Genomic DNA, 72,089 nt, shown 5'->3' with positions numbered 1-72,089 from the left:
ACAAATTAATCTTAAAGAATGCATGTGATCTCTTGCCAAACTCTTGAAATAATAGCTTAGTTGAAATTTTAAGCATCATTTTGAGAATGTTTCTATTGATTAAAAATATCTGCAGTTTCTCTTTTTTCTTTCATTTTGAATGCAAACTCTATTCTAAGGTCTTTCATCAACTGTGTTATCTTTTGAAAAACTTCTTTATTTTTTTCTTCCAGTTTTATTGAGATATAATTGACATAGAGCACTGTATAAGCTTAAGGTGTAGAGTATAATGATTTGACTTACATAGATCATGAAATGATTATCACAAAAAGTTTAGTAAATATCCATCATCTCATATAGATACAAAATTAAAGCAAGAGAAAAAATTTCCTTGATTTGAAAATACTTAGGATTTGCTTGTTTAAAAACTTTCATGTATAACATAAAGCAGTATTAATTATATTTATCATGTTGTGCATTACATCGCTAGTACTTATTTATCCTATAACTGGAAGTTTGTAAATTTTGACTACCTTCTTCTAATTCCCGCCCCCCGACCCCACCCTTGTCTCTGGTACTAACAATCTGATCTATTCTTCTATGAGTTGGATTGTTTTTGAAGTATAATTGACCTACAACTATGTTAGTTCTTCATAACATAGCATAGTGAGTTGCTATTTCCATACATTTGAAAATGGTAATCATAATACATCTAGTTACTATCTGTTACCAAAAAAAGATATTACATAATTATTGAGTATATTTCCCACACTGTAACTTTCATACTTGTGACTCATTTATTTTGTAATTGAAAGTTTTGCCTCTTATTCTCCTTCACCTACTTACCTCCTTCCTCCAAATCCCTCCCCTTTGGCAACTATCTGTTTAGTCTCTGTAGCAATGACTCTGCTTATTTTTAGTTATATACGTTCATTAGTTCTGTTTTTTAGATTCCATGTGTGAGTGAAATCATACAGTATGTGTCTTTCTCTGTCTGACTTATGTCAGCTATCATAATACTGGTCCATCCAGTATTGTGTCAGCTAGCATAATACTGGTCCATCCAGTTCTAGGTCCATCCATGTTGCCACAAATGGCAAGATAACATATTTTATGGCTGAGAAATATTTAATTATATATATATATATATATATATATATATATATATATGTGCATATATATACCAAATCTTCATTATCTATTTATCTATCCATAGACACTTAGGTTGCTTCCACATCTTGACTATTGTAAAACAAAAAATGCTGCAGTGAACATAGGAGCGCATATATCTTTTGTTTTGTTTTGTTTTTTGTTTTTCGCGTATATCTTTTTGAACTAGTGTTTTCACTTTCTTCAGATAAATACCCAGGAGTGGAATTGCCAGATCCTATGGTAGTTCTATTTTTAATTTTTTTGAGGAATCTCCATAATGTTTTCCATAGTGGCTGCACCAATTTACATTCCCACCAACAGGGCACAAGTGTTCCCTTTTCTCCATATCCTCGCCAGCACTTGTTATTAGTTGTTGTTTTAATAATAGACATTCTTACAGGTGTAAGGTGATATCTCACTATGGTTTTGATTTGCATTTCCCTAATGATTAGTGATTTTGAGTATTTTTCCATGTGTCTGATGGCCGTTTGTATGTCTTCTTAAGAAAAAAGTCTCTTGAGGTCTTCTGCCCATTTAGTAATCAGGTTATTTGTTTATTTGATGTTGAGTTGTATGAGCTCTTTTTTTTTGGATATTAATCCCTTCTCTGATACATCATTTGTAAATATATTCTCCCATTAAGTAAGTGGCCTTTTCATTTTGTTGATAGTTTCTTCTGCTGTGCAAAAGCTTTTTAGTTTGATGCAGTCCTATTTGTTTATTTTTGCTTTTGTTTCCTTTGCCTGAGGAGACATACCCAAAAAAATATTGCTAAGACCACTGTCAAAGAGCCCACTACCTAAGTTTTCTTCTAGCAGTTTTATAATTTTAGGTCTTATAAGTCTTCAATCAATTAAAGACCTAATTAAAAAATTAAGTCTTTAATCAATTTGGACTTTATTTTTGTATATGGTGTGGGCAATACTCCAGTCTGATTCTTTTGCATGTAGCTGTCCACTTTTCCCAACATCATTTATTGCAGAGGCTGTTTGTTCTCCATTTTATATCCTTTCCTCCACTGTAGATTAACTGCCCATATGAGTGTGGGTTCATTTCTGTAGATTGCAAAAGTTGTATTCTGCAACTTTACCAAATTCATTGATGAGTTCTAGTAGTTTTTGGTGGCATATTTATGATTTGTATGTACAGTGTCATGTCATCTGTAAATGGTGACAATTTTACTTCTTTCTTTCTAATTTGGATTCTTTTTCTTTCTTTTTTTGTCCAACTGCTGTGGTTAACACTTCCAATACTATGTTGAATAAAAGTGATAAAAGTAGGCACCCTTATTCCTGTTCTTAGAGGAAATGATTTCAGCTATTTATCATTGAGTAAGACATTAGCTGTGGGCTTGTCATATATTGTCTTTATTATGTAGAGGTAAATTTTCTCTACACCCACTTTGTGGAGAGTTTTTATCATACATGGATATTAAATTTTATCAAAAGCTTTTGTGCATCTATTGAGATGATCATATGATTTTTATTCTTCAATTTGTTCATGTAGTGTATCACACTGATTTGTGGATAATGAACCATTCTTGCACCCTGTCATAAATCCCTCTTAATCATGGTGTATAATCTTCCTAAAGTATTGTTGAATTCAGCTTGCTAAGATTTCATTGAGGATTTTAGCATCTATTTTTATTAGAGATATTGGCCGGTACATTTTTTTGTTTGTTTGTTTGTTTGTTTTGTTTTGTTTTGTTTTGTTTTGCGATATGCGGGCCTCTCACTGTTGTGGCCTCTCCTGTTGTGGAGCACAGGCTCCGGACACGCAGGCTCCAGATGCGCAGGCTCCGTGGCCATACCTCATGGGCCCAGCCACTCCACGGCATGTGGGATCTTCCCGGACCGGGGCACGAACCCGTGTCCCCTCAATGGCAGGCAGACTCTCAACCACTGCACCACCAGGGAAGCCCTTGGTCGGTACTTTTAATTTTTGGTGGTATCTTTGTCTTGTCTTGGTATCAGGGTGACATTGTCCTTGTAAAATGAGTTTGGAAGTATTCCTTTCTCTTCAACTTTTTGGAATAGTTTGAGAAGACTAGGTGTTAACTTCTCAAATGTTTTGTAGAATTCAACTGTGAAGTTATCTGGGTGGACTTTTGTTAGTTGGAGCTTTTTTTATTACTGTTTCTATTTCATTACTGGTAATTGGTCTGTTCATAGTGTTTATTTCTTCCTGATTCAGTCTTGGGAGATTGAACATTTCTAGGAATTTGTCCATATCTTCTATGTTGTCCATTTTATTGGAGTATAGTTGTTTGTAGTAAACTCATGATCCTTTGTACTTCTGTGGTATTGGTTTTAAATTCTCCTTTTTCATTTCTGATGTTATTGATGTGGACACTTTTCTTCTTGTTTGAAAGTTAAAGTTTTATGAACTTTGTCTATCTTTTCAAAGAATCAGCTCTTAATTTCGTTGATTTGTTTCTATTTTTTTTAGTGTCTATCTCATTTATTTCTGCTCTGATTTTTATGATTTCTTTCCTTCTACTAACTTTGGGTTTTGCTTGTTCTTCTTTCTCTAGTTGCTTTATGTGTAAGGTTAGGTTGTTTATTGAAATTTTCCTTGTTTCCTGAGGTAGGCTTGTATTGGTTAAACTTCCCTTTGATAATAACTTTTTCCATGTCCTATAGATTTTAGATTGTTGTATTTTCATTTTTATTTATCTCCAGATATTATTGGATTTCCTCTTTGATTTCTTCAGTACCCATTTGTGTTAGTAGCATATTTTTTAGCCTAATGTGTTTGTGCTTTTTCCCAGTTTTTTTCTTGTAGTTGATTTCTAGTCTCATAGTGTTGTAGTTGGAAAAGATGCTTGACATAATCTATACTAGTAAATTTATTGAGACTTGTTTTGTGGCCTAGCATGTGATGTATTCTGGAGACTATTCCATGAGCACTTTAGAAGAATGTGTATTCTGCCGCTTTGGTATGGAATGTTCTATATATACATATTAAGTCCATCTGTTCTAACATGTCTTTTAAGTCCAGTGTTTCCTTACTGATTTTCTGTCTGGATGATCTGTTCATTAATGTAAATGGGGTGTTAAATTTCCCACTATTATTGTGTCATTGTCAATTTCTCCCTTTATGTCTGTTAATATTTGCTCTATGCATTTAGTTGTTCCTTTACTGGGTATGTATATATTTACAATTGTTATATCTATTTCTTGGGTTGATCCCTTTATCATTATGTAAAATCCTTCTTTGTTTCTTGTTACATCTTTGTTTTAATGTCTATTTTTTTCTAAGTATTGCTACCTTGGCTTTCTTTCCATTTGCACTGAATACCTTTTTCCTTCTCCTCATATTCAGTCAGTATTTGTCTTTAGATCTGAAGTGAGTTTATTTTAGGCTATATATATATATATATATATATATATATATATATACACACACACACACACACACACATATATATATATATATATATGACATTATTTTGTAAATATTCAGCCACTCTATGTCTTTTGTTTGGAGCATTTAATCCACTCACATTTAAGTAATTATTGACAGGTAGGTACTTATTGCCACTTTGTTAATTGTCTTTGGGTTCTTTTTGTAATTCTTTTTGTTCTTTTCTTCTACTTTTGCTCTCTTCCCTTGTGATTTGATGACTATCTTTAGTTATGTTTAGTTATGTTTGAATTTCTTTCTCTTTTGTGTGTGTATTTATTATAGATTTTTGGTTTGTAGTTACCGTGAGGTTTATATGTAGCAATATAAATTTTATATATAATATAATTATTTAAAGTTGATGATCTCTTATGTTAGAAAACATTTTAACATACTGAATTTTTACTCCACGCCTCTTTATGTTTACTGTATTTAACATCATATTTTACATTTTTTTGTTTTGTATATCCTTTAACTGCTTATTTTGGATATAGTTGATTTTACATCTTTAACCTTTCTACTAGCATTATAAGTGGTTTATCCACTACATTTACTATATATTTATCTTTACCAATGAGATTTTTCCTTTCATAATTTTCATATTTCTAGTTGTTGCCTTTATTTATCTGCTTAAAGAAGTTCCTTTAGCATTTGTTGTAAAGCTTGTTTAATGGTGCTGAACTCTTTAGTTTTTGCTGGTCTGTAAAACTTTTGATCTCTCTTTCAAGTTTGAATGGTAGCCTTGCCAGGTAGAGTATTCTTGGTTATAAGTTTTAACTTTTATCACTTAAAATATATTGTGCCACTCCTCTGTCCTACAGAGGTTCTACTGAAAACTTAGATGATAGCTTTATACAGTTCCCTTATACATAACTTATTGCTTTATCATTGCTACTTTTAATATTCCCTCTTTGTCTTTAATTTTTACCATCTTAATTACAATGTGTCTTGGTGTGGTCCTCTTTGGGTTGATCCTTTTTGGGACTCTCTGTGATTCCTGGACCTGGATGTCTATTTTCTTTTCAACATTAGAAAAGTTTTCAGCTATATGTCTTCAAATCTGTTCTCTGCCCCTTCTCCTCCTCTCCTCCTCTGGGACCCTAATAATGCAAATGTTAGTATGCTTGATTTTGTCCCAGAGTTCTCTTAATCTGTCCTCATTTCTTTTATTCCTTTTTCTATTCTACTTCAGAAATTTCACTACTCTGTCTTCCTGCTCACTGATCTATTCCCTTGTACCATCTAATCTACTGTTGATTCCTTCTAGTGTATTTTTAATTTCATCTATTGTATTCTTCAGCTTTGTTGGTTCTTTACATTTTCTAATTATTTGTTAAGAACTACTAACTTCTTACTCTGTTTGTCTTTTCTTCTCCTGAGCTCTTTGTGCATCTTTATGATTATTACTTTAAAATCTTTATCATGTAGCTTGCTTATATCCACTTCACTTAGTTCTTCTGGTGTTTTATTTTGCTCCTTCACTCTGTCACCTCATTTTGCCTAATTTGCTATTTCTATATATTTGGTAGGTTGGTTACATTTCCCGATCTTAGAGAAGTGGCCTTTTGTGGGAGAAGTCCTATGCATCCCAACATCGCACTCTCCTTTGGTCACTAGAGCTATATGTTTTAGAGTTTCCCTCTATGTAGGCTGTGTTGGTCAATCTGTTGTGACATGCTGACTATGGTGGTCACCTTGGTAGGCATGCTGACCCCCAGTCCAGATGGTTGACAGGCTCACCTTGTGCTGAAGCTGCTGGCCCATTGGTGGGTGGAGCCAGATGATAAGGCTGCTGACTATAGATTCCCAGGGGATCCTGGATCTAATGCTGTTCCTCTGCTTGGCAGAGTGGGTCTTAGGGTAGCTGGCTGTAGTTCCAAGAGTCCCAGAGCTTTTGTCAGCCACCTGGTGGACGAGGCTGTGGCCCAAGTGGGGTCCTGGGGTTGATGTTAGCCTGCTGGTGCATGGGGCCAGCTTTTGACATGGCTGGCTGAGGGGCCGAAGACATCCCAGGTCTGGTGTTGGCCTGCTGGTGGGCTGGGCAAGGCCTTGGGGGATGTGGAGTTGATGTCAGCATGCTGGTGGATGTGGCTGGGTCTCAGAATATCCTAGGGCTTGTGCCCACCCACTAGAGGATGGACTGGGTCCTGGGGTTAGTACCAGCGCACTAGTGGATGGATCCATGTTCCAGAGTCTCTGACTGCAGGGCCCTGGGGGTTCCAGAGCTGGTGTTGGCTTGTAGGTGCACTGGGCCAGAGCTCAGGTGGTCCTAGGGCTGGTGCACACCTGCTGGATGTAGCTGTTTCCAGGTCTAGTGCCAGCTCACTGGTGGGTGAAGCCAGGTCCTCGGGGGTCTATGGTTATACATATCAGGGGTCCTGCACCTGGTGTTGGCCCACTGGTGGGCTGGGCTGGATACTAAGCCCTTTGGTGGGCTTAGAGTGCAGGGTGGTTTGGGGTTCATGGGTACCTAGGGTAGCTGGTTTCTTGTGGGCTGGGTCCTGGCCCAGCCAGTCACTTGGCCTGTGGCATACCAGGACTGGTGCTTTCAGGATGGTAGGTGAACTCAGGTCCAGGTGCTAATAAGCTAGAAGGAGGATTCTAAAATGGTGCTTGCCAGCACCATTATCCTCACAATAGACCATTCTCCCCAAAATCGCTGCCAACAATGTCTACGTTCCCAGAGTGAGTTCTGGTTGCTTTCTGCCTCTCCAGGAGACTCTCTTACCCAGGCCGTTTTCAGATTACTATTTCTGCTCTCAGTCTCAGAATGTGTGAGATTGTGTGTGTACCCTTAAAGAGTAGTCTCTATTTCCCACAGCCCTCTGACTCTCTCCCAAATAAGCCCCACTGGTTTTCAAAGTCAAACATTCTGGAGGTTCATCTGGTGCAGGAGCCCTGGACTGGGGAACCTGATGTAGGGCTCACACCCCTTCTTTTTGAGGGGACCTCTGCATTTGTAATTATCCTCCCATTTGAGTGTCACCTATGCAGGGGTATAGTGCTTGACTATTCCAGGGTATCAAGATAAAGTATTATATTATAATTTTTCCTGCATAAGCTATTATAGTTTTGAAATTTAAATTATCCCCTGTGTAATGCTGTCTCTCAAATTTTAAGACCTGACCTTCCTACAATCTCAAGGTCTCCATCTGCATTTGGAACACTATATCACTAAATATTTCCACTTGGTTTTCTACCTCCTCTTCAAAGCAAAAATGCTAACTAAAAATGTAATAGTAATCTCTACAGAGGACAGAGAGCCCTGGAGCAAGATTTGGAAATGGGAAGTAGATGTTTTCCTGGGGTTCCTTTCCTAATTTACATTCTCAGGAGATGTTTTACAGAGACTGCTGGAAAAATTGGCACTGCATGGTACCCTGAGCTTGATCCATATCTGAAACTTGGTCCTACTTTCATAGTGAGATTAGAAGTCACAAAGCAAGCAAGCAAGCAACCAAACAACAATAACAACAAAAACTTTAGAGGAGATCAAGATGGCAGAGTACGAGAATGCTGAGCTTACCTCCACACAGGAACACAGCAAAAATACATCTATATGTGGAATAATTCTCACAGAAATCAAACTGGAGACTGGCAAAAAGATTCTTCCACAACCAAGGCTGTAAAGAAGACCACACAGATCTGAGCAGAAAGGAAGGAGAAGTGATCAGGTTGGGACCCATGGCCCAGGGAGAGGACATGGAAGAGGAGGTGGATATCATGGGCTCAGAGTATCTCCCTGGGGAGTGAGGGGTTCTAGCCACATACTGGGCACGCAGCCTCAGGGTCTGACACTGGGAAGATGAGTTCCCTTATCTGGTATAAAATCTGATGGAACTTACAGGAGGGCTGTAAGAAACTGAGACTCGCCTTCTGAAGAAAATGCGCACACACTTGCTTACTATAAGAAAGAGTCAAAGGAAGCAGGTTGAAACTTTGACTCTGGTTGGTTTCCCACAACCACCCCAGCATGCACCCCAGTCCATGGCAAATGCCTGCTCTGGTTCCTCTAGCTTCAGGCACTAGGGTAAAGGCTGCCATTTACAAGAAGAGTATGCACTTTGAGAGGAAGGAGCCAGCATGGACCTGGCACTACTTCTGTAGGATGAGGACAGCCATTGCCAGTACTTGTGGAGGTGGCAGATTGGGAGCTGCTGGAGCTCTGACTGTCATGCTAAGAACATCCCAAGAGGTGCCTCAGCTTGTGCTGAGCACCCGCTCTATCCACTCTAGCTCCAGCACAGCTCACCAATAAGGTTAATGCTGCCATTGCCAAGGAGAGTGCACACTTGAAGGGGACAGAGCCAGGTCAGACCTGTCATTGCATCTAAATATGGCAAAGGCCACATTGCTGGCACTCATGGAGGTGGTGGATCAGGAGCTGTCTGGAGCTCTAAATTGCATGCTGGGACTGTCCCACTGCATGTTCCAGCCAACACTTGCTCCAGCCCTGCTTCCCTCTGGGGCAAAGGTGCCATTGCCAGGAGTGGGAGAGAGTTACTTAGAGGGGAAAAAAACTAGCTCAGACCCAAATCTCAGGTCTTCTGCTCCAGCACCATGGGACTTAATCCTACTACTGAGAAGGTGATGATAGCCACTGAGCATAGGAGAAGTTCCAGCTCACACCTGACTCTGGATCTAAATCCCCATCTCCAGCTCTACTTCACACCAAGGTGATAGCTTCCAGCACACCTTAGTGGAACACATGGCCCATGCTCATTTCAAATCTAGCTCCCCTACAAAAGCCACTGGGCACAAGCATACTGCATAGGAACACTCCCACACAAGGACACTCTTCAAGACCAGGATAGGTAGCTGTTTCACCTAATTTTATAGAGACAGAGAAAGTTAAGCAAGATGAGAAGGCAGAGGGATTTGTTTCAAATGAAGAACAAGGAAAAAACAGCTAATGAAATAGAGATAAATAATTTATCAGATACAGAGTTCAAAGCATTAGTAATAAAAATGCTAATTGAACTTGGGAAAAGAATAGATGCACACAGTGAGATTTTAACAATGAACTAGAAAATACTTTTTTTAAAAAAAGTCAGAGCAGAAGACTACAATAACTGAAATTAAAAATACACTAGAAGGAATTAACAGCTGATTAGTCAATGTAGAAGAATTCATATGTGATCTGGAAGATAGAATAATGGAAATCACCCAATCAGAACAGCAAAAAGAAAAACAAATTTTAAAAATGAAGACATTTAAACCTGCTGTATAAAAAATAAAATTCAAAAAAAAAAATGAAGACATTTAAGGGACCTCTGGGACAACATTTAGCATATTAATATTCACATTATAGGGGATCTCAGAAGGAGAAGAGAGTGAAGGAAAAAGGTTGAAATGTATTTGATGAAATTATGGATGAAAATTTCCTATACCTGAAAAAGAAAACAGATACCCATGTACAGGAAACACAGAGAGTTACAAACAAGATGAACACAGACTCACATCAAAATATATAATTAAAATGACAAAATTTGAAGAAAAAGAGATAAATCTAAAGGCAGCAAGAGAAAAACAAAGAGTCACATACAAGGGAACCCCCAAAAGGCTATCAGCTGATTTTTCAGGAGAAATTTTGCCTACCAGAAGGGAATAACATGATATATTTAAAGTCCTCAAAGGGAAAAACCTAAAACCTAGGATCCTTTACCCAGAAAGGTTATCATTAGAACTGAAAGAGAGATAAAGAACTTCTCAGATAAGCAAAAACTAAAATGGTCCATCAATACTAAATCAACCCTAAGGGTCTTTTCTAGGTGGAAAAAAAAATGGCTACAACAAGAATTAAAAAATTTTAGGGAAAGACAAATCTCACTAGTAAAAGCAAATACATAGTAAAAGCCATGGATCAAACACTTAAATAAGCAAGTATGAATATTAAGAGACAAAAAATTGTAAAAGCAACTATAACTACAATAAACATTTAAGGGATGAACATGAAGATGCAAAATATAACATCAAAAACACAAAACATGCGGGAGGGGAGTAAAACATGTAGGTCTTTTAGAATGTGTTTGAACTTAAATGACTATCAGTTTTAAAGAAGTAGATATAATTATAGGTCAATGTATTTGAAACCCATGGTAACCACAAATCAAAAACTTTGAGAGAAATACTAGAGAGAAATAAAAATATACACTAGAGAGAAATAAAAATATAAGCATACCAGTAAAGAAAATCATCTAACCACAAAGGAAGAAATGAAAAGAAGAACAGAACAGAGAACTACAAAAACAACAAGAAAACAAGTAACAAAAGGGCAATAAATCATACTTATCAATACTTACTTTAAATGACAATGGACTAAATGTTCTAATTAAAAGACATAGGTGGTTGATTAGAACAAAAAACAAGACCCATCTACATGCTGCTTACAAGAGAATCACTTCAGAGTTAAAGACACACACAGACTGAAAGCAAGGGGGGTGAAAAAAGATGTTTTATGCAAATGTAAATGACAAAAAAGTTGGGGTAGCAATACTCATATCAGATAAAGCAGATTTTGAAACAAACTGTATAAAAAAAGACAAAGAAGGGCATTATATAATGATAAAGGGATCAATAAAAAAATATATGTTAGGAATCATATATGCATCTAATATAGGAGCACCTAAATATATAAACAAATATTAACAGACATAAAGGGAGAAATTAATGATAATACAATAATAGTAGGGAACTTTAACATCCCATTATATCATTTTATCATTGGACAGATCATCCAGACAGAAAATCAGTAAAGAAACAGTGGCACAGTGGCCTTAAATGACATATTAGACCACTTGGACTTAACAAGTATCCATAGGACATTCCATCCAAAAGCAGCAGAAAAAAAATTCTCAACAAGTACACATGAAACATTCCCCAGGATAGATCACATGGTAGGCCACAAAAAAAGTCTCAACAAAATTGAGTATAGAAATTATATCATGCGTTTTTTTTTTTTTTTTTTTTTTTTTTTTTTTCTGAGCACAAGGGTATAAAACTAGAAATCAATTACAGGAAGAAAAACAGGAAAAACATGAACAAACAAGTGGAGAATAAACAACATGCTACTAAAAAACACAATGGATCAATGAAGAAATGAAAGAGGAAATCAGAAAATACCTTGAAACAAATGAAAATAAAAACACAACTTTCTAAAATCAAAAGGAGGTCTAGGAGGGAAGTTCATAGTGATACAGACCTACCTCAAGAAACAAGAAAAATCTCAAACTAGAACTAGAAAAGGAGAACAAGCAAAGCCCAAAATCAGCAGTAGGAAGGAAATAATAAAGATCAGAGAGGAAATAAATAAAATAGAGACCAAAAAGCAATAGAAAAGATCACTGAAACCAAGAGCTGTTTTTTTAAAGATAAATAAAATTGATAAACCTTTAGCCAGAATCATTAAGAAAAAAAGAGAGAGGACACAGAAAAACAGAATAAAAAATGAAAAAGGAGAAATAACAACTGATATTTCAGAGATACAAAGTAATCATAAGAGAATACTATGAACAGTTATATGCCAACATATTGAACAACATAGAAGAAATGGATAAATTTTTAGAAACATGTAATCATAAAGACTGAATCAGGAAGAAATAGATAATCTGAACAGACTGATCACTGGTAGTGAAATTGAATTAGTAATCAAAAAATTAGCAGCAAACAGAAGTCCAGGAATGGAGAGCTTCACAGGGAAATGCTACAAATAAATAAAGAGTTAATACCTATCCTCCTCAAATTATCCAAAAAATTGAGGAGAGGGGAAAAATTTCATTCTATGAGGCCACTGTTAACCTGATTCTTAAACTAAAGACACTACAAAAAAATTGTAGACCAATATCTCTGATGAATATAGATGTAAAAATCCTCAACAAAATTTTAGCAAACTGAATTCAAGAATATATGAAAAGGATCATACACCATGATCAAGTGAGATTTATTCTAGGGATGTGAGTGATTCAATACCCACAAATCAATCAATGTGATACATCACATTAACAAAAGGAATGGGAATATCATATGATCATCTGAATAGGTGCAGAAAAAGCATTTAAAAAATTTAATATTCATTTATGATAAAAACTCTCACCAAAGTTGGTATGGAGGGAACATATCTCAACAGAATAAAGGACACTTATGGATAATCTATAGGTAACATTATACTGAATGGTGAAAATCTGAAAGCTTGTCTTCTAAAATCAGGAACAAGACAAAGACACTCACTCTTGCCACTTCTCTTTAACGTGGTATTGGAGGTCTTAGACACAAAAATCAGAAAAGATATAGAAATAAAAGTCATCAAAATTGGCAGGGAAGAGGTAAAACTGTTTTTATATTGCAGATGACATGATACTCTACATAGCAAACCCTAAATTCGCCACTGAAAAACTATTAGAACTATTAGATTCCTTGCTGAATAAATCAATTCAGCAAGGAATCTGTTATGTTTCTATACACTAACAGTGAAATATCAGAATGAGAAAGTTTAAAAAAATCCTGTTCAAAATTGCATCAAAATAAATAAAACGCCTAGGAATAAACTCAGTCAAAGAGGTGAAACCTATACTCTGAAAACTATAATACATTGATGAAGGAAATTGAAGATGATACACAGAAATGGAAAGATATACCATGAGTTATATCTTGGGTTGGAAGAATTAATATTGTTAAAATGTTCACATTACCAAAGCAATATACAGATTTAATATTATCCCTAACAAAATATCATTACATTTTTTACAGAACTAGAACAAATAATCCTAAAATTTATATGGAACCACAAAAGACCCCAAATAGCCAAAGCAATCTTGAGAAAAAAAAAAAAAGCTGGCAATATCATACTCCCTAATTTCAGACTATACAACAGTGGTACAGTAATCAAAACAGCATGATACTGACATGAAAACAGATACATAGATCAATGGAAGAGTCTAGAGAGCCTATAAATAAACCCATGGACTTATGGTCAATTAATTTACAACAAAGGAGGTAAGAATATACAATGGGAAACATAATGTCTCTTCAATAAGAAGTAATGGGAAAACTGGACAGATACACATAAAAGAATGAAATTAGATGAGTTTTTCCACACCATACACAAAAATAAACTAAAAAGGGATTTAAGATCTAATTTTAAGACTGGAAACCATAAAATTCCTGGAGGAAAACATAGGCAGAACACTTGTTGACATAAATTGTAACTATTTTTTGGATCTGCCTCCTAAAACAAAGGAAACAAACACAAAAATGAACAAATAGGATCTAATTAAACTTAAAAGTTTTTGCACAGTAGAGGAAACCATCAATGAAACCAAACCTAGAGGAAACCATCAATGAAACAAAACTTATGGAGTGGGAGAAAATATTTGCAAATGATATGACTGACAAGGGTTTATATCCAAAATATATAAAGAGCTCATACAACTCAATACCAAAAAAGCAAGCAACCAAATCTAAACATGGGCAGAAGACCTGAATAGACATTTTTTAAAGAGGTCATACATATGGCTAACAGGCACACAAAGAATGCTCGTCATCATTAATTATTAGAGAAATGCAAATCAAAACAATGAGTTATCACCTCACATCTGTCATAATGACTATCATCAAAAAGTCTAAAATAGGAGATGTTGGTGAGGATGTGGAAAAAAGGGAACCCTAAAACACTGTTAGTGGGAATGTAAATTGGTACAGCTGCTGTGGAAAACAGTATGGAGGTTCCTTAAAAAATGAAAAACAGAACTAAAGTATGATGCAGCAACTCCACTCCTGGGTATATATCTGAGAAAAGTGAAAAGACTAATTCAAAAGATACATGCAACCCAATGTTCATAGTAGTGCTATATACAATAGCTAATATATGGAAGCAACCCAAGTGCTCATCAAGAAATGAATGTGTATATATATATATATATATATATATATATATATATATATACACTACCAAGCGTAAAGTGGATAGCTAGTGGGAAGCAGCCACGTAGCACAGGGAGATCAGCAAGGTGGTTTGTGACCGCCTAGAGGGGTGCGATAGGGAGGGTGGGAGGGAGGGAGACACAGGAGGGAAGAGATATGGGAACATGTGTATATGTATAACTGATTCACTTTGTTAAAAAGCAGAAACTAACACACCATTGTTAAGCAATTATACTCCAATAAAGATGTTAAATAAAAGTAATGAATGCATAAAGATGCTATAGTGTGTGTATATATATATATATATATATATATATATATATATATATATATATACACACACACACACACACACAATGGAATATTACTTAGCCATAAAATGGATGAAAATTTGCCTTTTGCAACAGTATGGATGGACCTGGAGTGTATTACGCATAGTGACATGTCTGACAGAGGAAAACAAACATATTGTGTACCACTTATATGTGGAATATTAAAAATAAAACAAAAAAATGAATGAATATAACAAAATAGAAACAGACTCACTTATATGGAGAACAAACTAGTGGTTACCAGTATGGAAAGGAAAAGGAGGAGGGGCAAGATAAGGATAGGGGTTTAAGAGGTACAAACTACTATGTATAAGATAAATAAGCTACAGGATACATTGTACAGCAGAGAGAATATAGCCAATATTTTATAATAACTTTAAATGGAGTATAATCTATAAAATATTTGAATCACTCTTTTCTATACCTGAAACTAATATAATAATATATATATATACTATTCTTCAATTTAAAAAAATATAGAAAACTGCCTTTCAAATATGCTTATGAAGAATATTTTTATAACTGAAGACTTGGCTCACCCATGGAGACGATTAACTTTTTGTTCTTACAAAGTTATCTGAATGGTCTAATTAGTTATGAAAATATAAAGCAGAGACTTGTGGATCCATGAAACTAGCTACTTTCTATGAAAATGTAAAAGTTTGGAGAAAGTTATATGCAAGTAGGACACTCACAGCAACATAAAAAGGAAAACAAATGAATTGATAATTAATTAGTGTGACTGAGCAAACTAATGCATGCATAGGAATAATTCCATGACAGCATTGAAAATAATGACCTACAGAAGCAAGAAGGACTACAATCCTGCAGCCTGTGGAACAAAAACTACATTCACAGGAAGACAGACGAGATGAAAAGGCAGAGGCCTATGTACCAGATGAAGGAACAGATAAAACCCTAAAAAAACAACTAAATGAAATGGAGATAGGCAACCTTCCAGAAAAAGAATTCAGAATAATTATAGTGAAAATGATCCAGGACCTCGGAAAAAGAATGGAGGCAAAGATCGAGAAGATGTAAGAAATGTTTAACAAAGATCTAGAAGAATTAAAGAACAAACAAACAGAGATGAACAACACAATAACTGAAAGGAAAAATACACTAGAAGGAATCAATAGCAGAATAACTGAGGCAGAAGAACAGATAAGTGACCTGGAAGAGAGAATGGTGGAATTCACTTCTGGGGAACAGAATAAAGAAAGAAAAGAAATGAAGACAGCCTAAGAGACTTCTGGGACAACATTAAACACAACAACAATCACATTATAGTGGTCGAAGAAGGAGAAGAGAGAGAGAGAAAGGACCTGAGAAAATATTTGAAGAGATTATAGTCAAAAACTTCCCTAACATGGGAAAGAAAATAGCACCCAAATCCAGGTAGCGCAGAGGGTCCCATACAGGACAAACCCAAGGAGAAACACGCCAAGACAGATGGTAATCAAATTGGCAAAAGTTAAAGCAAAGAAAAATTATTGAAAGAAGCAAGGGAAAAATGACAAGTAACATACAAGGGAACTCCCATAAAGTTAACAGCTGATTTCTCAGCAGAAACTCTACAAGCCAGAAGGGAGTGACATGAAACACTTAAAGTGATGAAAAGGAAGAACCTACAACCAACATTACTCTACCCGGCAAGGATCTCATTCAGATTCAATGGAGAAATCAAAAGCTTTACAGACAAGCAAAAGCTAAGAGAATTCAGCACCACCAAACCAGCTCTACAACAAATGCTAAAGGAACTTCTCTAAGTGGGAAACACAAGTGAAGAAAAGGACCTACAAAAAAAAAAAAAAAAAACCAAAACAATTAAGAAAATGGTAATAGGAACAAACATATCGATAATTACCTTAAACGTGAATGGATTAAATGTTCCAACCAAAGACACAGGCTTGCTGAATGGATACAAAAACAAGACCCATATATATGCTGTCTACAACAGACCCACTTCAGACCTAGGGACACATACAGACTAAAAATGAGGGGAGGGGAAAAAATATTCCATGCAAATGGAAATCAAAAGAAACCTGGAGTAGCAATTCTCATATCAGATAAAGTAGACTTTAAAATAAAGAATGTTACAAGAGACAAGGAAGGACACTACATAATGATCAAGGAATCAATCCAAGAAGATATAACAATTATAAACATATATGCACCGAACATAGGAGCACCTCAATACATAAGACAACTGCTAACAGCTATAAAAGTGGAAATCGACAGTAATACAGTAATAGTGGGGGACATTAACACCTCACTTACACCAATGGACAAATCATCCAAACAGAAAATTAATAAGGAAACACAAGCTTTAAATGACACAATATACCAGATAGACTTAATTGATATTTATAGGACATTCCATCCCAAAACAGCTGAATACACTTTCTTCTCACATGCACATGGAACATTCTCCAGGATTCATCACATCTTGGGTCACAAATCAAGCCTCAGTAAAATTAAGAAAATTGAAATCATATCAAGCATCTTTTCTGACCACAACACTATGAGAATAGAAATTAATTACAGGGAAAAGAAAACGTAAAAAGCACAAACACATGGAGACTAAACAATACGTTACTAAGTAACCAAGGGATCACTGAAGAAATCAAAGAGGAAATAAAAAAATACCTAAAGACAAATGACAATGACAACACGGTGATCCAAAACCTATGGGGCACAGCAAAAGCAGTTGTAAGAGGTAAGTTTATAGCTATACGAGCCTACCTCAACAAAGAAGAAAAATCTCAAATAAACAATCTAACGTTACACCTAAAGGAACTAGAGAAAGAAAAACAAACAAAATCCAAAGTTAGCATAAGGAAAGAAATCATAAAGATCAGAGCAGAAATAAATAAAATAGAAACAAAAAAAAATAATAGCAAAGATCAATAAAACTAAAAGCTGTTTTTTTGAGAAGATAAACAAAATTGATAAACCATTAGCCAAACTCATCAAGAAAAAGAGGAAAAAGACTCAATTCAATAAAATTAGACATGAAAAAGAGGAAATCATAAATGACACTGCAGAAACTCAGAGGATTAAAAGAGATTACTACAAACAGCTATATGCCAATAAAATGGACAACCTGGAAGAAATAGACAAATTCTTACACAGGTATAACCTTCCAAGACTGAACCAGGAAGAAATAGAAATTATGAACAGACCAATCACAAGTAATGAAATTGAAACTGTGATTAAAAATCTTCCAACAAACAAAAGTCCAGGACCAGATGGCATCACAGGTGAATTCTATCAAACATTTAGAGAAGGGCTAACACCATCCTTCTCAAACTCTTCCAAAAAAACTTCAGGGGAAGGAAAACTCCCACACTCATTCCATGAGGCCACCATCACCCTGATACAAAAACCAGACAAAGATACTACAAAAAAAGAAAATTACAGACAAATATCACTGATAAATATAGATGCAAACATCCTCAACAAAATACTAGCAAACAGAATACAACATATTAAAAGGATAATACACCATGATCAAATGAGCTTTATCCCAGGTATGCAAGGATTCTTCAATATACACAAATCAATCAATGTGATACACCATATTAACAAATTGAGGAAGAAAAACCATATGATCACCTCAATAGATCCAGAAAAACTTTTGACAAAATTCAACACGTATTTATGATAAAAACTCTCCAGAAAGTGGGCATACAGGAAACCTACCTCAACATAATAAGGGCCATATATGACAAACCCACAGCAAACATCATTCTCAGTGGTGAAAAACTGAATGCATTTCCTCTAGGATCAGGAAAAAGACAAGGATGTCCATTCTCACCACTATTATTCAACATGATTTTGGAAGTCCTAGCCACTGCTGTGGCTAGAAAAAGATAAGAAAAAGAAATAAAAGGAATACAAATTGGAAAAGAAGAAGTAAAATTGTAACTGTTTGTAGATGACATGATCACATACATACAGAATCCTAAAGATGCCACCAGAAAACTACTAGAGCTAATCAAAGAATTTGATAAAGTTGCAGGATACAAAATTAATGGATACAAATCTCTCTCTTGCATTGCTTTAAACTAATGATGAAAAATCTGAAAGAGAAATTAAGGAAACACTCTCATTTACCATTGCAAAAAAAGAATAAATTACCTAGGGGTAAACCTACCTAGGGAGACAAAAGACCTGTATGCAGAAAATGATAAACCAATGATGAACGAAATTAAAGATGATACCAACAGATGGAGAGATATACCATGTTCTTAGACTGGAAGAATCAATCTTGTGAAAATGACTATACTACGCAAAGCAATCTACAGATTCAATGAAATCCCTACCAAACTAACAATGGCATTTTTTATAGAACTAGAACAAAAAATCTTAAAATTTGTATGGATACACAAAAGACCCCGAATAGCCAAAGTAGACTTTTTTTTTCCTGGTGATGCGTTATTTTGGTTTTATTTTTTTAACATCTTTATTGGAGTATAATTGCTTTACAATGGTGTGTTAGTTTCTGCTTTATAACAAAGTGAATCAGTTATACATATACATATGTCCCCATATCTCTTCCCTCTCGCATCTCCCTTCCTCCCCCCCTCCCTATCCCACCCCTCTAGGTGGTCACAAAGCACCGAGCTGATCTCCCTCTGCTATTTGGCTGTTTCCCACTAGCTATCTATTTTACGTTTGGTAGTGTATATATGTCCATGCCACTCTCTCACTTTGTCCCAGCTTACTCTTCCCCCTCACCGTATCCTCAAGTCCATCTTTAGGAGGTCTGTGTCTTTGTTCCCATCTTGCCCCTAGGTTCTTCATGATCATTTTATTTATTTTAGATTCCATGTATATGTGTTAGCAGATGGTATTTGTTTCCTCTTTCTGACTTACTTCACTCTGTATGACAGACTCTAGGTCTATCCACCTCACTACAAATAACTCAATTTCCTTTCTTTTTATGGTCGAGTAATATTCCATTGTATATATGTGCCACATATTCTTTATCCATTCATCTGTTGATGGACACTTAGGTTTCTTCCATATCCTGGCTACTGTAAATAGAGGTGCAAGGAACATTTTGGTACATAACTTTTTTTGAATTATGGTTTTCTCAGGGTATATGTCCAGTAGTGGGATTGCTGGGTCATATGATAGTTCTATTTTTAGTTTTTTAAGGAACTTCTATACTGCTCTCCATAGTGGCTGTATCAATTTACATTCCCACCAACAGTGCAAGAGGGTTCCCTTTTCTCCACACCCTCTCCAGCAATTATTGTTTGTAGATTTTTTGATGTTGGCCATTCTGACCGGTGTGAGATGATATCTCATTGTAGTTCTGATTTTCATTTCTCCAATTATTAATGATGTTGAACATTCTTTCATTTGTTTGTTGGCAATCTGTATATCTTCTTTGGAGAAATGTCTATTTAGGTCTTCTGCCCATTTTTGGATTGGGTTTGATTTTTTGATATTGAGCCGCATGAGCTGCTTGTAAATTTTGGAGATTAATCCTTTGTCAGTTGCTTCATTTGCAAATATTTTCTCCCATTCTCAGGGTTGTCTTTTCATCTTGTTTATGGTTTCCTTGGCTGTGTAAAAGCTTTTAAGTTCTATTAGGTCCAATTTTTTTATTTTTTGTTTTTATTTCCGTTTCTCTAGGAGGCGGGTCAAAAAGGATCTTGCTGTGATTTATGCCATAGAGTGTTCTGTCTATGTTTTCCTCTAAGAGTTTGATAGTGTCTGGCCTTACATTTTGGTCTTTAATCCATTTCGAGTTTATTTTTCTGTATGGTGTTAGGAAGTGTTCTAATTTCATTTTTTTACATGTAGCTGTCCAATTTTCCCAGCAACAATTATTGAAGAGGCTGTCTTTTCTCCACTGTACATTCTTGCTTCCTTTATCAAAGATTAGGTGACCATATGTGCTTTGGTTTATCTCTGGGCTTTCTATCCTGTTCGACTGATCTCTATTTCTGTTTTTGTGCCGCTACCATACCGTCTTTACTAATGTCATTTTGTACTATACTCTGAAGTCAGGGAGACTGATTCCTCCAGCTCTGTTTTTCTTTCTCAAGATTGCTTTGGCTGTTTGGGGTCTCTTGTGTTTCCATACAAATTGTGAAATTTTTTGTTCTAATTCTGTGAAAAATGCCAGTGGTAGTTTGATAGGGATTGCATTGAATCTGTAGATTGCTTTGGGTAGTAGAGTCATTTTCACAATGTTGATTCTTCCAATCCAAGAACATGGTATATCTCTCCATCTATTTGTATCATCTTTAATTTCTTTCATCAGTGTCTTATAATTTTCTGCATACAGGTCTTTTGTCTCCTTAGGTAGGTTCATTCCTAGCTATTTTATTCTTTTTGTTGCAATGGTAAATGGGAGTGTTTTCTTAATTTCACTTTCAGATTTTTCCTCATTAGTGTATAGGAATGCAAGAGATTTCTGTGCATTAATTTTGTATCCTGCTACTTTACCAAATTCATTGATTAGCTCTAGTAGTTTTCTGGTAGCATCTTTAGGATTCTCTCTGTGTAGTATCATGTCATCTCCAAACAGTGACAGCTTTATTAATGCTTTTCCTGTTTGGATTTCTCTTATTTCTTTTTCTTCTCTGATTGCTGTGGCTAAAACTTCCAAAACAATGTTGAATAATAGTTGTGACAGTGGGCAACCTTGTCTTGTTCCTGATCTTAGTGGAAAGGGTTTCAGTTTTTCACCATTGAGGACGATGTTGGCCCTGGGCTTGTCGTATATGGCCTTTATTATTTTGAGGAAAGTTCATTCTATGCCTACTTTCTGGAGGGTTTTTATCATAAATGGATGTTGAATTTTGTTGAAAGCTTTCTCTGCATCTATTGAGATGATCATATGGTTTTTCTCCTTCAGTTTTTTAATATGGTGTATCACATTGATTGATTTGTGTATATTGAAGAATCCTTGCATTCCTGGGATAAATTCCACTTGATCATGGTGTATGATCCTTTTAATGTGCTGTTGGATTCTGTTTGCTAGTATTTTGTTGAGGTTTTTTGCATCTATGTTCATCAGTGATACTGGCCTGCAGTTTTCTTTCTTTGTGACATCCTTGCCTGGTTTTGGTATCAGGGTGATGGTGGCCCCGTAGAATGAGTTTGGGAGTGTTCCTCCCTCTGCTATATTTTGGAAGAGTTTGAGAAGGACAGATGTTAGCTCTTCTCTAATTGTTTGATAGAATACACCTGTGAAGCCATCTGGTCCTGGGCTTTTGTTTGCTGGAAGATTTTTAATCACTTTCAATTTCAGTGCTTGTGATTGGTCTATTCATATTTTCTACTTCTTTGTGGTTCTGTCTCAGAAGGTTGTGCATTTCTAAGAATTTGTCCATTTCTTCCAGGTTGTCCATTTTATTGACATATATATCCTTGTAGTAATCTCTCATGATTCTTTGTATTTCTGCAGTGTCCGTTGTTACTCCTCCTTTTTGATTTCTAATTCTATTGATTTGAGTCTTCTCCCTTTTTTTCTTGATGAGTCTGGCTAATGGTTTATCAATTTTGTTTATCTTCTCAAAGAATGAGCTTTTAGTTTTATTGATCTTTGCTATCATTTCCTTAATTTCTTTTTCATTTATTTCTGATCTGATCTTTATGATTTCTTTCCTTCTGATAACTTTGGGGATTTTTGTTCTTCTTTCTCTAATTCCTTTAGGTGTAAGATTAAGTTGTTTATTTGAAATGTTTCTTGTTTCTTAAGGGAGGATTGTATTGCTATAAACTTCCTTCTTAGAACTGCTTTCGGTGCATCCCATAGGTTTTGGGTCATCGCGTTTTCATTATCATTTGTTTCTAGGTATATTTTTATTTCCTCTTTGATTTCTTCAGTGATCTCTTGGTTATTAAGTAGTGTACTGTTTAGCCTTCATGTGTTTGTATTTTTTACAGATTATTTCCTGTAATTGATATCTAGTCTCATAGTGTTGTGGTTGGAAAAGATATTTGATACAATTTCAATTTTCTTAAATTTACCGAGGCTTGATTTGTGACCCAACATATGATCTATCCTGGAGAACTTCAATGAGCACTTGAGAAAAATATGTATTTTGTTGTTTTGGATGGAGTGTCCTATAAATATCAATTAAGTCTATCTTGTTTAAGGTATCATTTAAAGCTTGTGTTTCCTTATTTATTTTCATTTTGGATGATCTGTCCATTGGTGAAAGTGGGGTGTTAAAGTCCCCTATTATGATTGTGGTACTGTTGACTTCCCCTTTTATGGATGTTAGTATTTACCTTATTTATTGTGGTGCTCCTATGTTCGGTGCATAAATATTTACAATTGTTATATCTTCTTCTTGTATTGATCCCTTAATCATTATGTAGCATCCTTCTTTGTCTCTTGTAATAGTCTTTGTTTTAAAGTCTATTTTGTCTGATATGAGAATTGCTACTCCAGCTTTCTTTTGATTTCCATTTGCATGGAATATCTTTTGCCATCCCTTCATTTTCAGTCTGTATGAGTCCCTAGGTCTGAGGTTCGTCTCTTGTAGACAGCATATATACAGGTTTTGGTTTTTTATCCATTCAACCAGTCTATTTCTTTTGGTTGGAACATTTATTCCATTTACATTTAAGGTAATTATTGATATGTATGTTCCTATTACCATTTTCTTAATTGTTTTGGGTTTGTTATTGTAGCTTTTTTCCTTCTCTTGTGTTTCCTGCCTAGAGAAGTTCTTTTAGCATTTGTTGTACAGCTGGTTTGGTGGTGCTGAATTCTCATAGCTTTTGTTTGTCTGTAAAGTTTTTAATTTCTCCGTCAAATCTGAATGACATCCTTGCTGGGTAGAGTAATCTTGGTTGCAGGTTTTTCTCCTTCATCACTTTAAATATGTCCTGCCACTCCCTTCTGGCTTGCAGAGTTTCTGCTGAAAGATCAGCTGTTAACCTTATGGGGATTCCCTTGTGTGTTATTTGCTGTTTTTCCCTTTCTGCTTTTAATATTTTTTCTTTTTATTTAATTTTTGATAGTTTGATTAATATTTGTCTTGGTGTGTTTCTCCTTGGATTTATCCTGTATGGAACTCTGTGCTTCCTGGACTTGATTAACTATTTCCTTTCCCATGTTAGGGAAGTTTTCAATTATAATCTCTTCAAATATTTTCCCAGTCCCTTTCTTTTTCTCTTCTTCTTCTGGGAACCCTATAATTCAAATGTTTGTGCATTTAATGTTGTCCCAGATGTCTCTGAGACTGTCCTCAGTTATTTTCATTCTTTTTTCTTTCTTCTGCTCTGCAGTTGTTATTTCCACTATTTTATCTTCCAATTCACTGATCCGTTTTTCTGCCTTAGTTATTCTGCTATTGATCCCTTCTAGAGAATTTCTAATTTTTTTTTTTTTTTTTTTTGCGGTTTGCAGGCCTCTCACTGTTGTGGCCTCTCCCGTTGCGAAGCACAGGCTCTTGATGCGCAGGCTCAGCAGCCATGGCTCACGGGCCTAGCCACTCCACGGCATGTGGGATCTTCCCGGACCGGTCCATGAACCCATGTCCCCTGCATCAGCAGGCAGACTCTCAACCACTGTGCCACCAGGGAAGCCCCAGAGAATTTCTAATTTTATTTATTGTGTTGTTCATCACTGTTTGTTTGCTCTTTAGTTCTTCTAGGTCCTTGTTAAATGTTTCTTGTATTTTCTCCATTCTATTTCCAAGATTTTGGATAATCTTTACTATCATTATTCTGAATTCTTTTTCAGGTAGACTGCCTGTTTCCTCTTCATTTGTTAGGTCTGGTGGGTTTTTGCCTTGCTCCTTCATCTTCTGTGTGTTTCTCTGTCTTCTCATTGTGCTTACCTTACTGTGTTTGGGGTTTCCTTTTCGCAGGCTGCAGGTTCGTATTTCCCATTGTTTTTGGTGTCTGTACCCAGTGGCTGAGGTTGGTTCAGTGGGCTGTGTAGGCTTCCTGCTGGAGGGGACTAGTGCCTGTGTTCTGGTGGATGAGGCTGTATCTTTTCTTTCTGGTGGGCAGGTCCACGTCTGGCGATGTGTTTTGGGGTGTCTGTGGCCTTATTATTGGTTTAGGCAGCCTCTGTGCTAATTGTGTTCCTGTCTTGCTAGCTGTTTGGCATATGGTGTCCAGCACTGTATCTTGCTGGTTGTTGAGTGGAGCTGGGTCCTGGCATTGAGATGGAGATCTCTGGGAGATTTTCGTCGTTTGACATTACATGGAGCTGGGAGGTTTCTTGTGGACCAGTGTCCTGAACTTGGCTCTCCCACCTCAGAGGCACAGCCCTGATGCCTGGCTGGAGCACCAAGAGCCTGTCATCCACATGGCTCAGAAAAAATGGTAGAAAAGAAAGAAAGAAAGAAAGAAAGAGAGAGAGAAAGAAAGAAAGAAAGAAAGAAAGAAAGAAAGAAAGAAAGAAAGAAAGAAAGAAAGAAAGAAAGAAAGAGAAAGAAAGAAAGATATTAAAATAAAAAATAATTATTAAATTTTTTTAAAGTTAAAAAAAGGACAAACAGAACCCTCAGACAAATGGTCAAAGCAAATCTATACAGACAAAAATCACACACAGAAGCATACACATACACACTCACAAAAAGAGAAAAAGGGAAAATATATATATATATCGTTGCTCCCAAAGTCCACCTCCTCAATTTGGGATGATTTGTTTTCTCTTCAGGTATTCTACAGATGCAGGGTACATCAAGTTGACTGCAGAGATTTAATCCACTGCTCCTGAGGCTTCTGGGAGAAATTTCCTTTTCTCTTCTTTGTTCACACAGCTCCTGGGGTTTAGCTTTGGATTTGGACCCGCCTCTGTGTGTAGGTCTCCTGAGGGCGTCTGTCCTTCACTCAGACAGGACGGGGTTAAAGGAGCAGCTGATTTGGAGGCTCTGGCTCACTCAGGCCGGGGGGACGGAGGGGTATGGAGTGTGGGGCGAGCCTGCGGCCGCAGAGGCCAGCATGACGTTGCACCAACCTGAAGTGCGCTGTGTTTTCTCCCGGGGAAGTTGTCCCTGGATCATGGGACTCTGGCAGTGGCAGGCTGCACAGGCTCCAGGATGGGAGGTGTGGATAGTGACCTCTGCTTGCACACAGACTTCTTGGTGGCTGCAGCAGCAACCTTAGTGTCTCATGCCCGTCTCTGGGGTCCGCCCTGATAGCCACGGCTTGCACCCGTCTCTGGAGCTCCTTTAAACAGCGCTCTTAATCCCTTCTCACACACCAGGAAACAAAGAGTCAAGAAAAAGTCTCTTGCCTCTTCGGCAGCTCCAGACCTTTTCCCGGACTCCCTCCCAGCTAGCCATGGTGCACTAGCCCCCTTCAGGCTGTGTTCATGCAGCCAACCCCAGTCCTCTCCCTGCGATCTGACCTCCGAAGCCCGAGCCTCAGCTCCCAGCCCCGACCCGTCTCAGCGGGTGAGAAGTCAAGCCTCTCGGGCTGGTGAGTGCTGGCCGGCACCGATCCTCTGTGTGGGAATCTCTCCGCTTTACCCTCCGCACCCCTGTTGCTGCGCTCTCCTCCGTGGATCCGAAGCTTCCCCCCTCCGCCACCCGCAATCTCCGCCCACGAAGGGCCTTCCTAGTGTGTGGAAACTTCTCCTCCTTCACAGCTCCCTCCCACTGGTGCAGGTCCTATCCCTATTCTTTTGTCTCTGTTTTTTTTTTTTTTTGTTTTTTTTTTTTTGGTCCTAACGAGGTACATAGGGAGTTTCTTGCCTTTTGGGAGGTCTGAGGTCTTCTGCCAGCGTTCAGTAGGTATTCTGTAGGAGTTGTTCCACATGTAGATGTATTTCTGATGTATTTGTGGGGAGGAAGGTGATCTTCACGTCTTACTCTTCCATCATCTTGAAGCTCCCCTTACCAAAGCGGTCTTGAGGGAAAAAAATGGAGCTGGAGGAATCAGACTCCCTGACTTCAGACTATACTACAAATCTACAGTAATCAAGACAATATGGTACTGGTACAAAAACAGAAATATAGATCAATGGAACAGGATAGAAAGCCCAGAGGTAAACCCATGCACCTATGGTCAATTAATCTATGACAAAGGAGGCAAGGATATACAATCTAGAAAAGACAGCCTCTTCAATAAGTGGTGCTTGGAAAACTGGACAGCTACATGTAAAGGAATGAAATGAGAACACTCCCTAACACCATACACAAAAATAAACTCAAAATGGATTAGAGACCTAAATGTAAGACCAGACACTATAAAACTCTTAGAGGAAATCATAGGAAGAACACTCTTTGACATAAATCACAGCAAGATCTTTTTTCATCCACCTCTTAGAGTAATTTAAATAAAAACAAAAATAAACAAATGGGACCTAATGAAATTTAAAAGCTTTTGCAAAGCAAAGGAAACTACAAACAAGACGAAAAGATAACCATCAGAATGGGAAAAAATATTTACAAACAAATCAACGGACAAAAGATTAATATCCAAAATATTTAAACAGCTCATGCAGCTCAATATTAAAAAAAACAAACAACCCAGTCAAAAAATGAGCAGAAGACCTAAATAGATATTTCTCCAAAGAGGACATACAGATGGCCAGAAAGCACATGAAAAGCTGCTCAACATCACTAATTATTAGAGAAATGCAAATCAAAACTACAATGAGGTATCACCTCACACCAGTTAGAATGGGCATCATCAGAAAAATCTACAAACAACAAATGGTGGAGAGGGTGTGGAGAAAACGGAACCCTCTTGCACTGTTGGTGGGTATGTAAATGGATACAGCCACTATGGAGAACAGTATGGAGGTTCCTTAAAAAACTAAAAATAGAATTAACATATGACCCATCAATCCCACTACTGGGCATATACCCAGAGAAAACCATAGTTCAAAAAGACACATGCACCCCAATGTTCATTGCTGTGGTATTTACAATAGCCAGGTCATGGAAGCAAACTAAATGCCCATCAACTGATGAATGGATAAAGAAGATGTGGTGCATATATACAGTGGAGTATTAGACATAAAAATCAACTAAGTTGGGTCATTTGTAGAGATGTGGATGAATCTAGAGACTGTCATACAGAGTGATGTAAGTCAAAAAGAAAAAACAAATATTGTATATTAATGCATATATGTGGAACCTAGAAAAATGGTACAGATTAACCAGTTTGCAGGGCAGAAATAGAGACACAGATGTAGAAAATAAACGTATGACACCAAGGGGGAACGCAGCGGGGGGTGGTGGTGGTGGTGTGAGAATTGGGAGATTGGGATTGACATGTATACACTGATGTGTATAAAATGGATGACTAATAAGAAAGTGCTATATAAAAAAAATAAATAAAATGAAATTCAAAAAAAGAAAAGAAAAGAATGACCTAGATGTAAAATTACTAATCTGGAAAGATATTCCTAAAATATAAAATTACCAAATGCAAATATTAGACTTAAATAATATTTCAACTCCATCAAAGGAAAAAAAAATCTGTGTATAAATAAAGAGAAAAGTAAGAAATGATATGCAGCCAGTAGTTAATACAAGTTATCACTGAGGAGGGAGACTGGCAGGAACAGAGGAGGTGAGTGACTTTCTCTTTAGGTGGTTCAAGGGGTAGAATTATGGGTGATTTTTATTTCTTGTATGTTTGTGTTTATCTATATTGAAAAAATAAGATAAATAAAAACAAGCAACATCACTTCATTTTTACTCACTGATTTGTGAGTTTGGCAACATTGTATTTACAAAAAAATAATCATTTAAAACAAAATGAAAAGATACAGGTTAACATGGTGAGTAAGTAGACAGTGTTTCTCTTAAGATTCTCTTTAAAATAGTCAAAGAGATACCAAAGTACCAAATCTAGTAGAATTCTCTTGCTTGATAAATATCTACTAACTGTCAGGTTTATGAGGATGGATTGAGAAGTACATTTTGGAGGTAAGTTTTATGTGTCCTACAGCTCTTGGTCACCATTTCAGAAATTAGAGGGAGATGCATGGTAGTTCACTGCATCCTGAAGTGATTGGTTGACAATGGAAAAGAAAATTGTAAACAGGACCTGAAACAAGGTGGCCTTCATCAGTTATTTATTTAGCATCTACAATATGCCAAAACCCTATCCTCCACAGAGGTGATAAATCAGTGAACAATACAATGGCCAAGGACCTGGTCAGGTTTCTTTACTATTATGTTCCCAGCACCTAAATTAGCAGCTGCCATATGGTAAACACTGTATTTCTGGCAGGCAGGGAGGGAGGGAGGAAGGAAGGAATGGACAGAGGGAGTAAGAGAGAAAAGGAACCTAGAACCTAATCAGATATACAAGCACTAAAAATAAACACAAGCAAATCATCTTTCATCATGGCAGAATGAGGACCTCAGTGAACTACTCTACTCTAAAACAAGGAAAATACAACAAAACAACTTAAATGAACCACTTTAGAACTCTGGCAATTAACTCAACCTACAGAATGAACTGAAAATTGTCTATCCAAGAATCTACTAAACCTTGGTAAGACAGTAGCCTTTTAACTTGGAGCTATTCCTATCTATCTTTCCTCCCCAGTTCAGTGGCATAGTAGCCAAAAGTTGACAGCACTGAAGAATATGGAAACAGCTCTGACTGTTTATGGAGGTCCATGAAAATTACTATTCTCAGAGCACAGTCAGTATTTTGTCCAAATTTTCACCTCTCTGAAAAATCTCTATTCAGAGAGTAGTGGCTATTTGATTTGACTCAGATCTCAGCTCATGGTTGGAGGGATGGGGTGTCCCTCAGGTGATTACAGAAACAATAGGAAACTGCTGGCAACATCCAAGGGCCCAAGGTTGTAAATTCAGATGGGGCAAACCAGTAGCTGGACAGGAATCCTGGAGAACTAGATTACTACAGGGAACTTTGAAAAGTCCAGTATATTCATGGACATCTAGAAGCCTGTGTACATAAGCAACTGCCCCCAAAAGCTACAAAAATAAATATAAGTGTAATGAATATTAATAAAAGACAAGAACCGATGCCAAAGGAGAACATTAAAAATGGCCCTAATCTAGAATGGTGGAAGTGAGTGCAGTGAGAAGGACTTGTCAGAAAAAACATTCCCAAGCACATAAACTATATAAGAAGATTTGTAGGATAAGAGGTAGTTAGTCATCTAGGTGAAATGGAGAAGGCAGGGCAAGAGGTGAAGATTGTGTAATTTCAGTGGGTAAGTATATTTTAAGATCTGAGGACAAAATACAGAACATGGTACATTCTATATAGAGCAGCAAGACTGAAGGGGAGACTGGTTTGAAAGGAGGCAAGAGGCAAATAGGGGTAGGACACACAGTCTCATAAGCCAATTTAAAAACCTTAAACATGATCCCAGGGGAAATTGAGAAGTCACTGAAGCATTTTAAGCAGGAAAGTTACATGGTCAAGTTTGCACTTTAGGAAGATCATTCTGGCTTCTGAGTGGAACACAGATGCAGATAGGCATGAATGACCAAAAGAGGATCACCTATGAGGTCACTGCAGTAGTCAAGATAAAGAGAAGGAAATGATGAAGACAGGTTGTGTGGATATAAATGCATAGATTTAAAAGATATTTTAAAGGTAAAATTTGTCAGAATTTGGTGGTGCTTACCAAGGTTATGGCTTGAGCTTTCAGGTACATGGTGGTTTTATTTACTGAAATAGGAAACACTGAAGAGAAGGAGGATAGATGAATCAAGAGTTCAATTTGGGGCAGGTTGAGCTGGCCTTCCTTTGTAATTCGGGAGTAAAGTGTGAGAAGATAGAAGGGCCTAGGGAAGACTGCTGGGGGGAATCTATGTGCTTAAGTGATGACCAGAGAAAGTGGAGAGAAAAAGTAGAACTGAGAAGGAATACTCAGGAAGTAGGGAGGAATACTAGGAACATGGGTGTCATAGAAATTTGGAGGAAATTTTCGAAAAGGAGGAAATGATCGATAGTGTCAAATGCAGTTGAGGTCAAGTGAGATAAAAACAGAACATGTTGAGGTCAAGTGAGATAAAAACAAAAATAGTATTATTTCAATTAGCACAAGGAAGTTGTTACAAACCTGGGAGAGAAATTCCCGCAAAGATGTGGGATGTGGTAAAATTGGAGTAGATTAATGAGAAGGGAGTGGGAAAGAAAGCAAGTAGGCAAATAGAAACAGCATAGTTCATGTTCAAAACCCTTTCAAGATTTCAACGCATCGAGGGGAAAAGGGGAGTTCAGAGCAGAAGTTTCTTTGTTTATTGAAGTAAGAGTGACTGATGCATGTTTAAACATTGATGCAAAAGATCAGTACAGAGAGAAGCTGACTTGACAAAGAAAATACTCCGTAGTGAAATTTCCTTGAGAGGGCAAGAAGACAGATATTAAAGAGCAAAGGTAAAGTAATAGGTCATACATAAGAGACATTGATATTCCTCCTTCCTGTTAGGTTGGAAATGAAGAGGATATGGATGGCGTCTGTATAGACTTGATGGTGTAAAACTGAGGGACTTTCTGAATGAAAGTTTCTCTTTTATCTGAAAGATGAAAGGTGGCGTCTTTTATGGAAAATGAAAAGTATTGGTGAGGAGTGTCATAGGTCTGACAAAAATGAAAAATGTTTGAGATAGTCATTCTTAAATGAAAGAATGAGGTACTTGAATAAACTACTGGCAGCCTTGAGGGCTCAGTTGGGACTAGACAGCTATGTCTGATAATGTGGCATTGGTTGCCCTGTTGCCGTGATTTTTCACAGTAGTGTCCAGCTAGCTGCCCAAGTGCTCGCACAGAGAAAGACAGTTGGCTAATTAGAGATTGTGAGTTTGTGACATGGATATAATAGAAGCACTGTATGGCAAATAAGTGATTAAATTAATGTGTGAAGGATTCAAAGCTTGATAGGGAGGAAAGTAGAAACAGGAAAAGGCTGATAGATAACAGAAAATTGAATGATCAAAAGACTGTAGGTCCTGTAAATTCAAAGAGCAGACATACTGTGAATAAGTGAAAGTGGGATATTTTAATTAATAATCTCAGTGGTAGAGAGGGCAAGAAGAGTTGAATTTTGGCTTGTGTAAAAAGAAGTCAAAAGTTATTGTTTCATTCTTTTTTTGACATCAAGATCATAAGATTAAATAAAACTACACTCAGATGCCATTTTTCACCTCAGACTGGCAGAGATGAAAATATTTGATAATACACTGTCAGCAACAGAGTACAGACTACAACAGAGAAACAGGCATTCTAATATACATTGCTAGTAACTGTAGATTGATATGATCTCTGTGAAGGGCAATTCCACAAATTCAACCAAAATTTCAAGTATGTATGTCCCATGATGCAGCAGTTCCATTTGTAAGGATTTTACCTAAAATTAGTTTGCTTATGTGAGAAATCTCAGATGTACAAAGTTGTTTATTGAAACATAGTTTGTACTGTATAAGGACAAGGTTGGAATCAACCTAAATGTCCTTAAATTGGCAAATAGTTAAATAAACTATGATCTATCTGTACAATAGAATTCAGAGAATTCACAGAAAATGATTCAAGGATAATCTTTTACGTTAATACGTAACAAATTCTAACATACTGTTAAATAAAGCAGTATGTGATTATTTGTATAAAAGGAGGGAAAAAAGAAAAAGCAATATATATAATTGAAATATATAATGTAAAAACTATAAAATATATATAATTAAAAACACATAAAATAATATATTGAATGATACATAAGAAAACTGAAAAATTAGTTGCCTTTATAAAGAGGAATTAAGTGGCCAGGAAAAAAGGATAGAAATTTTATCACTCTATCTCTTTCTATGCATTTTAAATTTAGACCCACATTATTAAATTTCTAATTCAGTTAATTAATTAAATACACTCATTTTATTGTGTGTTTTAGTACATTATAAATTATGTATGTTTTACATGTAAACATGTAAAACATGTAGGCTTAACTCAGAATTTGTTCCTATAAATCACTATATGTGTGTATATTAAACAAAAGAAAAACAGATATCAAAAAATATTTTTAAAGGTATAAAATATATGACAAAAATAAAGGAAAATATATCAATTAAGTGTAAGGGGGTTAATATTTCTTATAATTAATAAAAACAACAACCATAACAACAGATTAAATGCGTTGATCTCAAAAATATTTAAATATAGTATTTTGTTTAATTCTCTAATCCTATGAAGAAAGTACTTTTATTATGCTTACTAAAAGAGATGAAGAAAATGAGAGTGAATAGGATTAATTAATTTGCAAAAGAACAAATAGCTAGAAATGAAGAATTATGTCTCCCTCCAAAATCAGCAGAGTATTATGATATTAAATATAAAATTATAAACCTCTTAAAGAAAAATACGGCCATACCGGCTTAAAGAATAACAATCCATATGCTATTTACAACTACAAAATCACAAATATGTTAAAAATAAAATAAATTATATACATGTCAGATAAATATAAACAATAACAGAAGAAGTGACTGAGAATAGTAGGTGCTAAATCAAAATTTTTCAAAAATAGGAAAAAAGTAAAAAGGAAGGATTGGAGGAAAACAGAAATTTAGGGAGGGAGGGAAGGAGAAAAAGAAGGATTTGTAATAGAGCAGTAGGATTTTAACTTATGCTAAAGGTGGTCTAGGCAATTTGAGCCAACCATCTCACTGAAGGCAACTAAACAAAGAAAAAGATATCTTAAAGTATCAATGCCCTAATGATAAAGTAAGGAATAATTTTGCCCAAATCTTGAAGCTCAAAAGAGGAAGCATAGTTTACTAAGCTACTTTTTCCTTGAGGGCATTTGCAAAATGAGTTTTGATGGATTTGCAGGGAAGGAGTACAGAAGCCAAAGTTAGCCCAAGATAATTAATCCCCTTCAAACTAGCCAAGGTCTGATATAACTTCCAAAGTGTTCCATCTTCAGAGTGAATTGAAAGTAAAATACCTCTCATGTAGATTTGTGGCCTGCAAACATATCACCAGAATGGCCCAGAGGGCAGCACATAAGGACCAAGAACCAGCAGATAATAAAAGATCTCTAAAACCAACTCACAAAAACTTGAGATAGTGGAGTTATCAAAATTTATAGTTATAAAATAACTAGGCTTACTATGTTTAAGAGGAGAGAAAACATGCTTGGAAATATCTTCAAGGAGGGAAAAAAAACAAAAAAAAAAGCAAATTAAGCAAGAGGCCATAAAACTAGAAATAAGAACTCACATTAAAACAAATACCCATAAACAAGGTTTAAAATACTCTGTTTAGGGCTTCCCTGGTGGTGCAGTGGTTGAGAGTCCATCTGCCGATGCAGGGGACGCGGGTTCGTGCCCCGGTCCGGGAGGACCCCACATGCCGCGGAGCGGCTGGGCCCGTGGGCCAGGGCCACTGGGCCTGCGCGTCCGGAGCCTGTGCTCCACGGCGGGAGAGGCCGTAGCAGTGAGAGGCCTGTGTAACACACACACAAAAAATAAATAATAAAATAAAATAAAATAAAATAAAATACTCTGTTTAGATCAAAAAATAAAATTAAAACCTAAGAAATTATGAAATATTGGTTTAAAACAGCATCTGACTGGCATCTCTTAATGCAGCTTGTTCAAATTTTCCCATAATATAGCTTTTGAAGTGTCAGAAAAAGACAGGATAAAAGAGAAAAGTTAGACTGATAATGGTAATGCCAGAATCTGTAGGGAATATCCATAAAACTATTCGGCTGATAGAACTAGAAAAAAATCCACTTAGGCTTTTCCTCACTTACATCTAAGAGTTGCCACATAAAACAGACACAACTTTAAAAGAGATATTAAGAAAATATTTCATATCTTCATCATTGCCTTCTGATCCGAGCATCCAATGAGAAGACACTTATAATCTGTATATATAGCCTTTCTCTTCTTCCTTGCAAACAACCTTCAATTTTGCTTTTGGAAGCAACTAGTCCAGCTAAAAATGTCACTTTCCAGCTGAACTTGCAATTAGGACTGGCCTTGTAACTTCATTCTAGCGAATTAATGTAAGAAGGGATTAAATGGGTAGAATTTTCAGGAAAAAGCATTTTAAGTGGCAGATTCTCATTGCACATGTTTATCCCCATTTTATTTGCTCTTTTTCCTGCTTGTATGGCAATATGGCTGCTATCTTGTCACCCCAAGGACAAAAGCCTCATGGTAAGGATGGTGGAACAGTGAGACACAGCCAAGTCCTGGTGGCATCATTGTATCTTCATACCGGCCCTGGCTGCCTGTGCCTCCTTGTGGCCTTTTTGTTACATGAAAAACAAGCAAGCAAAAACACATGCCTATATGTATAAAACCACTGTCAGTTGTTTTTCTGATACTTAATGGTGAACTCTTTTTGTAATTTATATATTTGGGGTCTAGAACTCACAGATAACTGCAGAGTTACCTTCTACCATTGAAGGCTGCCTTCTGAGTGGTTAGAGGGCCTCTGTTCCTCCACGCTCCTGCCACTCAGAATACATTTCAACTCCTCAGGCTACATTCAAAGCTCTGTAGTCAGACATACTCCACCTACTCAATCATTTGGCTGGATGTTCCTCATCATTAGTCCAACATGTTTCTGTCAAGAAAACTGCAAAGCCAAAGACAGTTCTGACCTCCAGTCTTTGTAAGTCACTCCTGTAAGATTTCCCAGACTGTCTTGTTCTCATCGATTTCTCCCTTCTATGAACTCTCTTTGTACTTACTAGCTATATCACTTTGTCACTTAATAATACACCCTTCTATGATGTTATTTATGTCACATGTATATATCCTGTATTTTCAACCAGATTGTTTTTAGATACATCTCCCTCAACACTTAGTACAGTGCAATAGGTAGGACATATCTAACATCTTTGAATAAGTCATGAAAAAATGATGAATAAATAAATCTTTTCACATTCTTGATTATAGTGATGATGATGCAAGTTTCTTTTCTAAAGGCTTATCTTTCCCATTTCTACTTACTCCAAAAGAATATGAGGCATAACATGATAATACATCCTAGTGAATCACCTAGGCAACTCCATAATGGCATCCTTCAGAATACTGGACACCTGTTGTTTCTTATCCTCTCATATGAAACATCCTGTAATAATAAAGAAAAATGCATTACTGTGTGGCATCATTCTTTGTTTTCATCCATGTGAATTTTGTAATATTAAAATGGTTCTAGAAATTCGGATATTATAAAATACTTTTAAATTGGTGTTTGTTACATACTGAAGTGCAATAAAATAATTTGCTTCATTTTTCAAATAGAATAGAAAGTACTGTAATTCTTATTTCAATTTTAGATTTTTTTAAAGTAATGTATAATTATACTCTTTTACTAATGGGAACTAACATTTGCGAGGCATTTGTATTTATAAGGGGCTTTCACATCTATATCCTCATTTATACCTCTCAGCAAGATGGTAATTATTTCCATTCATATATGAAGAAACTCAAATATGTAAAGTGACCTACAGTAAGTGTCCAAACTGGAAAGTGTTCACAGGTCTTTTGATTCCAAATTCAAAGTGCATTTCAATATTCCCTTTGGGCTTCAAAGGAAGAGCTTCCATTGAATGTTAAATTTAAGATCGGGAATAATAAGGTCTTTCTATGGGTTTAAAGTTTACTCCCTTTCTACTTTTTTTTGTGAAAGAAGGAGTCATTACTATCTGACATGGTATTTAATAACATAATATCTAGAGGCAGAATACCTGGGTTTGCAGTCTTATTAGTTATAGGATGCCAGGAAAATTATTTAACTTCACTTGTGCTTCCAATTCCTAATCTGTGAAATCAATGCAATAATAGCACTTAGCTCATGGAATTTATGTGAATTATAAAGTGCTCACCACAGTATCTATCATCATACAGTCAATTTTCAAAATGTTATTATCACTATTATTTCTTAAAGATGACTAGCACTTAATTCTGAATAATATTTATTATCTATATACTATGCCCTGCACGTGGCACATTATCTTTGTGTCTCATTTAATTTTTCAAGTATTCAATCCTGCAAGGCAAATGTGATTATTCTCATTTTACAAATAAAGATACTGAAGTTGACAGTGCATGGCTAGGTAGCAAGTCCAAGGCTTCACCTACAGGTATTCTGCCTACGTTCATCTAATCTCAACCCTTGTTCTTTTCATCTCTGTCTGCTGCCTCTTTGATTGGGCAAATGGACTGAATTTCATGTGTGCCTTAGTTTGGTAAACTCTTAGAGATGGTGTGTACAGTGTTCCCAGAGGACAGAATGCTGTTCTCCCCCAGCATGTGATCAGAGAGTCTTTGTGCTCAGCCAACGCACTGACTGAATCAGGACTGCCTGTGCTGCCCAAGTATAGTCCCAGGAGGAAGGTTGCTGTTTACCCCAGGTTCTCTGATCATTTTATGCAACTCCAATAGCCACTGCTTTCAACAATGATTCTCTTACTCTAGCTGAAACGAAGATCAGACTGGGAGATAGATTTATGCTGAGAATACTGAGCTTAATCTTTCCCTCTCACCACCACCTCCATCCAATATAGACAACTCTAAGAAATCTAATGGATTTGAAATAATAATATACTTAAATTAATTTAGGTACCTTATCTTTTGTTTACTAATAAAAATCTTCACCATACAATTTACTTGTGAAGAGTTGTGAAGTGGTTAAGAGAAATGTAATTTACAGAACTGTAGAAATAATGTAAAAAAATTTCAAGGTATGGGAACAGACTGGAAGCAGCAGGAGGTCTCTAAAGTGGGACCTTGGTTTAGGAGGTAGCTGGATTGGTTTAGGAATTAAGATTATAGTGGATATAAATCCTGGTCTCTAAATGCAAGTTTGCAAGATAGGGTCCATTATTTTCTTTCAGTCAAATTAAATCTGATTTTCTCACATCACTCATTTGTCAAGAAACTCCATTCCAGTCGTAACTGTATCTCCCAAGACAGTACAAGTCAAAGAAGTGCCTGGTCCATGGTGCTTGGATGGAAGAGGAAGGACCTCTAGCCTCTTGTCCATTATGGCCACCATGGTCACCCTCATTTTCAAAACCTACAGTGTCTAAAAGACCAGAGGGTCTTTGCTCTGGACTATATGTTTGAAACAGGAATATTTCCCAAGGTCAAGAATGGTAAAGCATACAGTTCAGCATCCCTAGGTAAATTATATGGCTGTCCCTTTTCATGTCTTTCCTCCTCAAGGCACCATCGCTAAGTGGCAGGACATTGTTTCCTCTATTCCAATCCTTACCTATTTTCCAGTTTCTTTTATTATCTTAAAATATCTTTTCCTCTCCCTTCTAATAACTCGTATTCCTTTCAAAGTTACTTCCTTCTCCTCAAAAGCAATAATCACAACTTCTTCAATAAATATTTTAAAAATTTGAAAACAAAGAATATTTAACAGCTAATTTTTCACCATCTGAGGTTAAGTGAAAACCTGCATGGCACAAAACTGTAGATGTCAGGTGAAAATATTCATTTAGTATTTGTGTACAAATTCATATATAGACAATAAAAAACTAGAAAAAATACATCAAAATGCAAAGACTGAGAAAACATATCAAAATGCTAACAATAGTTATTTTTATCTTTATACAGATTTTTTTTTCCATATTTGCTGGAGTCTCGCTGGGGGTATAGTAACAGGAAGCTGGAAGGTACAACAGGAGACCAGAAGAAGAAGCATATAACTCTACCTGAGGAGGTTATGAAATGACCTAGTTGTGGTCTCCCCAGCATCCTCAGTCAATGGTTAGAAGTACCCCTGGGGAGCATGTGACTCAGTTTTAACACTGCAGAATACTTAAAGTTGTGTCGGATGGAGACTGCCACCCAACAACCGTCTTTGCTGTAGACTCTCCTAGAGATCTAAGCAATGAACCTTCACTGGCTTGCATAGTCTACCCACTTGCACTACAATGATCCACGAATCTATACTTGTTCAGGAGAAGCTCCTTTATGGTTCTTGCGGACATCTCCACCTGAGGGGAAATTTAGAAGTGGAAGTTAGTAGAATGAACTTCAGAACTATAGCACCCATTGGTTCAGCTGGTGTCAGGGCCACACAGGTACTCAACTTCCCCCTCCTCCACTATCCATTCTAAATTCCTCTTTCAAGTCCTGTTGCAGGACTTCGGGATATACCAGGTGGTGTGACTCAAACCTTCATTCTTAAGTGGTCTGGGCTCTTGGTAATATTATCCTTCTTAAGCCAGGTTTGCTGCATGTGTTACAATTACAAATAGCATGGCACTTATAATTGACATGGGTAGTTACAGTTGGTGTGGGAGAACCAAGAGATGTCCAATTGGATTATCTAGGCCCCACGTGTATTATTCCTTACCTCCATTAAGTATAAGCAACCCTACTTCCTCCTGTTTATCAGAAGCAATCATTTCTTATACACAAAGAATCCAAAGTGCAATCATATCTTGTATTTCAATGAGATCTTTGTTATGTTCCCCGGCAAGAGTATGCTCCCTTCACAGATCGGGATCACTAAACCTGCATAGCCTAGAGCTGTCAGAACAGGAAACACAAATTCCTCCTGTGAGGTTGGGGTCGGGGGCTGGGGGGATGGGCACAATTTCATTTTATTCTTATGATGGACTAATGCTGCGCCAAACTGAATCATATGACTTAATTTCAGCAAAACTCTACTAATAGCAGTTCTGGACAGAGAGTCACATAGTACTCTAAGGCTAAGTATTCTGTTTCAGTAGGGCCCAGTGACATCCCAGAAGCTATTATTAGAAAGGTATATAACTCTCTGCAGCAGGTAGCATGGTTCTGCTCTAGAAGCAGAGCCTGCATTGTGGTTCTCCCACTGGGGCTTACCATTAATTCTACCCTGAATCTTATTCTACCCCTGAAACCTTAACATCAAAAGGTCTGCTGGATTGCATTTGCAGTTAAGCCTGCTACAGAGCCTTTACCTGTTTTGGCCCCATTCAACACTGCCAGTAGGTATATGGATCATAGAAGTATTCCCAGGTTTGGAATGTATTGCCTTCACCACTCAAAGAGGCCTAGTGGGTGCTATGCTCACTTATTTATAACATGAAATGCAAGACGCAGTGATAGGTCTTTTATTTCAGAGGTGACACGCTAGCATGCCCCTGATAATGCCCCTAAATCTTTACTGAAGTAGCTAGCTCCTGAATTTCCACAGGGTTATTTATCACCCTTAGGGGTACATGTCTCTTACAAAGGTCTCCACCATGCTAACCAGCTCTTGCTCATTTTGCCTAGTCAGTCTGTGGTCATGGGTTTAATAAATCAATATCATATACTGCAGAATGTCCAACTGGCCCAGATTCTTCAGACTATATTATGGCCAAGCATGAGGGAGTTAACATAGCCCCAGGGCAAAACTGAATGAAAATATGAAGTGTTTTCAGAAAAAGAAAACTGCATTTGCTAAATCAAAAGCCACATACCAAACATCTGAGACCTTCTTAATCTGTTATAGTAATGATTCTGTATTCATCAAGTAAGCTGCAATTTGGGCTACTACTTTTTTGAGCTTGAAGTAGTCTACAGTCTTCTTCAACACATCTGGTCTGTTTAGGGGTTTGACCAGTGAATTAAATGGAAATATGATAGATATCACCACCCTGCAGCCTTTAGGTCTTTACTGGTGACACTAATCTCAGCCAACTCCTGTGATAAATTGTTGTTTTTAATTTTCTACATTGGCCAGGAAGGCAGGAGGAGCCACTTTCAGTGACTTCCACTTGCATTCCCCACTATGACAATTATTACCCCATAGGCCAAGGATCTAATATGGTGGTTACTTAAGTTGCCAAGAATTTTAATCCTTGTTATCAATTTTGGGACTAGGAAATGCCCACCAACCCAATGTAGACCAGACTTTATCCAAGATTTCATTTATCACCTGTCTTCTGTAAGCATGTTTCCAGTTCATAGTCATCTAAGTAAATGGCTATAGACAGTGATGTACTGATAAATACTTTAACAATTAGCCCTCTGGGAATGGGTAGTGGGGAGAGGGAGAACAACCTCTTCCATAATGTTTTCTGATTTCCAGGGTGTAAATACTCCCACCATGGCCAGTTTCAGGCTTCCATCAAAGATCTCCAAAGAGATGCACATTTCAACTCTTTGGACCTGGTAAGAGTCAGCTCCAGCACACTACTGGCTGTAGGTCCTTTTAGGGTAGAATTGCCACAGTATTATAGAATCTTACCCCTGACAACCCAGCCATGTGTTTATTCAGTGGATTCCAGATCTGAAAATTGACTCAGGTTCAGGAGGTGAGCCTAGCCCTCAACTTCCTGTTTCTCCATTCCTGCCTTCTTCTGATTGTAGATATTAAGTAGCATCCTTGTTGGTTGTCTATCTGTTTTGCCCCTTGGGATACCATGTTCTTTTAAGCACCTCCACAACTCTGTGGTCAAGCCCCCTTGACATTACCAGTTGTTATGGTAATTGTAGCTGACTGGCTCCTGGTGAATAAGCATTGTCAATTGTCCTCTATTATTTTGGGGCTCTATCATCCTTATAGCCATAAAGGAATCCAGCTCTGTGACTGCTTTTCCTATCATTATACCTAGTCTTTAGGGAAAAGTAACCATTTAACTTATTAGTGAAGCTTGTGCCTTTACACCAGCACATCCCTAACAGCCTTGGTGAATGTCATATCCTCTGGACCTATGCATAATTCTTTGATGAGTCCTCTGGCCTCACAAAATATATCCATATCAGAATGTTCACTCCCTGAGCCTTTCCATTTCTTCCTCTACCACTTGCCAAGACAATTCAGGCATTTCTATTTCACTCCTTGTGGACCATCACTTTCTCTAAGTTCTAAGAGCCACCCTAGGAGTAAATTTTCCTTATCTCCTAGCACAACTTGTCAAGAAGTTAAATTCTGTGTCCTGAGAAAGTGCTTCCAAGTTAGTGAATTCTTGCTTATTCAATATTGTTTATAGACCCCTTAATCAAGCACCCTTAAAATCCAATCCCAGACATAATTCTTTATCTCCTGCTATAAGCGTGCTAGCTTATTCTTGCGGGTTCTTTGGGGGTATAATCTTCCCTTCCTTATTAGGCTCAGCCCATCTCCACCTCGGTTATGCTGAGATTCAATCCTAAGAATTGGCCTGAAAGCCAGGAAAAGAGATGGGGGTAATGCTGTTGACTTGCAGGGGAGAGAAATCTATATTGTATTCCCATATTGGAGAAGTTCTAGCTCTTATTAGGAAGAGGTTGGCTACTTCATCAAGCTCTGGGTTCTAAGTCAAATTTCTTAGGGTGGCAGCCCCCAGATAACCCTATCATGTATTTCAGTAGTCCTAGGTTTTCCCAAACAGGGCCCTGACCTTAACATAACAGATCTCTCCGGACTGAGCATTTAAAATTCTGTGGAGCTCTTATATTAAGGTCTGATCTTACTCCTCAGTTGTGCCCACTCTTCTACTACATGAAATAAGGGCCAAGAGCCCTGTGGCTCTCATACATAATCTTTTTAACTACTCTCATTTTTTCAATATACCTCTGTTAAGCATCAATACAACTTATTAATAACCAGCCAACTGCCCTGTTCCTCTAGATATTGTTCCAGTCACACTTTTGAAATTCCTGAATCATCTCACTGTCGAGGTCTTTACACCAGACTTTTTACTAGGACTTTTTTACCAGATCAGTATTGGTAAAAGTTTCAGCCATTGGCCTATCACCTTGTGACAGGCTTTTCCATGCCTGACATCTACATGAGATGTAGTTCCTCTTGACATCTAGGCAGTGAGTGAGTCAGTCCTCAAGCTCCATCTTACATACAACCTGGTTTCTTAGGCCATTGCTGGTATCATTGATACAGTTCTCCAGGAAAAAAGATGCCAATGTGGATTCAGACATGCAAGACATTTACTGGGGGTAAAATTTCTGTGAAAAATAAAGGAGAGAAGAAGGTAGCAGAAGGAGTAGGCATTGAAAGAAATGATAAACTCATACTGGAGTAGGCATTGTGAGGACCCCTGCCCTGACGGTAGAGGAAGTTCTTCAATTAAACCTCAGTTCTGCTTTCTTGGAAAAACTTCCTCACCCATTTGTTTTTCATGGACATTGACTTGATTCTCTGACAGGAATAGGGTTTTTAACTATTACCTCCTATGTCATATCCATAATGACTACTAGGGACTATGCCTTCCCTGAGGGATAGTCGGGCAAGTTTGGAAGCCCAAAGTTTATGACTTGAATAGTCACAAAGTTTATTAGACTAGGCTCATGGTTTCTTTTGCAAAATAATCTCCTCAAAAATTTAGAAATCTCCAGATATATTTGTTTCCTATCAACTTCATGTGCCAACAGCTCTACCCATAAGTTCTTCTCTAAGCATAGCACATAAGCTAACATTGTTTCCTTGCTCTCTTTCTCCCATGCCTCCATTTTACCTTAATTTGCATCCATTGAGACCATTTGAGTATAGGCTTGACTGAGAAGTCCATACCTCAATCTTCTCTTTTGCAGGAGGGCTAGGTCCCTTTGCTTGAAAATCTTCATGAGAGACGTTTGAGCAACAAAAGTCCTCTCTCTTGACATATGAGGTACAAAAGTTTTTCTAAACCTGCAAGGTCCCAAAAGAAATTTCTCTTCCTTTTAATCTCTGCTGGCAAACGTACCGATTCTTGACTAAGTTCATTTTCTTCCCTGCTATACCTTGTTAAAAGCGTCATGGAGCAGACAACACAGAAAATTTTGCCTCTTTACAAACACTTCCCTTAAAGTTTTAGGCCTAGTAAGCATTCATCCTGCCTTCAAATTTATCACAGGCAATTGACTTACCAAACACTTTACTACAACATCCAAGGATGGCAGATTTCAAGCTTAACTGCTAAAACAATGCCACATAGTTTGGATTTTTCTTATGGTCAGAATATGGCTTGAAGTTACAAATTCTAGATAATAGAAAAGGTGATCTAACAAAAGAATCAAAAAATTCAGTGGCTTAAGAACTATACAAGTTTATATCTTTCTCATGAGATATTCTAGAGAGGGTGTTTCATAGGATTAGCAATTGATAGTAGCCCTACCATCTTCAACATTGTGGCTCTGATCATCATCTTTTCAAGCCTACAGAGCATGGAGGCACACATATAGAAGTCTAAAAGGGCATAAATTACTTCTGCTCACATAATATTTGGGGGAATTTATTCACGTGAGATCATTCCAAGGGGCTTGAGGAATGTATTGTTACAATTCTAGCTATAATTCTATCAGTATGAAAGAAGATAATAATGTATTCTCATTGACAGCTTACACTAAGCTTTCTGAACAGTGTCAGGTATTTCAAATTATTTTCTCAAATTCAACATGTCCAGAACATAACTCATTATTTTCCTACATATTCAACTCTTCATCCTGCTTTTTCTACATCTGTTAATGGCATCACCATTCATCTAGTTATCCCTTCTCAACATATTGGAGTGATGGTTGGCTCTTTCCTCTCTTTCATTACCCATATCCAACTGGATGCCAATAAATTACTTGTTCTTCTTGGTTGGTGCCCTCCACATCATTCTCTTTTTTCTGTTTCCAGCTCACCAATTTAGGCTAGTCCTCATTACTACTTACCTCAATTGTTGTGATGACTTTCTGAGTTTTCTGCACAGCTCCAAATGTTTCCCAGTGTTCCATATAACCTGATGAAGTAGTCTTTCCAAAGCATATCTCTGAACTATTACCTTTATGTTCAGTAGTTCCTCAGGGCCTATACAAAATTATATACAAATTAACCTGCTATCCAATCTGAATAGTCTTGTATTCTATGTCTTTGGTTTGTAATCCAAAAAGGATTAGCTGCCAATGCCCAAATAAATGCATGTGTTTTTCTACTTCCAAGCTTTTGCTAATCTTATTCTGCATTTGAAATTCACTTTTCCCCTATTTTTAGAGAAAGCATAGGCTCTGGCAACCTGATTTCTAATCTTAGCCCCACCACTAGCTTGTTGACCTTGACAGGTCATGTAATATCTCTGAGCCTCTGTTTCATCACTTCTAAAATGAGAATAAAAAACCCACTTCACAGGGTTGTTTTTAGGAATAAATACAATTAACTTCAATAAAGTGCCTATAGATAAGTATTCAATTAAAGTCAATTTGCTTTCTCTCTATTGAAATTGTGCCTATTTCTATTATTACTTGCTCCATTAAGTCTATTGTATTAGTTACACTATTGCTAGTCTTGACACAGATAAATTCCCAAATATCATTGCGCTTGCGTAGTTGGGTTTGCTTTCTTAAACCTCTGCTATTGTCACAAGATAAGCTTGTCCTGTGTAGTCCACTGGTCTAAGGTGAATAAGAGATATACAGAATAGATCTCAACACAATGTGTAGCTTAAAAGAAGTACAGCTAAGACCTTAGTCTAGCCAAATCCTAGTCAACTCATAAATGTGGGTAAGAGAATAAATGATTCATTGTCTTAGGCCACTGAGTTTGGAGTGGCTTGCTATGAAGCATTACTGTAACAAAACTGATAGATACATGTTGTAATACTAAACATAGTACACTCAACAGACACTCAGTAAATTGTACAAAGTTGATTTAAGTAAAAAACAACTGTAATCACAATACTAATAATTGTGCTCCCTTAAAGGAAAAAAATATTAGCAAAAAATAATGTTATAAGACCCTCAGCTTTTTCATTGTCAGAAACAGGTGATTCAAAAACCAGCACCTTGGAGGAGGGTGGGACAAGATGGTGGAGTAGGAAGATCCTGGGCTTGCCTCTTCCCATGAACATAAACCATAATTACTACTTCATATAGAGAAACTACCTCTGAGAATAACATGAATACTAACAGAAAAGTTTTTCCAGAACTAAAGGAAAAGCCACACTGAGATGGCAAGGAGGGGCAGAGACATGGTCTGGCCAAGACTCATACTTGCAGTGCTGCAGTCCATCAGTGGGAGGGACATCACAGCCTTGGAGGTTCTCCCTGAAGACCAAAGGTTCTGAATCCCATATTGGGCTCCCCAGCTCAGGGGACTTGCAAAGATGAGTCCCATAGTATCTGGTTTTGAAAACCAGAGGGTCTTACCTCCAGGTGAGTCAGAGGAATATAGGAAACCAAGACTCTGCTCTTAAAGCATGCATGCAAAACCTGACTTGCTCCTAGTCCCAGCACAGAGGCAGCAGTCTGAAAAATGACATGATGGAGACTCACTGACTAAGTCTAAGTGCATGTGCCCAAGGGGCATGGGTCTGTTGAAACTTTCTTTGGGGATGGAGAACCTGGTGGGCACCAGTTTGTGTGTGTGTGTGGCTCATCCTCTATGTAGATGGCCTGGTACTGAGAGGAACCATTTCTGAATCTCCCCAACTAATCTGTGAGCATTCACCTCACCCCAGGCTCACCTGTGGACCCAACAGGATCGGCACCCCTCTAAAGTGTCTCCCATTCTGCCAGACCCAGCTGCTATCCTCAGTTGGCAGTGGAGCCCCTCCAAAGCGGCCCCCTTGCCCTGACAGACCTGATGTGCACCCTCGGCTGGCAGCAAAGCTCCTCCAAAGTGGACCCACACCCTGCCAGTCCTTGCAGGTGCTCTTAGATGGCAATAGAGCCTCTCCAAAGTGGCCATACACCACACCAATTCTGGCTGGCACTAAAGCCTCTTCAAAGTGGCCCAGTGCCTTGCTAGTCCCACAGGAGCTCCTCCAAAGTGAATACTGCCCCTAGGGCTGGCACTGCGCACTAGAGTAAATACAATAGTTGCACCCAAGCCTTACAGCCACACAGACCAGGAGCCAGCTCTGCACACTAGTGCAACCACAAGAAGCGTGGCCCAGACAACAGGAGAACACATGCAGTAGAACACAGGGGACACATCTGGAGCACCTAGCTCTGGTGACCAGAGGGGAATGTGCTACTGAGCCACACAGGACACCTTCTACACAAAGCCACTCCTTAAAGACAGGGAGATGTAGCTAATTTACCTAATACATAGAAACAAACACAGAGTTAGGAAAAATTGGGAGACAAAGGGATGTGTTTCAAACAAAAGAATAAGACAAAAACTCAGAAAAATAACTAAACAAAACAGAAATAAGCAATCTTCCATATAAGGAGTTCAAAGTAATGATCATTAAGATACTCATGGAACTCAGAAAAATGGAGGAAAACAATGAGAACTTCAACAAAGAAAAAATATTAAAAAAGTAATCAGAGCTGAAGAATACAATAACAGAAATAAAAAATAAACTGGAGGGAACCAGCACCAGATTATATGATGCAGGAGAAAAAATAAGCAATCTGGAAAACAGGCTAGTAGAATTCACCCAATCAAAACAGCAAAAAGAAAAAAATTATCAAAAAACTGAGGATGGGGCTTCCCTGGTGGTGCAGTGGTTGAGAATCTGCCTGCTAATGCAGGGGACACAGGTTCGAGCTCTGGTCTGGGAGGATCCCACATGCCGTGGAGCAAATAGGCCTGTGAGCCACAACTACTGAGCCTACGTATCTGGAGCCTGTGCTCCACAACAAGAGAGGCCGCGATAGTGAGAGGCCCGCGCACTGTGATGAAGAGTGGCCCCCGCTTTCCACAACTAGAGAAAGCCCTCACACAGAAACAAAGACCCAACACAGCAAAAATAAATTAATTAATTAATTAAAAAAAAAAACTGAGGATGGTCTAAGAAACATTATAATAACATCAAGCATACTAAAATTCACATTATAGGTCTCCCAGGAGGAGAAGAGAGAAAGAAAGGGACAGAAAACCTATTTGGACAAATAATGGCTAAAAATTTTAGGGAACTTCACTTTTCCTAACCTGGGGAAGGAAATAGACCCCCATGTCCAGGAAGCACAGAGTCCTATGTAAGATGAAATCAAAGAGATCCAATCGAAGACACATTATAATTAAAATGTCAAAAGTTAAAAGGAGAGTCTTCAAAGCAGCAAGAGAAAAACAATTTGTTACAAACAAGGGAGCCCCACAAGACTATCAGCTGACTTTCCTGCAAAAACTTTACATGCCAGAGAGAATGGCATGACATATGCAAAGTACTTAATGGAAAAAAAAAAAACAAAAACTTACAGCCAAAATACTCTATCTGGCAAGGTTATTAGGAATTGAAGGAGAAATAAAGAGTTCCCCAGACAAGCAAATATTGAAGGATTTCACAGCCACTAAAACAAACTCACAAAATAATGTCAAAGGGAACTTTTTTAAACAGAAAAAAAAAGACTGTACTAGAAATATAAAAATTATGAAAGCAAAAATATCCTTGGTAATGGCAAAAATAGAGTAAAGGTAGTGACTCAACCACCTGTATATAGTATGAAGGTTAAAAGACAAAGCTAGTAAAATCTTATATATCAACAATGATTAGTTAAGGAATACACAAAATAATTGCTTTGCAATGTTGTGTTAGTTTCTCATATAAAAAGGTGTTAAAGATGACATCAAAAACATAAAATGTTGGGGGTAAGGAGTAAAAATGTAGTGCTTTTAGAACATGCTCAAACTTAAGCAACCATCAACTTAAAATTGACTGCTATATACATAGGTTGTTATATAGGAACCTCATGGTAACCAAAAACCAAAACCAAATAATAATTATACAAAAAATAAGGATAAAAGAATGTAAACATAATGCTAAAGAAAGTCATCAAATCACAAGGGAAGAGAGCAAGAGAAAAAGAAAGTAACAAATAAGAACAACAAAAATAACAAGAAAACAATTAACATAATGGTAATAAGTACAAACTTATCAATAATTACTTTAAATGTAAGTGGACTAAATGCTCAATCAAAAGACATATGGTGGGGCTTCCCTGGTGGCGCAGTGGTTGAGAGTCCTCCTGCCGATGCAGGGGACACGGGTTCGTGCCCCGGTCCGGGAAGATCCCACATGCCGCGGAGCGGCTGGGCCCGTGAGCCATGGCTGCTGAGCCTGCGCGTCCGGAGCCTGTTGCTCCGCAACGGGAGAGGCCACAACAGTGAGAGGCCCACGTACCGCAAAAAAAAAAAAAAAAAAAAAGACATATGGTGACAATGTATATATTAAAAAGACACATATATATATATATATGCTGTTTACAAGAGAATTACTTCAGAGCCAAAGACACACACAGACTGAAATTGAGGGGATGAAAAAATGGTATTCTATGCAAATGGAAACAAAAAGAAATCCAGGGTAGCAACACTTATATCAGAAAAAATGGACTTTAAAACAAAAACTGAAGCAAGAGACAAAGAAGGACGTAACATAACAATATAGGAATCAATCCAAGAACATATAACATATGTAAGTATGTATACACCCAACACCTAAATACATAAGCAAATATTAACAAACATAAAGGGAGATATTGCCAGTAATACAATAGTAGAGGACTTCAACAACCCACTTACATCAATGATTAGATCATTTAGACAGAAAATCAATAAGGAAACATTGGCATTAAATGACACCTTAGACCAGATTGCCTTAATAGATATATACAGGACATTCACTCAGAAACAGCAGAATACACATTCTTGTCAAATGAACAGGGAACATTCTCCAGGATAGATCACACATTAGGCAACAAAAGCGTCTCAATAAATTTAAGAAGATCGAAATCATATCAAGCACCTTTTCTGACCATAACTGTATGAGTCTAGAAATCAACTCCAAGAAAAAACCTGTAAAAAAAAATATGTAGAGTCTAAACAACATGTTACTAAACAACCAAGGCTCACTGAAGAAATCAAAGAGGACTGAAAATGTCTGGAGACAAAAATGGAAACACAACATTCCAAAAATCAATGGGTCAGAGCAAAGGCAATTCTAAGAGGGAAGTTTATAGCAAAACAAGCCTACCTCAGGAAATAAGAAAAATCTCAATTATGCAATCTAATCTTATACTTAAAAAAAAAACTAGAGAAAGAAAAAACAAGGCCCAAAGTTAGTAGAAGGAAGAAAATAATAAATCAGATTGCACATAAATGAAATAGAGTTTAAAAAATTAGAAAAGATGAATGAATCAAAGAGTTGGTTCTTTGAAAAGATAAACAAAATTGATAAACCTTTAGCAAGACTCATTTAAGAAATAAAGAGAGAAGGCCCAACTACATAAAATCAGAAATGAATGAGAAGTTACAACCAACATTATGAAATACAAAATATTGTAAGAGGTGACTATAAAAAATTATATGCCAACAAATTGGACAACCTAGAAGAAATGGATAGATCCCTAGAAACATATAATCTTCCAAGACTGAATCAGGAAGAAATAGAAAATATGAACAAACCGTTGCTACTACTGAAATTAAATCAGTAATCAAAAAACTCCCAACAAACAAAATTTCAGGACCAGATGATTTCACAAGTGAATCCTACAAAACATTTAAATAAGACTTACTACTTATCTTTCTCAAAGTTGCCCAAAGGTATTAAAGAGAAAGGAATGCTTCAGAACTCATTCTACAAGGCCAGCATCACCCTGATGCCAAAACTAGACAAAAACACCACACGCACACACACACAAAAATTACAGGCTAATATCACTGATGGGTATAGATGCAAAAATTCTCTACAAAATGCATTCAACAATACATTTAAAGGGTCATACACCATGATCAAGTAGGATTTATTGCAGGGATACAAGAATGGTTTAATATCCAAAATCAATTAACATGACACCCCATATTAACAAACTGAAGTATGAAAACCATATGATCATCTCAAAAGATACATAAAAAGATTTTTACAAAATTCAACATGTATTTACAATAAAATCTCTCTACAAAGTTCGTAGAGTGGGAACATATCTCAACATAATAAAGGCCACAACCCATAGCCAACATCACACTCAATGGTGTTAAGCTTAAAGAGCCCTAAGATCAGGAACCAGACAAGGATGTCCACTTTCACTACTTTTATTCAACATAGCATTGGAATTCCTATTAACAGCAATGAGACAAGGAAAAGCAATAAAATGTATCCAAATTGGAATGGAAAAAGAAAAACTGTCACTGTCTGCACGTAATGTGATACTACACATAGAAAATCCTAAAGGTGCCACCAAAAAACTCTTAGAACTCATCAATGAATTCAGTAAAGTTGCAGGATACAATATTAATATATAAATTTGTTGAATTTCTATACACTAACAACAAACTATCAGAGATAGAAATTAAGAAAATAATCCCATTTATAATTGTATCAAAAAGAATAAAATACCTAGGAATAAATCTTAGGTAAAAGAGCGTAAAAGACCTGTACTTGGAAAACTATATGACAATGATGAAAGAAATTGAGGAAGACACAGTTGGAAAAATATACCTTATTCATTATTGGAAGAATCAATATTGTTAAAATGACCATACTACCCAAGGAGACCTACAGATTCAATGCAATCTATATCAAAATACCAATGACATTTTTCACAGAGCTAAAACAAATAATTCTAAAATTTGTATGGAGCAACAAAAGACTCTGATAGCCAAAGCAATCTTGAGAATAAAGAACAAAGTTGGAGGTGTCATTTTCTTTGTACTCAAACTATCTACAAAGCTATAGTTATCAGAACAGTATAGTACTGGCATAAAAACAGATACATTGATCAATGGAACAGAATAGAGAACCCAAAAGTGAACCCACACTTATATGGGTAATTAATCTATGGCAGACGAGGCAAGAATATACAGTAGGGAAAAGACAGCCTCTTCAATAAATGATGGTGGGAAAACTAGACAGCTACATGTATAAGAATCAAACTGGACCATTTTCTTACAACATATATAAAAATGTATTCAAAATGGATTAAAGATTAAATGTAAGACTGGAAACCATAAAACTGGTAGAAGAAAACAGGCAGTATGCCTTTTAACATCAGTCTTAGCAGTTTTGGGAGGGTCTATCACCTTTTGCAAGGGACACAAAAGCAAAAAATAGGCAAATGGGACTACATGAAACTAAAAACTTTGCTTTTAGTGAGAGCAAGGGAACTGCCAATACAATGAAAGGCAACCTACTGAATGGGAGAAAATATTTGCAAATCATATATTCTATGACTTCCCTGGCGGTCCAGTGGTTAAGACTCTGCAGTTCCAATGCAGGGGGCGCAGGTTCAATCCCTGATCAGGGAACTAAGATCCCACATGCCACGTGGCATGGCTAAAAACTTTTTAAAAAAGTCATATATTCTATAAGGGGTTAATATTAAAATTATATAAAGAAATGACACAATTCAATATCAAAACAACAAACAATTCCAATTAAGAAATGGGCAGTTTTCCAGAGGAGACATACAGGTAGCCAACAGAGACATGAAATGATGCTGAACATCACTAATCCTCAAAACATGCAAATCAAACCCACAATGATATACCACCTCACTCCTGTCAGAATGACTTTCACTTAAAAGACAACAAATAAGTGTTGGGGAGGATGTGGAAATAAAGGAACCACTGTGCACTGTTGGTGGGAATGTAAATTGGTGTGGTCACTATGGGAAATATTGCTCAGCCATTAAAAAATGAAATCATGCCATTTGTGACAACATGGATGAACCTAGAGGGTATTATACTAAGTCAAATAAGACAGACAGAGAATTACAGATACCCTTATGAGTGGAATTTAAAAAAACAAAAGAACCAGCAAACAACACAAAATAGAAGCAGACTTACACATACAGAGAGCAAGCTGGTGGTTGCCATAGGGAAGAGGAGTGGACAGTTAGGGAAAATAGGTGAAGAGGATTAAGAGATACAAAGTTCTAGTTATAAAATAAGCCACAAGGATGTAATATACAGCATTATACACAGGAATATAGTCAATAATACTGTAATAATTTCATTTGGTGACAGATAGTTACTGCTCTTGTCCTGGTGATCAATTTGTAATGTATTTGATGGATCACTATGTTGTGCACCTGAAACTAACATAACATTATACACCAACTACAATTTAATTAAAAACAAAAACAAAAACATCACCTCAATGCAGTTGTTCAATGTCAATGTCAGTCATCCTGAATATGGCAATAATTAGTGAATGGTATTGCAGAGCACAGGGGTATATGTAGTATACTTCTCCTTTAAAATGACTCATGTGGAATAAAGTGAGGATTCAATTTTAACTGCACTTTGAAGTTTTATGAAATCCTCATAACAATATAAGTTATTGTTTATTTACCACCTTGTATACCATATACCAAATGCAACGATAGGTACTTGTAACACACTATCATATTTAAATTCAAATTATAAATTAGCCCCATGAAATATGTATTATTTTCTCCACAGAGTTTAAATTACCCTCCCGAGGTCACACACTTGCTATGCAGGTCAGAGCTGGGATGCAAACACAGATAAGTCTGACTTCAAAAACATCCTTTTCCACTGTGCCACACACTGAGAAAAAATTGAATTTACTTAGACTTAGGCAAAAGGGTGCCAAAACTAACTTCACTTATAACTTTTTAAAAGTAAGTTGTATTAATTATTCATATTTAACTTTGGTTAACTTCAATTGAATACATACAGCACATTTGTTTAACTAGAGGTCACTTTTTCAGCAATCTCTGGATTCTTACAAATTCATTCATCTATTCATTTATTAAATAGAAGGTCATTGATCTTAAGCATGTTCCACATGTAGTTTTGGAAACTTGGGAGATAACAAAGAGCCCACAGTCCCTACCTGCAGGGTACTTACAGTCTAACTGGGAGACAGATACGCAAACAAATAACTCAAACTCGATAGTAATTAGAAAAATGTTAGTTAAACAATATTTACACCCATCGGATGGGCAAAAATTAAAATTCTGTATAATGCTGAGTGTTGGTAGGGATATGAAAACTCTGAATGTGGGAATCATGATACAGTACTACTCAGCATTGTCTGATGATGTTTTTTGTTTTAGATATGTCAAATTCTAAATGTCTGTGTGAAACCCAAGTGAGGGTATCAGATTGGAAGTTGATTATTAACAAGTTTAGAGTTAGAAGAGTGCTCTCCAAAAAAAGTATAACTCTATGAGTTTTCCATGGCTAAAGCCATGGAAGCCAGAACAAAAACAAACAACTAAATTAAAAGGCCCCTGAGCAGAGGAGATTCAACATCACTAAATGTCATGCCTGTAGTGAAGACTGGGTGAGACTTGTATATCATGAGTTTTTACTATGCCAACCCAAAGAAGGGAATGTGGTTGAATGAGGCAAAATGTTGGATGGGAATCTGCTAATGAGAGACGGAACTTTGAGTCAGCTGACCCAGGTCCATAGGCAGTCCTTAGGCTGTGCAGCTTTTCTTTTCTTTGTATTATGAACTCCTCTGAAAATTTCATGAAAGTATAAATCCTTCCCCAGAGCAAAGCAGAAACACATTTCAGCGTGTCATTTCAGAGAGTTATGTATCCTCTGATTGATCCCAGGTTAAAAATACCTGGAAAGATTAATTATTATTACGACTGTTTTCCCTTTCCATTTTTTTTTCCTTTTCACCTAATCAGGTTTTCCCATAATCTATCAACTAGTGTCAATGGCATTCACTGAAGATGGTAGGAAAAGTGATCTTGGCATTAAGGCTAATTCCACTGTGGCATAAGCTCACCACTATCCTAGACTGTCTCATTAGGTTTGGAGTAAAAAGGATCCAACTGATACTGTTCTTGTTCCTGGAAATTGATATAAAAGAAACCTAAACTCCCTTTTTTCATGTTCTTGTCTTTGTGTCTATATGATATGTTAAGCTGCTATTTATAAAGCTAAGATATCTTCTGGACTCCATTGCAGAGGCCAAGTGGCATATTAATAGTGACAAAGAAACTGAACTTTTGTCTCCTGGATAAGGAAATTAAATGCCTAGTGATTTAATCTCATGACTGGGTGTCTGCCCTTCCAAGTAATGAGACAAGAACAACAACAAACAACAACAAAAACTAAAGCCTTGGTAATGAATGGTGAAAACTCTAGATAGAAATCCTTTCCTCCTTCATAAAATTACATAAATTAATAATAGGAAAGAATGTTTAATCAAACAAACTTGTCAGCCTTTTACTATTATTTACACTATGTTATTTTCCAGTTCGGTTTTAAGTCTAGAATAATGGATTTTCCACTTTTTTTCCCTTGGAGTTCAGGGCATTTACTTCAGACAGTATCTTTTGTAATATCTAGCACATATTTTACTTTCATCCATCTATGAAAAAAGTGGCAAAATAGAGAGGAAATAGCACTAGATGGAAATCAAAATATCTGGAATCAAATCCTACACCAGATAACAGCTTTGTATCTTGGAGCAAGTCCCTATATCTCTCTGATTTTCTGATTTGTAAACTAAGGCAATACTCCTCCTGCATATGTGATAAGGTTGTTGCAAAGATCAAACGGGGTATTCAAAGCATTTTTTTCAAGTTTGGTTCAAATTTTAAATGAAGAAACTACTGCTCAGACAAGTTGTTTTGAGTAAATACATAGCTTTGTTACAGAGCTAAGACCCCCAACTTTGACTCAAAATTTGCTATGGAGGATTATCTGAGCCTCTTTGGTGATGAGCACTTGGATAAACTGCTTAAAGGGTGTGTGTGCAAGGGTGGAATGTGAGATACTGCCTACATCCCCAAGAGACCAGTTGGATTAAGTTTAGATGGCTGTTGAACCACTTTATAAAAAGGGAGGACACTAATAATTACAGGGCTTTTTGTTTTGCAAAGCATTGTTTACAAATTTGAGGCCAGAGCTTGGTTGTTTGACAACAGCAGAGATATAAAAGGCAGGAATCTAAAAAAACAAAACAAAAAATGGTCATGAAGAACTTAGGGGCAAGATGGGAATAAAGACGCAGACCTACTAGAGAATGGACTTGAGGACACGGGAAGGGGGAAGGGGAAGCTGGGACAAAGTGAGAGAGTGGTAGTGTATATATGACATATAAACAGTACCAAATGTAAAATAGATAGCTAGTGGGAAGCAGTCGCATAGCACCAGGAGATCAGCTCAGTGCTTTGTGACCAGCTAGAAGGGTGGGATAGGGAGGGTGGGAGGGAGAGAGATGCAAGAGGGAAGAGATATGGGGATATATGTATATGTATAACTGATTCACTTTGTTATAAAGCAGAAACTAACACACCATTGTAAAGCAATTATACTCCAATATAAACGTTAAAAAATATAAAAAATAAATTCTTTTTCACAAAAACAAAACAAAACAAACAAAAAAAGGCAGGGAGAAGGAGAGAGAGAAACCTTAATGTTTGGTCATTAAATAAGGTACTTGGATGAAAACAAAAATTTTAAATGGGGAATTGTATTAAATTGTTTGCTCTGCTCTGTGGTGTGAGATGTAAACTTTTTTATCAGTCCCACGTGAAATCTTTATTACAATCTCTCTAGCTCAGTGTTTCATGGAGGAGGTTTGCACTGCGGGGAGATGCTACAAAGCCCTGAGTTCTACATCAAGGCTGAGGCAGAACCAAACCAGAGGCTGCCCCCTGAAGGGCAGCCAGATAAGAGTTACATGGGGATTAACAGAGATAAAAAAATGAACACAGAGGTCCATAAATATGGCTAATTATTTTATTGTTATGACCAGCCAGCTCCCGAGTCTGACAGAGAACTAACAATTTAGTATCCCAGAGAAGGGAGGAGTGGCTGTGTTATAATCTGTGGTCTTTCAACTCCTCACCATAGTTACAATGACTGTTTAGCTCTTTAAAGCTACATGGGGCAAAAAAAAAAGATGCATTCAATGTGTTCCATTTCCATCATTAAATTTTAATTTTCCTCCATATCCTCTTTCTACCAAAATATATCTCAGCCATACCTTAGAATTAACCTCATAGAAACCTTTCCCTCTCCTCACCATAATTAGTTATTCATTCCAACACACCACAGCAGTAAGCATCTTTCTTTGATAAGAAAAAGCAGCATGAATCTATGGAGTCAGTTTAAGATAAACAACTACATAAGCATGTGAAAGACTCATATATCAAAGCTTTTGAAATATTGTGAATTTTATTTGAAAGTAAATTTGAATTGATTTTTGATTATTCACTGCTTTATTCACAGAATATCCAGCTTTATCACCATAAATTCAGAGTTGATGCTTGTCTTTACCTCTGTATGCCTAATAAAAATCTTTAGCTAGATGTATCAACTGGTTCATGAAGCATCTTGCACGTATGCTAAAGAGCATAGTTATTGAAATAATGTAACATTTCCTTTTTATTATGCCTACAAGCCAGAAATGCAAGTTGGTGAACTTTTGGATTTTTATAGAGACTGAGGCACTACTGGATTTAGAGGATAAGAGCTGGGAGAGACTAAACATACTGCAATGTGAGGGACAGTATGCACAATGAGGAATTGTCACCTCCTAATGCCAAGATACCCTCATTGAGAGACACTCCTATATTTTACTGAGATGGCAGAGGCTCACAGATACATTAGAAGAGAATTCCCGACTTCTTGATCTTTGACACACCTATATGAAGAATTCCAAAGATTAAACTACTATGGTTGTTATGCAACATTGCTTCACTCTACAGGTGATAAGTAGGGAGTGAGGTAGGACAGTATACAATCTATCGCAGTCAGTCATACCATCATGAGCTTATGATGCTGGTTCACTTATCAGGGCAACCAAATATGCCAAGACCTATACCTACTATTACTACCAAATGAATCAGAAACTGGGGCTTATTAACCGGTTGTTTTTAAAAAGTTGATTGAGTTTCTACTTTCTATTATTAAACCATTCAATAACAGGTAAAATAAAACAATCATTTTATGTTTAAAGATTAAAGACACTTAAAGACAACACTGTAGATCTCTTGACTGCTAATGAAAGAATACTAAATGCAAGTAGATTTTGACAAAGATCTCTGGTGCTATCCAGGGTCAGCAGGAGAGAGTTCTTTGATAATTATCAATGACCAGTATATAGGATATAGGAGGGGCACTCACACTGCATATTTGCCATTGGAGATATTTAAAAAGTTCTTAAATTTCTTACAATATGCATTATAATTGTAACTATAGTGAATCAATAAATATGAGAGCTATATTACTATCAGATATTATTGTATACTATGTGGATAATAGGTGATGAATCCATTATTAAAGCAATTTTAATTGCTTATTTAAATATATGCCTTGATAGTGAAAATATAACTATATAGGATTAACTAATATCCAAAGAGAGAGAGAGATTTATATTCTGGATCAATTGAATTATTGTGGTTCAGGGAGCACAACGCCCCAGAAACAAAGAGTATTATTCTTAATCTATGATGCATGACTTCTCTTTAGGAAAAAAATTCTTTGTCCACAATATATATTTTCATTGATTCTTATCGTCCCACTATTGTTGCTGAGGCTTTAAAAGTAATCACTTTAATGTCTTTAAATCCTGGTCAAAAAATCCAGGATGAGTTGAAGATTTTTCGTTCACTAAATTATTTCTAAATTTGTAAGGGATCTGGAAATCTGATATTTCTGATTTTACCAGAAATATTTATCAGACTCTTCAAAGCCTTAAGTTACGCTAACTTGTCTTAAAGTTTAAGTAAATGCCTAATTAGATCCAAGATCTTGATATTAAATACCACAAAGTTTCTCAATGGACTTCTCTGATACCCAGTGAATTTATCAGTTCTACCGATGCTATAATAGATAGTGAGGCTATACAACCAAACGCTAACAAACAATGCATATGGGCAGTTATACTATGAAAATATGGAATCGGTTAGCAGTTCTACTATGAGATCTAGAAATAGATTAGATAGCTGGAATTAAAAGATGAATATTCTAAAATTAAATTAAATATTTTTGCCATTGCAAAACTCAGCATTGTGGTTAGGCTTACTATGCCTTATTTAGGAGTAGTTACTATTCATTGTGAGACTGTTGAATCAAGAAAATCAATTACCCAGCTACTGAGATGAAAACGTCATTACTCTTATTTATTATCATTTGAATGTTGGCCACATACTTACCATACCTCTGAACCACTTCTGATTTATTTTCTCCCCTTTATAAGCTGTTTTAGCCAATCCAATTCCATTTATCTAAGATAAGAACACTGGATCTTCAAGAGACAAAAGGAGATTTTATTAAATGATTAGCACATCATGAATAAGAAGTCAGAGTCTTACTAAAAATATCTAGGAATGATAAATTTTTTGAAAAGTTTTTGAAAAAAATATGTAATATATCTTAAGAATTATTTTAGAGTATGAAAAGAAAATTTAACAAGGTTTCCAGAGATTTCTCTTATAATTTTAAAAATTATAAAAATTCAAAGATCACATTAGGAGTGGATTTTTAACTGGAAGAATATAGAATATGCAATTTGAAAAATTCTAACCATGAACAAAAATTCAGAACATACTACACTAATTTTCCAACCCCAAGTTCAACCCTTGTTTATATGGATCTGTAAAATTAATTAGAGAATATTAGGGAAAAGAAAAGTATAGCAATTAAAATGTTAGTGAGATGAACCAAATTCAAATTATGGGTGTTTATCAGAATATTCTTTAAATCAAATGACTATCACATTTAATCCTGGCCCCTACAAGATATTGTTTAGAATGTAGTTGGACACACTCGATTGGGCTGGTTACAATACATATTTTCCAGTATTCAATCACTTATGCCTTTGCTAAGTAGAAATACTATTACTAAGATTTTTATAATGTCTTCCAATTTACAAAATACTTACTCTTACCCTCCCTTACTTATTCCTAAAAATATCCCTGTGAGATTGTACAGCTGATATCTCATTTTTATGCACTTGGAAATCAAGAATCCAAGTTGTTAAGTGATTGGATCAAAACTGCAAAGGTACTATGGGGCAGTAGATGGAGATCAATGATAGGTAACCTGCCCCTGGTTCCCATATTCTCCCCACCTCATCTCTCTCATCTTTGCTGCCTCCCATTAGCTGAGGAAGCCCTGATGAAAATATTGCAGTTTTTCAGAGTAATGAAATGAAGCACTGAATGGGAAGCATTCTAATGCTTAGATTCCTATATATGTGTGTATTCATCCATTCAGCACCTATTTAATGAGTGCCTACTATTTGCCTGGTACTGTTCTCGACATTGAGGGCACAGTATCAGCAGTGAACAAAATAGATGCAAATCTCAGCCCTCATTTTAGTATGGAAAAATATATACACAATAAAAAAAGTACAAAGATGTATTAAGTTAAAAAGTAGTAAATTACGTAGAGGAAAAAAATTAAAAGCAAAGAAGGGAAGTAGGGAGTACCAGGAAGGTGGGAAGTTGGCAGAAGTGTGAACAACAGAGGTAAAAGCTTTGATGACAACTTGAGAATGGAATTCAAAGCAAAGAAAACAGAAAGTGCAAAGACTCCAAGGCAAGAATGTACAGGGAGGGGTTGAGCTAGGACCAGAAAAAAACCCAGCATGATAAGAAATAAAAGTCATAGCAACAATGGGGGACCAGATGGAATGGGGAACTGTGGATTATTTTAAGAACTTTGACATTTATTCTAAATGGAGAGCATCAGATGGAAAAAAGTCCATTTCCAATCAGTGGTTAGATAGACATATATTTAGTATTGTTCAAAACGTTAAGATAATATTTTATTCTTCTACATTTCCTAAACTTTAAATAGGAAGGATGGACAAGACATTACAAACATAACCACGGAGAAATGCTGAGTTATAATTTAGTAGTGGTTCTAAATATGGTAATTTAGCAACTGTAAGTTGTAAAATAAAACAGCTGCTTTTACAGCTAAGTTTTTATCCTTTAAAAATGATCAGATGCCCAGTAACCAAGATGAATTACACACTGTGGGAAGCAATAAGTAGAATGGATTCACTGAGATCTAGGTTAAATGTTCATATGTTATCAAAGAGTACTAAAAATGAAATCAAATAATATGGTTTGAGTCAAATTCAGGCGTATATGTGACTCTGAGACAATCACAAAACTTTTCTGAATCTCAGTTTCTTCTATGGGTCTTGTCTACCTCCAAAGAGCACCATGAAAATCAAATGAGGCTCTGAGGATGTGTGTCTGTGTGTGTGTCTGTGTGTGTATAAGCACTATAAATCATTACATATATAAAATAAGTTATTATAAATAGCAGTAATTATATAATTTAGAAATCCTCAAATCACTAGAAATGGGATTTAAATTAATTGGAACTATTAATTCTGGAGGGCTCCTTCTGCCCTTTTGGTAAATGAGGATGTTACCCAGAATCCCATCTAGAACTTCATGCAGTCTTGCTCTCCTCTGCTTTTACTCAGGCTACATATTTCCCCTGAACTCCAGTCCCATATTTCCAGGAGATTATTGAGTATATCCACAAGTATGTAACCTTTAAATTAACATTTACTAAACTAACTTCACTATCTTTCTCCTTCGCCACCTCTCTCCACATAGTCTCTCTCTCAGTGAATGGAACTGCCATCTACCCAATTCCTCAAGTTACAAACCTGACAGTCTTTATGTACCGCTCCCTATCCCTCACATCTTCCATCATTTGAGAACACTGATTCTAGAATCAGTGATTAATAGCTTGATTTAGACTTGGTACTGCCAAGCACTGAGACCTCAGCAAAAAAACGTTTAACCCCTGTGTACTTCAGTTTTTAAAATTTATAAAATGAATGTTTTTTTTCACATCTTTATTGGAGTATAATTGCTTTACAATGTTGTGTTAGTTTCTTCTGTACAACAAAGTGAATCAGCTATATGTATACATATATGCCCATATCCCCTCCCTCTTGAGCCTCCCTTCCACCCTCCCTATCCTACTGCTTTAGGTCATCACAAAGCATCGAGTTGATCTCCCTGTGTTATGCAGTAGTTTCACACTAGCCATCCATTTTACATTTGGTAGTGTATATAGGTCAATGCTACTCACTTTGTCCCAGCTTCCCCTCCCCCACCATGTTCTCAAGTCCGTTCTCTACATCTGCATCTTTATTCCTGCCCTGTCTCTAGGTTCATCAGTACCATCTTTTTATATTCCATATATATGAGTTTGTGTACGATATTTGCTTTTCTCTTTCTGATTTACTTCACTCTGTATGACAGACTCTAGGTCCATCCAGCTCACTACAAATAACTCAATTTCTTTCCTTTTTATGGCTGAGTAATATACCATTGTATATATATATGCCACATCTTTTTTATCCATTCATCTGTCGATGGATATTTAGGTTGCTTCTGTGTCCTGGCTATTGTAAATAGTGCTGCAATGAATATTGTGGTACATGTCTCTTTTTGAATTATGGTTTTCTCAGGGTATATGCCCAGTAGTGGGCTTGCTGGGTCATATGGTAGTTCTATTTTTAGTTTTTTAAGGAACCCCCGTACTGTTCTCCATAGTGACTGTATCAATTTACATTCCCACCAACAGTGCAGGAGGGTTCCCTTTTCTCTACATCCTCTCCAACATTTATTGTTTCTAGATTTTTTAATGATGGCCATTCTGACTGGTGTGAGGTGATACCTCATTGTGGTTTTGATGTGCATTTCTCTAATAATTAGTGATGTTGAGCATCTTTTCTTATGTTTGTTGGCAATCTATATGTCTTCTTTGGAGAAATTTTATTTAGGTCTTCTGCCCATTTTTGGATTGGGTTTTTGTTTCTTTTATATTGAGCTGCATAAGCTGCTTGTATATTTTGGAGATTAATCCTTTGTCAGTTGTTTTATTTGCAAATATTTTCTCCCATTCTGAGGGTTGTCTTTTCATCTTGTTTATGATTTCCTTTGCTGTGCAAAAGATTATAAGTTTCATTAGGTCCCATTTCTTCCCATCACTCTAGGGGGTGCATCAAAAAGGATCTTGCTGTGATTTATGTCATAGAGTGTTCTGCCTATTTTTTCTTCTAAGAGTTTTATAGTGTCTGGCCTTACATTTAGGTCTTTAATCCATTTTGAGTTTATTTTTCTGTATAGTGTTAGGACGTGTTCTAATTTCATTATTGTACATATAGCTGTCCAGTTTTCACAGCACCACTTATTGAAGAGGCTGTCTTTTCTCCACTGTATATTCTTGCCTCCTTTGTCAAAGATAAGGTTACCATATGTGTGTGGGTTTATCTCTGGGCTTTCTATCCTGTTCCATTGATCTATATGTCTATTTTTGTGCCAGTACCATACTGACTTGATTACTGTAGGTTTGCAGTCTAGTCTGAAGTCTGGGAACCTGATTCCTCTAGCTCCGTTTTGCTTTCTCAAGATTCCTTTGGCTATTCGGGGTCTTTTGTGTTTCCATACAAATGGTAAGATTTCTCGTTCTAGTTCTGTAAAAAATGCCATTGGTAATTTGATAGGGATTGCATTGAATCTGTTGATTGCTTTGGGTAGTATAGTCATTTTCACAATGTTGATTCTTCCAATCCAAGAACATGGTATGTCTTTCCATCAGTTTGTATCATCTTTGATTTCTTTCATCAGTGTCTTAGAGTTTTCTGCATACCGGTCTTTTGTCTCCTTAAGTAAGTTTATTCCTAGGTATTTTATTCTTTTTGTTGCACTGGTAAGTGGGAATGTTTCCTTAATTTCTCTTTCTGATTTTTCATTGTTAGCGTATAGGAATGCCAGAGATTTCTATGCATTAATTTTGTATCCTGCTACTTTACCAAATTCATTGATTAGCTCTAATAGTTTTCTGGTGGCATCTTTAGGACTTTCTCTGTATAGTATCACATCACCTGCAAACAGTGACAGTTTTACTTCTTCTTTTCCAATTTGGATTCCTTTTATTTCTTTTTCTTCTCTGATTGCCATGGCTAAAATTTCCAAAACTATGTTGAATAATAGTGGTGAGAGTGGGCACCCTTGTCTTGTTCCTGATCTTAGAGGAAATGCTTTCAAACTTTCACCATTGAAAATGATGATGGCTATGTGTTTGTCATATATGGATTTTATTATGTTGAGGTAGGTTCCCTCTATGCCCACTTTCTGGAGAGTTTTTTATCATAAATGGGTGTTGAATTTTGTCAAAATCTTTTATTACATCTATTGAGTTGATCATATGGTTTTTATCCTTCAATTTATTAATATGGTGTAAATGTGCTACTCCCCAGGGTGCATATGAGGATTAAACATACACACATACACATACACACATCCCACACATATCATAGGATAGTTGTATACTAGGTGCAACATAACTGTTTTCTATTATGGGTATTAATTTTATTAAACCATACAGGTTCTACCTTAGGATGATCCACTGGCTCTAACTTTATCCTCTTCTTCCATTAACAGAACCTTACTGCAAGTTTTCCTCATCTCCTACTTAAATGCACATGTCTTATCTTTTTCATGCTTTACCACAGCATAATGATGGATCAACTTATCTGCTTCCCCTTCTAGACAATGAGCACTGGGAATAAGAAGCTATCTTTCACTCATTTTCATATCCTCAAAGCCTAGTATTGGGTTTAGCACATGGTGTCTACTCAATAAATATTTACTGAAAGGAAGGAAGAAGCGAGGAAAGAAGGGTGGAAAGGGAAAAAAAGAGAAAGAAGGGAAGAAAAAAGAAAGGAAAGGGAAGGAATGGAGGGAGGGAGAGAATTAAAAAGTAGATGGAAGGAAGAGGAAAGAAAGGAAAGTGAAAAAGTGAGAGATGAAGAAGAAGCATGAGCTGGGTTTCTTTTCAACAGCTTTTCTCTCTTGATTCCCCCTTTCACACCACTAGGAGAGTTACCATCTTAAAGCAAAATGTTCAAGTTAAAACATATGCTAAGAAACTTGATTGACTCCCTATTAGGATAAAGGACAAATTCATAGCATGGAATTTCTGTTTTCTAATTATCTTTCCAAATTCAAGTTCTACTACCACATCCTTACCCATTTATCCCACTCTCTAGCCACCCTATTATTCTTGCCATTCCCTAAACCAATCAGAAACTTCCACCACTCATTTCTATTCCCTTTCCCTGGATGGTTCATCCTCTTCTTTGCCTGGCAAACTTGTACTTATCATCCTCTAAATCCTAGATCAAATATTTTCTCTGCTGTGAGACTTTTTTAGATTCCCTAAATTTACATTTCTTTCCACAGAATTTTGTCCATCCCTCTACTGTAACACTTATCTGGTCAAATAGTTTGTTTTTTAATATATTGACACATATAGTCTGCTGCTTCTTGAGATCAAGGATTGTGTCTTGCTCATTTCCCCAACTTCTGACACATAGAGAGCTCTACATGGCTGATTTCTTGAATCAACAAATGAATGATGAATGAAGGCATTGACTTTTTCCATTTTGTTTCTATGTAGAGAAGTGATTCCCAAATCTGTTTATGGACAAATGTGATGCTGAATCCAAAGGAATCACTGGATAAGTGAATTAAAGGTTTTAATCATCAGAGATTCTGAATCAATAGGTCTCGTGTATAACCCAGTAATCTCTATTTTAACAAGCTCCACCGGTAAGACTGCTTGTGCACCTTTTTCCCTGCACAGATATGTCCAGCTAAAGGGGTGGCAGCTGAAATCTAGCTCAGGCTCCTTTCTGGAAGCCAATTTTGTGTGCACTAGGAAAAAGGAGCACAGCTTTGAAGATACAATAAAGCATTGTGAACACTAGTTTGTCCTTCTCAGAGGATACTAAGAGGATACTGAACTTAATTAGAAGTAAAGAGGAATTTATTGATAACCTAAGATACTAACCTCTAAGAGTATACAAAGGCGAGTTGTGGAGATTTAAAAAAGATAACTAAGCAGTCATCATTTGAGGATGTTTTAAAACAACTGCTTGAAGATAGGGTTTAAAAAAGATATCCTTATACATTCTAGCTTCTAATATACAGCTGAATATTAATTACAAGAAATAATTATATGCGATCTTTTACTTAACAAATTCAGATAAAATACAGTTGTATTAGAACCCCAGAACTCGAATTATTATAATGATTTTGAGTTTCAGAATGAAGGTAATATGAGAATCTGTTTAAACATTAACAAAGATAAATTAATCTTCTAGGCTTCGAGTCAATTTCTCAAATGGTGTTTTCCTCTATACTTAGTTTAAATGGTTAATCAAATTATTACTCAGGATTTATAACATAGAATCCAAGAAATGCTTTTAAAAGCTTCATGTATTTGGATACTTTTTGAATATGTGAATACATTAGGTACTTTCATACACCAATGTTTTATATGTGTTACTCCCTTCACCTGGCCAGGCCATCCGTTCTCTCTTCACCTTATAACACTTCAGACATCCTTCAAACCCAGCTTAAATATGCAGTTATATTTTAAAATATGTGTGTGATCGGCTCATTGCTATTATTTAATGAGATAAAAGCAAATCTGTGAGAGGAAGGAAGCAGGGAGAGAGAGAGAGAGAGAGAGATTCTAAAGTTTAAGATCCTAAATGCCCAGATCAATGACTTTTACCACGCTGACATATATTTTGCTAAAAAGAAAATAAAGAGTCATAGAAATGATCACATAGCTGGACTGAACAGTGCAGTTGCAAGTTCAAATACGCTATGGTGGGAAGCCAGGCTTTGTAGCCAGACCTTCTATAGTAATAGAATCTAGGGTCTGACTTTTATTGTGAGAACTCAAGCAACTCACATAATATCTCTCTGTTTTAGTTTCTTTAAAATGAAAATAGTATTAATATGAACCTCATTTTATGTTGTCAGAGCATTACATTAGACAATAAATATGAAGGAATAGCCTATATCATACTGGATACAAATGGTTAAGAAATAGTCACTGGGAGATATAGAATGATGTTGACCAGGAAGTGTCATGGTATCCAGCCTTTTCCTAAATTAGGGGCAATCTATTTTCAGCTCAGACTTCAATAATGAAGTTAATATTCCCACCAAAAAAGCAATATCCCAAGGCAAGGTATAATGCAGACTGCTTATCAAGTAGAATACACAGAGCACTCATGTCAGACGGTTCTATGCGGAACAAGCAGAAAAAGGCCATTTCTGAATAATTAATGCCAGATACACAGAGAAGGATAAGGAAAGCAAATTTTTCTCTACGATAAAATGAATAAAGTTTCTAAAATGAACTTTGAGGAAAGACAGAAGCTAAGACTTAGAGCTTTTTGGTAAACAAGTTTTATAACAAAACATGACTATCCCAGTATATGTGGCCAACAATTATTCAACCTCCATTTGCTGAACTCCAATTGGTGCAAGATTCTGCTATAGTAATGAGAAAGATACCCAAGAAGCTTGTGGTTGAGACCAGCCCAGGATACATAGCAAAGGATTGGCATAACTTGAATAACAAGAGCAAAATAAAAATATGAACAAGACTGAATAAAGTCTATCTTCTTAATATAAACAAATACAACCACTTCAGTGAGGCATAGCTTGTCTTGTGATGTAAGGGAACTTGAAATTAACATTGGGACAGTTCTTTATGTATAGTTTGCTTTTTGATTGTCTGGTTATGATCTCACTAGTGTTGGTACAGTCCTTCTCAATTCTTTTTTTCTTTCCTTTTTCAAAAAAATCAAAGCATAAAAGTCTCTCTAATTATTGCTATATATTGCTTTCTGGACTAAATGTTTACTACTTATCCATTGCAGTAACATTTCTGATGTCCGGAATAGGCATACCAGCTAAGGAATGTACAATTAGAGAATATAGTTTGGGAAAGGAATTTCACAGTAGCACATCTGTAAAGGTCTTTAAGGCAATTTGAGGAATAATTTAAATTACCAAGGAATATTAATTAGGCTCATTCATTCACATCCTTCTATTCTTCTATTGTTGTAGATCATATATATTGCCCAAATTCTCAAGTTCCTTAGGATGAGATAAAAAAATGCTTTGACACTTAGTTTTTATAATAGGGCTGTATAAAATTGACTAAAGATTGAAAATGCTCCTGCTAGAATCTAGGTACAAAAAAAGTGGAAAAGAAAACAATTTGGAAGTTGCCTGTAGCATGCCTAAACTCATTCTAGAACACCATGACCCAGGGCATTGAAATACAGAAATTTTTTAGGCAATTTCTGTTTTAAAAAAATCACCAGCCTGTTTGGTTTGAAGCAGTTGCTACTCCAACTTTACTTCATACAAATAAATAGCACAGAAAAACTGAAGATTGCAAAGTAGATTAGAAGAAGACTCAAATGACTTTTAATGGAATATTATGTGCCCAAAACACAAGGGTTTAAATTAGTAGCTTAAAATGTTCCATTTACCACATACCACAGGAAGTAAGAGTCTTTTTTTGGTTCCTCTTCAACTACATTCCTCCAAATCCTTGACCAGCTGAACTATTTGTTCCAGGTCATCAAACCCCTTAATAACTTAAATTCCCAAATTTAGATTTAGAAAGGATATGGTTGGCTACATTTTTGCTGTCAGTTCATTTAGCAGAAAAAATAATGCTGCACATACACATTTGCATGTACACACAAACATACACACCAATCATGCACATGCACAATTCCTTCAGAAGCTTAGAGTGAATCTGTAGTGTCACAAGGGTAAGTATAAAGTGAATTTTAATTGTAAACCAACATCTGGCAACTATGCCAAAGTCTGATTTAACTTTCAAAGTTTAAATTCTTTACAGTCTCTCCCATGTGATGCCAACTTGTCTCAGTTCCCCTCATATCTCTGGCTGACATGTGGCCCTACACCTCTACTGGCTTTAGGTAAAATTACATAGGCCAGCCTTACTCAATGCAATCTCTAAAGAAAAATCAGTTATATAAGATGTGAATTGTCACATGGGGAAAAAGAGCCTCATGGTCAGACTGGGCAATGTTCACTTAAATAAAGCTAAATGGGTTTTCTTTTTTTACTTGCTAATTGGTGGGGTTTCTCACAAATGTTAAAGAGCATTGTTCATAAAATGTTAATGTGCATTGTGAATTTGGAAATGGGTGAAGAGTCAACGCTAAATGTAGTATATAGCATTTTCCAAAGTTATTTGAACAACTCCAATTAAAGGAGTGGTGTTATAAGGCAGATGTGGTTGGAAATGCTAAATTCTTTGCATTCAGGACCCCCCATCTTTCCTTTTCAGCGTTCTTTAACCCACCCCTTCATACCCAATCATCATTCCTCCCACAGCTCCAACAGGTCCCCTGCACCCTCACGTTACTTTTAACCCTCCTGTTAGTAAAGGCTAATTTTCCTACAAATGTTGGCAATTATTTAATTTATTCCTCTGGAGATTTTTCTTTATTTATAACAGCAAAACCTATAAGTTTTTGTTGTTTTGCCATGTTAGGTAAGGGATATGCCCCATATATTTTTAAATTAAAATTTTTCATAGTATAATATCTGATTACAAGGGACTATATCGTATATATGTTAAACATATTGATAAAAGAATGTCCATTAATCTACCACACAAACTAAGAAAAATAGCATAATAAACATATTAACACTTACCTAAGTGTTCCACTCCTCTCTAATCCTCATGCCACCAGAGGTAACCACTACACAAATTTTTGGATGCATTTTCTCTTGATTTTAAAATTGTTAATAGTTTTTCAAATATGTATCTAACCCTTATTAAATGAGTACATTAAATAATGAACATTTTTAAAATGTAATAATCCTTTACTTTTGCTTGTTATTGACATATATAAAAATAGATTTATACCACATGAAATCTTCAATGACTTGAATTTTTCACTAAAGATACAGCCATGCTGTGTGTGGTAGGAATTCATTCTTTTTCTCTGCTACTTAATATTCCATTGTATGAATATATCACAATTTATCTATTTTCCTGTCAATGAATATTTTGGATGTTTCTAGTATTTTGTTAGTACAAACAATAACAATACTATGAATATTCTTGCACATTTACAAGGTTTTCTTTAGGGTATATAATTAACCTTATTAATTCACATGAATATAATAAGTCATATTATATGAGACTGTTAAACTTTAAGTATAAAGCCATGTTGCTCACCAAAGTGGATTGTACAAATTTATATCCCCACTAACAATATACATTAGAGTTCTTATTATTCATACTCATCTATAATGATTGAAGCTATTTTATTAAGTGGATGTAAGTTTAGAATTATTATAAATTCTAGTAAATTAAACCTATTATCATTACATATTGACCTTCTCTATGCCAAAGAATAATTTTTGTCAGAGATGCATTTTTCTGATATTAATATAGATATCCTTACTTTTTTTTTTAAGATATCATTCTTTTTTGGTTAACATGCCTGGCATATATTTTTCCAGTCTTTTTTTTTCCCCCCCTTTTGTCCTTGCACATTTTGGGGGTTGACTTCTGTTTGGGTTCTATGAGGCTGAGAATAGTTTATGTTTGTTTGTTTTTTAGAAAATATTGGGGGTAGAAGTTTATTTATTTATTTATTTTGCTGCGTTGGGTCTTCGTTTCTGTGTGAGGCTTTCTCTAGTTGTGGCAAGCGGGGGCCACTCTTCATCGTGGTGCACAGGCCTCTCACTATCGCGGCCTCTCTTGTTGCAGTGCACAGGCTCCAGACGCGCAGGCTCAGTAGTTGTGGCTCACGGACCCAGTTGCTCCACGGCATGTGGGATCCTCCCAGACCAGGGCTCGAACCCGTGTCCCCTGCACTAGCAGACAGACTCTCAACCACTGTGCCACCAGGGAAGCCCTCCAGTCTTACTTTTGGTCCATACATTTCTAGGTCTTCAAAAATAACATAAAATATTTCTATTGTTTATTTGTCAAGCTTATTCCATTTACATTTACCGTGATCATTGATATATTTGGTGTTATATTTGGATGTCTTATTATATTCATATGCTTCTATTACTCCTCTATTTTATTTTTATTGAATGATTTTTGCTGTTACACACTTTTTCTTCTATGGTTACCCTAAAAATTATATGATGTATACTTACATTTAAAAATGCTAAAGTTACTCAGTATCTTAATCTCTCAAATAATAAAGGGCTAGAACTCTAGAATCTTGCTACCTAAAGTGTTGTCTATGGACCATCACCACTGGCCTTATTTGGGAGCTTGTTTGAAATGCCCATTCTCATATCCCACCCTAGAACTACTACTGTAGCTATTCTGCAGAAAAAGGATGGACCACCTAAAATTTGGTTCAGATGTCAAGTATGATAACATCATACATACACACACACACAAAGAAGTGTGTTTATAAATGTTTATTTTTTTCTTAAGTTTTAAAAAGTTTAAAAAAACTTAAAAATGCTTATTACTCACATAATGAGGCTTGCTGGGGACAGTAGGGTGTGTCTCAAGCAGGGCTGAAATGGTGAAAAAGAGACAAGAAAGGAGACTTTTGCAGAGTGAGATGGTTATCTAGACTACAACTACAACCACTGGGATTGTTTCTTCTCTTGTTTTGGCTTATTAAATGGATCTGCTTCCTGCAGGTGAGCTTTTACTTTGACCTGTGCCATTTTGTCCTATGTTTACTGAGTCCAGCAGGCCTCTGTTACAGACTTAATCAATCTAATTCCAAAGTCATAATTAGCACATAGGGGGTGTGGCCAAAGTGACAGAGTAGGAAGACCTTGAGCTCACCTCCTCCCACAGGCACACCAAAATTACAACTACTTGAAGAGCAACTATTTATGAGAAAGACCAGAAGACCAGCAGAAAAGATCTCCTACAACTAAAGATATAAAGAAGGAACTACAACGAGACAGGTAGGTGGGGTAGAAATGTGGTATAGTCAAGACCATTCACTCAGGTAGGTGACCCAGAAATGGGAGAAATATTACTTTTTCAGAGGTTCTCCCCAAGGAACAAGGGGTCTAAGCCCCACATCGGGCTCCTCAGTCTGGAGGGCAGTGTCCTGCACCAGGAGGATGCACCCACAAAACATTTGGCTTTGAAGGCCAGTGGAGTTTACTTTTGGAAGAGGCAGAGGGCTGTGAGAAATAGAGATTCCACTCTTAAAGGGTGCACACAAAAATCTCAAATGCTCTGGGACCCAGGGCAGAAGCAGTAATTTGAAAGGAGCCTGGGTCAGACCTCCCTGCTGATCTTGGAGAGCCTTTAAGAGAGGCAGGAGGCAACTGGTGTTCTTCCTTCAGACATAGACACTGGTGGCAGCCATTTTTGGGAGCTTATTCTACCACAAGGACACTGGTACTGACAAGCACCATTTTAGAATCCTCCCAGTAGCTCATTAGCCCTGGGACCTGGCCCCACCCACCAGCCTGTCAGCATCAGTACTGGGATGCCTCAGTCCAAGTAACTAGCCAGCAGGGACAGAGCCCCACCCACCAGTAGGTCAACTGTCTTAAGACCTCCTTAGGCCACAGCCACCCCATGAAGTGGTCTTGTCTACCAGAACCCAGCCACACATACCAGTGTATCAGCACTAGCTGTGGGACCACCAGAGTCCTGCAGCCAGAGATCCTGGGACCTAGCTCCACCCACAAGCAGGATGATGCCACCCCCAGGGACACCCCTGCCCCCCTCCAT

General features: G+C 36.6%; 1 long non-coding RNA gene across 1 annotated transcript; it reads right to left on the bottom strand.

The window, feature by feature from the left end:
• Nucleotides 1-35,237: 35,237 nt before the first annotated feature.
• On the bottom strand, nt 35,238-58,716 carry LOC307190044. The gene is made up of 6 exons (XR_013829355.1): nt 58,664-58,716; nt 44,303-44,438; nt 43,179-43,295; nt 42,409-42,613; nt 38,616-38,688; nt 35,238-35,807 (listed from the first exon to the last, which is right to left on the bottom strand). It is a non-coding gene; the product is annotated as an uncharacterized lncRNA (long non-coding RNA).
• Nucleotides 58,717-72,089: the final 13,373 nt, after the last annotated feature.

The sequence above is a fragment of the Stenella coeruleoalba genome (assembly GCF_951394435.1).
Source record: "Stenella coeruleoalba genome assembly, chromosome: 8".
Lineage (NCBI taxonomy): Eukaryota > Metazoa > Chordata > Mammalia > Artiodactyla > Delphinidae > Stenella > Stenella coeruleoalba.
The sequence above is the reverse complement of the archived record's forward strand: the minus strand, read 5'-3'. Positions and strand labels throughout refer to the sequence as shown.